Consider the following 72,089-nt stretch of genomic DNA (forward strand, 5'->3'; position numbering starts at 1 on the left):
ACGAGGGTTTAAAATGTTTTTCCTCATCCAGATTCTGTTGCGCTTAATGTATAGGTATGCGCGGAGTTGAATGAAGTTATGTGAATTTACATCAATTTCTCCACATGTTTAAAATGTGCTAAGAAGTAGTCCATAATTAATTCCCCTAACCCTCAAGAAAATAAATATATTTATACACACACAAACCATATGCCCTCTTATATGTTTATATGTCTGTGTGTGTGTATACTTAACTTTAAAAAGTTAAATATACCCTCCCAGCAATCAGAAAATCTATCACCTATGCGAAACCACATTCCATCCAAGTAATACTAATTTGGCATATTTGAAAATGATGGGAGAACCCTCAGAACAAAGAAACAACTTAAAGACAACAGTAGCTCTGGGAAACACTTTTTCTTTAATTTTTAAGATGCAGTGAAACATGCTCTCAAGCTTTTCTCCACTGCAGTAAAAGCTAGAAATTTAATTTTATTCAAGGGGGAATCCTCATTAATTATATGGATTTGGGTAAAGAGACATTAAGAAAAAAAATACTTATAATGAGATCTGGCAATGTTACAACTTCTGCCTGCAAAGAAAAGAGAACAAAAATTGTAGCATGCGTGATCCACCTTCAGGCATAAAACAAAGAGAGGTTAATATCAGAATAAAATGCACTTGCAATCAGTCTACTTATTCTTTAAATAAATGGTCTCACTCAGATGTTTTGAATGATCCATGCCATGAATTTCTCATAGTCCAGGATAACAGAGTTATATTGGGTTTGGAGATGATTCCACTGGCTTATATATGCTTACTATTTTTGCTGAACAATTCAGAGCACAATTTGTTAAAGTAAGTACTTCTATGTCATTCTTTAAGTTAATTTTTTTCCTATGTCATTTTTTTTCATAGAAATCCATACTTTGTGAAATTTTGGTTGTCTGGTGCTGTGAAGTTGCAGTTAAGGGCTTGGAATACATGGTTGGTAATTTGGGTTAAATTAAGCATGTCTCTAGAACATTCTCACAGTTCTTTGTTGGGCAAACATGGTCATACTTGATAAATTCTACAGTTTATTGTAAGTGAGCTACTCACATGTTTTGCTTTGTCAAGCCAAGCCGTACATCTGGTGTGTTGTAGTAGGGTCTTTCTTTTTTGTGACTCAGTAGTCTTTGGGACACCCTGAGTGAGGCTTTGCTGCTAGTCACCCTGTTGTGCCACTTCACTTCAAGTTGGGGGCTTCTCACAGAACGTCTTCAGCAGAAATATATGATGAAAACTTCAGTAGAAACATATCCACAGTATGTCGTAAACCTGTACAGCAATGCGGCCAGATTCATCTTGCCTCACTTAAGAAATGAATTTCCTTTAGTCTCAGTGTGGAGAAAGACATGTCTTAAAAGCAACTCAACCCACTGAAGATCTGGAAACAAGAACAACCTCCTCTTCGGAAAATGAACGCTTAATTTAATTCCCCATAAAATGATATTACAGTATGTTAAGTAAAAGCTATGTCTTTTGTAAGCTCTTTAAAGTCTTAACTGGATTAACTTCAGGGAGAACATGTGTAGCTGGGAAATATTTCAGTTATGTCTGCTCCTGTGTCTCCATATATAGGGGAAATCCTAAGCTCTTTTTATATATACCAAGGTATTTATTTCTATTGAGATGCTTATTTGCAAATGTTTGTATCTTCATGTGATAACTCTCTGTTGCTACTTTTCAACCAAATAATAAAACATTTTCTGCACAAATACAGTCAAGTCAATAAAGCTATATATCTGTGTAGGAATGGTAGTATTAGAATAACTGTATTTCGAATCATCAACAGTTATAAAACAGCTGCTTACAAAATTTGGAAAGATAAAAAGAGCCTCTACAAAGCTTGTTATGAAGAAGAGTTTATATCTTATTCAGTGGGTATTTAACTGAAAAGATTTGAAATATTCAGATTTAGAAGAAATATTTTGAGAATTGAAGCATCTCTGAATAATATTAGAACTAAGAAAGTCATCTGAGGCAGGAATTCAACCCTTGCTTGTGGAGCTGAAGGAATATCTTGATATACAAAATGGATGAAAAAAGTAATACTTTACAGATGTTCTGAGAATTCCCATTACAAGACCAATGGTAATTATCAGATTGCAAATTCACATGCTGAATAGCCAGCCAAAATATCCTACAAAGCCAATGAAATATTGATAGTATCTGATATTTAATTTATCCATCTTTGAAAAAAGTGTCGCTACTTCCTTCAGTAAAATGATAGAGAGAAACACAGAAAATCAAAGATATGAAAGGGAAGCAATATTCTGCTGCTTTTTTCTTTCAACTGCAACAAGTCCATATGATTTCAAACCTTCAAGCCCTGACATTGTAGTGAAGGCCAACAGCAGTCAAACAATAGTTCTTGAGGAAGACAGCCACAGAACAGTTCCAGACTCTTTCCACCTGAACACTTCAGCAACACTTTCACCTTCTAGCGTTACCTGTCAAACAGTGCCTTCAGTTACAAAGATCATTAGAATTAAATTTAACATGAATGTACTTAAAATAATTTGAAAAGTAGTCAAAGCTGTTTGCACTATATGTTTCATCACACATCAATGTTTTTAAAACATCAGTCTATGTCATCTTCGCCTTAAGAGGACACTGTGTCATCAGGTTTTGTATTTGTGTTACTTTTTGATATTTGGTTTCACTATGAAAATGAAAGCTGCATGAAATTCTGAAATATCTACTAACATGACAACAATATAAGAATGGAAAGAAATGTATAAGTCTTTCTTTTTGCTGCTTCTTATTCTTTTCAGGACTTAGTTATCACTGTGCATAGTTTATCTTTTCCAGTTTTTATAATTTGTTAGTCAGATTAAATTAAGTAGGTATAAACTCAGAACATCTGTCAAGCATAATCTGTCTTTGAATAAATATTTCACATTCCTGTATTCTGAATCTATTTTATCAGGTACAAAACTCAGGATACTATTAGATAAATCAATTATATTGCTTCTGTAACAAAATACAGTAGTTACACCAGTCTGAAATTTATATAAATTAATAAACAATACAAAATGACTCAATTTATGATCTATTCATCATCTTATTTTTACAATAGCCTTACATATAATTTCTTTTATATATTCACCTCCACAAATGAAGTGTGAGGTTTTAATATTAAAAATTCCAAACATGTTTCCTCCCTGGTTGAATTTACTGTTTCTATCTCATAACATGTTTTCAGTTTCCTTTGCAGTTACAAATGCAGGAGTTTACTATTTGACCCTTCATTGACCAATCAGGGTTTTTTTTTCAAAATTGCTGCAGATCAATAGGTTTTGAAGAACAGATATATTAAAATAAACCCCCAAAATTCTATGAGACACTCACACATACACACACACACACACACACACACATTCTTATAACATCTGTGTCCAACACTGTGTATGAATACATTGCTCTGGTATGTGGTTGAACTGATCAAATTTACAATAAAGTTAAGCATTAAAAAAATCTCTTCCTTTTGTAGTTTTAGACTTTTTTTTTCCCCTTAAGCAGGCAGCTTTTCCCAAACATTCTTTCTCAGAATTTTTAACTGAATGCCTAAGAATACGAGGATGCTCTTGTCTGTGTTATCAGGCTACTTCAGTTTAACACTGGTTTGTTTGTTTAAGAAACAATTTTTCTCCTGCATTTACATTAGTAGAATGAACTGCTCTATGAATTCCTTGGACATTAGCCAGACTCAGGGTGTTTTGTCCCAGATCCTTGTGTCTGAGTGAGTTGGTTGTTAAGGTTTGATCAGAGAAGATGATGCCTGCACCCTGCCCTAGGGGTGTGCAATGTTTCACTAGAAAGGAATCCAACCAATCACAAAAGGCATTACTTGTGCTTTGGATCAAATAACTATTTTGAACATTTTCTGCTCTATTTCCCCCACAAATTAATCATCCTCTTTACAAGTGGAAATTGATACTACACCAAGCAAAACCTTTCCATAAACTTGTTATAACATTTGATAGATTTTTTACAAGTGCATGAAGATTAATGATAAAGGTGCATCCCAAGCTGAACTGTCCTTTAAAACAAGTTTATTGTACTTTACGATTTAAAGAAACATAAAATTATTTTTTTATCTTCAACCTGTAAAATAATATAGGTCTGTTTCTTTTAACTCTCCAGGGATTTTTTTTTCCTCACAAAAAATTCTTCACAGAATTACAAATAGATAGGCCACTATGGATCCTCTTTAATTACAGGGAAAAAGTATTCACATGTCTCTTGTTAGTTTTGACCAAACTGTTAATAAGAATAAAATAATTTATTTTTTGCATAATAATATGGAACTTTAATGAAACAAGGCTGAGGTCACAGTAATGAAGCTTTCAAACACCTTTCTTTAAGCCTTCGCATTGGAATGCAGAATAATCCTCACTGTTAATTTCCTATATCGTAAAAGATTTGGGGATTTATCTATCCTTAGTACTTATATAATGAACAAAAGCAAACTGAACAGCAAAGCTATTAAGGAATTTTGCATGCTGCAAACTCCAGACAGACGAGGGCATCAAAGTCAGTTCTGCAGGCAATAAGCAACAAGCAGCCTACAAAACAATCAAATTTCAGGCCAATTCTCATGCTTACTGGCTTTTTTATAGAACTAATTATATTTAAACAATACCCTGTTTAAGTGTTTGTAATTCGGCAATTGTTGCTTAAAACCACATGCTCTTCCTATGTACTATAGAAAGAGCCTAAACAGTTCTTTCAGTATTTCGTATTTCTCTGCAGAGGCCAGATGCCTATAAATTAAAGTTAAGTTCCTCGTTACATTCAGTCTTTCTGTGTTTTAACTTCTCTTCCGTCAAACAGGAATTACAACAGGTGATGAGGTGAAGAGAAATAAATAAATTTTGTCAAGCACTGATATTAACACAGTGGGACAAGGGAAATATCTAACTTTGTTGAATTCTGATTTTGATTGGCCTTCAATGTTAGAATACAAAAAATAAGTTAACGAAAAAAAAGTGAAATTCATGTCAATTTTTCTACATGAAAGGACATCTTAATGGATAGACTTTATTTTCTGTGTAACCACATGGAAATGTTTTTCAGTGTGACAAAATACCTCTTTTAGCTGCTTTCTGCAAAATCAGCCTCTCATGGTGAGTTTCAGCTTTTGGCACTACTGTAATGCAGAATTAAACAAAGAGTACATGCAGGGTCAGGGTTAGAAAAGGGGGAAAAAAAAAAAAAAGAGTATAAAAGAGGTGGTACCAGAACCACTTGAAAGGTCTGTGGAGTACAGCATTGCTGCTTTTGCTCAGAAAAAAAACCCTAACATCTAATAGAATTAATTGTAGAGAGGAGTAGCAGTTTCCTATTCACAAGCAATAAGAGTTCAGAAGAACATTTTATGAGATTTAAATACAGAATACTCTGCCTGTCACTGTGGGTGACTTAACTGGCAAGTACTCTCTTTCTGTAATATTCGTTACAGACCAAAAGTGGTGATGTCTACTGTTTTAAATTTTTATTGCTCTCCCAAGTCTCATAAGGTAATAGCACACAACTTGAGACAGACGTACTAGAAAAAAAACAGAATACAACCTTTGTAACGCTGTTCTTTTTCTCTCAACTCCCCTTGCAGAGGTTCTTAAGTAGACTTAATTTCTATTCTCTCCAGAGTAGTGTGTTCAGTGTAAATGGAAGGATACAATGAAAATTCATCTTCTGCCCCAAACCCTCATCCTTCAACACCTGATAGTTCTCGCAGTAGTTTGCCTGGGTTTTATGTCATCTTCTGTGAAAATATCTGAAGAGTTTCCAAGTGAGTAATGCTGCAGGTAGGAGTGCTGGGGAGAATGCATGCAGCTATCCTACAACTGTTATAGTTATGCCTGTACTCCTCGTCACAGACTGGCTCCCAGGACCCTGGAGTGTAAATTCATCCCTAGTCTGATTTTATCTTGGAGTATAGTACTTCTTGTGCATGCACAGGAAGACTACCATAATTCATAGTAGGCCTACAGTTTATGTGCCAACAAACACAGTTCTGCATCTATTATTCTAGTCTGTAGCATTTTGTGGACAGAATACTTCCTATTCTGGTCTTCCTGTCCAGTTCTGTATGTACACTTGTTAGACTATGTATAGGTGTCATCTCAGAATCTATTATAGTTATTCAGATCAGATTTTATGCACTGGGTTGGTGGGTCTTGCTCAGGACATTTGGAAATAACGCACACAGTCAGCAGCTACTGTCATATAGCTAACTTTCTTATATACTAATACACTCTCACATTACTAGGTAAAAGCAAGGGGGACTGCAGTGTGTGATCCTCCTTATATGTCAAAGATTTCCTAAATTAATCCAAGTGTCAAAAAGTGAATGATAAACAACTTGTCTAACTACAGTAGTTTTAGATTGATATTAAGAATGTTTTGAAGTGGAGTGAATGAATGGAAGGGTGACCTCAGAATTTCATGCTCAAATCTTCATAGGCATATATCTCTTTCTACTACTATTAACTTTATGAACAGCGTATACTTTCTGTTGATTACATAAGGAGTTTGCCATATACTTACATGTATCAAAGATCTGTGTTTAAACATTGGTCCTAGTTTGTAGTACTGTAATGTCCCCCTTAGCAACTGCAATTTTTCATGCATGGTCAGTTCAGTTTCTTGTGTAAATTAACAGGGAAAAGTGCATCTGTATTTTGTTCTAAACCTTGTGGTGCTCTCTTTTCTAAATTATCCCTGTACAAAAAGTGAAGATAAATAAACACGACTACAACATTGAATTTTAAAAAAACCCAAAACAACAATCAGAGAGTTTAAGAAGTAGAGTGAGGTCTGTAAGTGGGAATTGGACTCTGCATGTCAAAACATTGCTACTTCTAAATTTTAAGCATCTATTAAGCTAACACAGTTCACAGACTTGAATTAGATAGAAAATTTGGTATAGAAAGATACACTGGATTGAAAGAATGAGTATGCTGACCAAGGAGATGTGTAAGTTTGACAAGTGGAAAACAAAGTGTATTTCAACAATCAAATGTTAGTGAACTTCACTTTTTTTCCCATTCAAATAGCCTTCTACCAAAGAGGGAAATAGTCCTAGTATCAGCTCCTTTGGCTATGTTAATTTAAGTAGGATCTCTCTTTCCACGGACCACTAGAACACATAGTCAAGTCTACCATCCCATTGACAAAGTAGCACTATCAACGCATATTTTAAAACTTTACATCCTCATTCCTGTTCTATTCAACAGTTTCCTGATTAAACTGGTTCTTTAAGAGGAGCACACTTTCCAAAAGCAGAGGTAGGACATTCCCACTGTATGGTAGGACATCCCAGCTGTGTAGTTGGATTTTAAAGCCAGCAAGTTGCTGTCAAAAAAGAGAATAACCTCTGCCTTCACTTGCTGCTATGTAGTATTAGCCTTATGTGGTCAGCATTCACCAGCAGTACCCAGAGGGTAATGCCTTACATATATTTTTAAAAAATCAGAAATATTAGCAGTACCCTTAGTTCATGAACTGTGATATTATGTGGTTACTGTGGGAACTGTGGGTTAAGCATAATGTTTGTGCTTAACAGTCAGTATTGTTATGATTAAGGGAGTTCTGTTTCCATCCAGAGGTAAGACTACTGACTAGACCCATTAGGTAGGAGGTAGCAAGATATGGAGTTTGTTCTCTACATTCCAAAGTATTTTTGTTTGGTTTTTACACGTCTGGCAGAAGATTATAAACAGTCTAAGGTGCAGGAACCAGAACCCCAGTAAGCCTTTTTCTCTGCCAACTTCTCTGATCATTAGACTATTGTGGTGTGAACCAAATCAAGCCATGTCTCTGCAGACACATCAGAGAATCCATGGAGCAGCCAAGGATAGGAGGCACTCAGCTCTTCAGCCTGGTGAAAGGGTAAAGTGCTGCTTGCGCTTTGCGTTGAATTCCTCCATTATATAAACTTCCTTATATTAAGAAGACTGCATTAAGCAGCTTTTCTCAGGTTGAGGCATTACTTTTCACAGCTGCAGGGACACACAGCTAATGAATCCTAGTTCACAACAGAATTTAGATAGGATGATGTTTACTTTCCTTCTAAGCTGCCAGTGCTTCTGGGCATGTGACATAGCAAAACTGCAGACACCAAAGTATATATCCTGGAGAAAGCAGGTGTCCTCATGGTTGTCCAAGCAGTCTGGTGTTTATTTTTTATCACTCTCACTCTTCGTCACCTATGTGGTATTTCAATTCTCAGTCCCTTACTTCTGTCTCTCAATTTGTAATATGTAAAATATAAATCAATAATCTATTCTGATCCCTCAGGAATTTAGTGAATATATATAGACATAGATATATAGATATATATGGTTTTTTGCTAGTAGTTATCATCATGTGTTAAGTCAGCAGCTTGGTAGATGTGAATTATGTTTAGCTTTGAATTTTGTGACAATGCAGTTCTGAAATTCTTGGCAATTTATCAATATATTTGGCTGGCAATAGGAGAAGATTCAACAGAAATCTGCTTTTTATTATTTTTTAATTCCTGCTTGTTGGTTTGTACTTGCAGATATGCAGCAGATATGTAGTATATATCTAAGATTCTTTATCTGATGCAGTGCAGGTAAAAATACTTTTTAACTTCAAATACTGAAATTCGATTTTGATCAATAAGTTAGGGGAAAACAAATAAAAAACTTTGAAATTTAGCTGACCTTGACTGTTTCTATACATTTTTCTCACAGAACTCCATTGTTTTTACTGGGCCAATATTATGTACCTACAACTGAACATAATTGACAGTTCTGGGTCACATACAAACAGAATTTTCAGCTTAATTCTTACTGCAAAACTGGTAATGATACATAAAACTGAAAAAGCCAACTTTGATTCCTAAACCCCATGGTGAGTTTGCAAGGCTGGTGCTTAGTGATAAAAGATTTTGTTCTTAAGTTGAAAAAATATTAGAAATACAACACATAGAACCCTAAGATGACATGTTTAGCCACTTTTCAGGAATATGACAATTGAAACCTGGTTTCTCTGAAAATTTAATCTTAATTCTTAACATGTACAGCCTCCATTTTTTTTGTTTGTTTTTGTTTAAATAAAGCAATCTGCCATAGCTATAGCTGTTTTCATAGTCCTTGTAAGTAGCTCTCTCCGCACTTGCAGTGGTGATAATTTGATTCTCTAAAGCTATTCTGTTTTCTGATTAAGCTTCGTTTTACAGAGCAGTCTCTAATTATTTTGCCTTTACCTCACTTTCCTTCAAGCTATCCAAGCTATTTTTCCTGTCTGTCATTCTTAAGTAGTGCATTGATCTTGGCTGAAATTATTTCAAGCTGTTCTCCATTGAGGTCTTATAATTAGTCACTTCTAGAAAGTAACTCTTTAGTCAGATCCTTTTGAAGAATTATTTCTAGCCTCTGGGAGAGCTAATATTGCTCAATGGATCTACAGTGCAAGGAAGACAGGATTATAATCTGACAGGCTGGAATGATGTCACTCCCATTTTCACCAAGCAGAAGCAGAGTATTTTTCTGCTGGCAGAAGACCTAATGCCCCTAGAAAGGTCAGTTTCTTGTGGAGTGTTTTCTTAGGATGAGGTAGCACATTTTCCTCTACAAAATAGATAGAGCTCCCTTAAATGTTGCTATTCCTTAAGGAATACTTTTACACAAGAGTCATTGATGCTGATATTCTGCCTGTATAACCTTTGCCAGTTTTTCTGTGCCTTCTTGGACAGTTTGCTGCATCTGGTGGAGGGTCCTTTGCCTTTGTCAGCACTGGGGCAGCACAGGCACTTTCCTTGTTGGCCTGCAGCATCAGACTCCCTCTTGTTTATTCTCTCTGATGCTGTCAGTCTTGCATTCTTTGCAGGGCAGTCCAGTTTCAGCAAGGGGAATAATGAATGTGTGTTTCTTCTCCTTCTTCTTTTCTCCAATCTAGCCTACTCTATAGCGTGTTAATGAGGGCAAGCTCTGGGAAGTGGGAACAGAAAGAGGCAATACCCCGAGGGTCAGGAAAACCTTACACAAAGTCTCCAGCTCCCTAAGTGCTCTAATCACTAGGGCCATTCAGACTGCAACTGTCTATCACTGGGCTTGAAGTTGATGCTGAAGCCCAAATCAAGTGGGATTTCAGCCAGTGTGTCTCCTAGTGGCCCAGCCACCCCTTGCGTGCTAAAGGAACTCTTCTAAAACCCCTTTTAGTTGCCTCATTTTTGAAGCCTGCTGGTGTTCATTCTTAAAGCCAGAGGTTTAGATTTTCAATGTTCCAATAATTTGAGTGACAATGCCTACAGGCTTTCTCTAAGACTAACCTCAACATTTTAAGTGATGATGCCTAAAAATTTTCTCTAAGCCTAACCTCTAGTACATCAGCTACAGTAGCTTAACTGGATTCTTGCCTTAGGTCACAAGAGAAAACAAATCTTAATCCGTTTCCTGTTCCTCTACCACACAACACTCCACATGGTTTAGTGCAATTTAAAAGAGGTCTATATCAGAGGTAGCTGGTGTTGGAGCACAGAATTTCTGTTCAGAAGTAGATTTATGTGGAGAACTTATAGATATTTGATCTTAGCTAAAAAAGTTAAAGTCATGTACTCATGCATTTAACATGTGTGATTGGTTATTGGGAGCCACTATGTCACAGGTGTGGAAAATCACTGAGTTTTTGGATGCTGCACTTCTAGTTACTTACTGGAAGGGACTGAGAGGGGACTGATGGTGGATCTCCTAGAAAAGGTAATGCTAACAATTGGTACCTGTATACTCTGGTACTGCTCTACAATGAATGCAAGCAAAAGAGTGAGGGTGAAAAACAAGCAATAAAAAATGTGCTGATGTGCTGATGCTAGTTTCAGAGAGGCAATTTGTATGTGAAAATGATTTTTCACAGCAGCAAAGTAGCTGAGTATGTCTACTGTGCCAGGGTTAAAGAGGGTGTTTCCGTGTTGGACTGAACTGTGTGTTTTGCCAGAGGGAGAGGATTTTGTGCATAAGAATTGCTATTAGAGCAGTCAGGAGCTTAAAACAAGGGGGGAAAAAAAAAAAGCTAGTAAATATAGAGGCTTGTATTTCTCAGCAATTTCATGTTGCCACCTACTTGCTCTCTGCATCGATTCCATCTTGTCACCTGTCGCTGCCTCTGACAAGTCCTGCTGGGTGCTGAGCCACACTCTAATGCTATTATTAAGTCCTCAGCAGGTATAGACTTTTTTTTTTTTAAGCTAATATTAATTTTTAGTATTGTTGTACTCTTTGTCATTCTACTTGCCTTCCGATGGCCACTTCAGGTATGTTCTCTGAAGTGAAGGGATTCTCAGCTTGCAAATAGTGGTATGGGTTTACAGGGCAGTGACTGATATCAGTAAGAATGTGAAGCCGACTGACAAATTGTTAAAGAACCCAAAGAGGGAGAGCCAAAACCCAGGGAAGAACTCCTGTGGGAGGAGAAGGAGGGGGGTTACAGAGGCACAATATTGTGATCTTTTGCCTTACTTTTTTATTAAAATATCTCTGATTTTTACTCCAAGACGACTTGACAAGGCAAAGATCCCCTTTTACTGTGGGTTTTCCTAGAAGCCTTTCTCACCAAAAGAGTGCCTGCTTGAATACGGAATTACTGACTGCATCCCTCTCTTTGAAAATATGGTCATGCAACAGTGGTAAGGATGTGAATGCCTCTGTGACACCTCATGTTTTATTTTTAACATAACTTGTTACTGATTTCTTTCATGCACAAGTAACATAAAGTTGTCAGAAAACACAGTTTCTCTTTTTCTCTAAATGTGCCTTTCTTAGATCTGGAACTATTTTCTTATTTATTTGTGTATTTGCTTTCTTTAAGTATTTTCTTTTGCAGGCTCAAATGACTATAACTGAATAAAATGTTATGTCTGCATGTTGCAATCAAAACTGGTATCAGTATTTCTCTGTGAAGAGAACTGTGCTCTGTATGAAGTCTGGATAGCTAATGCTCAATCACCAGCTTAAAAAAATGTTGCAGAGTGATGCAAAACAGAAAAATAATTACTCTACACAGACTCATAAATGTCCTAACTATTTTTAATGGGGATTTTCAGACAGTAGCCTTTTAATGTCAGGCAAGGTTTTGGACACCGTCTGTTTATAGCAAACCGAAAAAGAATTGTGTGTGAAATTTCTGATTGTCTCTGCTCCAGCTTAAGAACAGGAATCCTTATCCAGACTAATGTTGTATGTTTGGAAGCTACAACATAACCATTAAACTAGAGTAAAGCTTAATGCAGCTTATGAATTAGGCAAGTAAACTGATAAAAATGTGATTTAAATTTGCATGATGAGTAAGGGGGACTCATGATATGGTATCAAAAATACTAACTGAATTTATGGAAGAGCTAATTCCTAGATTAAAATAAATATCTCTTCTAAAATAATGTAGAGTAATGAAGTGGAACAGTAGTGTTTTAGGGTGGCAATGCTGTTTATCTCCTCCTATCTTACTCTGAACATTAAACTGAACTTTGTGCCACACAAATGCCTTCTATGCTCTGTATTATGCTTCCTCTTTATCTCTTTCTTATGCTATGTGATGCAGTAGTAAGAAAGATTGAATTCTCAGCTGGTGTAAATTAGCAGAGCTGCTTGAGCCCATAGATCTTTTCAGTGACGGGACCAAACAGAGAAGGAGAATCCTTTTGTCAAAGATCAATTACTTCTTAATTGTAAGTAGTACCACAAGTCTATTAAAGACACTTCCTATGGGAGATGAATTATCAATTTAACAGGGATTGGTGCCAAGGTGCCTTATCAGTTCATGCTTATTCAGCTAACTTTGTTCCACTTGACTGTGCCTCAGGTACTCTAAATAATCCTTGCTGATAAGTTTTAATATCTCACAGTATTTCTGAATTGCTATGTATTCTTGCACTTTCATTATTGTCATTGTCCCTTAGATAAATCATACATACCTGACTTATTTTAATTTTTCCTGCAATTTTTCACCAATTTTTCCACTTCTATAGTTTCCCAGATCTACCCCAATCTTTTTAGAATTAAGATCCAGATGTTAAAATTTTCTGATTATAAGGTAACAAAATTTAATACTTCAAATGTGATTACACTAGAAATTTGTAATGAAGGCTGTATCTTTCCTGCATTAGAATAAACTTCTCATGTGGATACAACCCAAAAATTCTTTGTACTTTCCTGTCATAAAAATACTGCTAATATTTTACGTCTCTTTTGTTGTAAAAGACATTCTGAGGAGGATCTATCACTGAAAGAACATGGCTGCAGGTATGAAATAGCACTGTAATCATAGCCAGAAATGCTTCAATTAGCTCCATAGACTGTGCTGTTACTCTACTAAACAAAGGAGGAGTTGAATGGGAAACCATGTAAGAGGCAACACACCTAGTAGAATTTTTTTAATTGATATTTTCAGTAATATTTCAAAGGGGTACAGTTGTTTTACAGTTTGTATTGGAAATAGTATGGCTCCTGAGAACCATACTATTTGTATAAGGTACTCTTTGTACTTTATCGTTAGATATGCTATAGTAGAATTGCTTTTTGGTCGATATAACATATATATACAATGTCTGCAACATCTTTTCTATTTCGCAACATACTTTGACTACTTCTACCCTATCGACTTCATTGCTTTTTCCTATAAATTGGCATAGCAAAACCATATACTAGAGGTCATCAGAGCTGTGACCTTTGCCCCACACTTCCGTTTTCTGCCTTCTCTGCTTACTCTCACACCACAGGTAGTAAATAGTTTAAACAGGGAGAAGCTTCAAAGGTTAGCGTTCTGCAAGTGCCCAAGGCAGGGCTGGAAAGTCCCTGACACTTTTGGATTATGACTTTGTCATAAATTCTCAAGTACCACTCTCTACTTTAGCAGAATATATTTGAGTTATGTCAAAAAATCTGAGATAACTGATTCATGATTAAGGTTGACTTCACAAAGTCAGAGGCTTCTCTAGTTATTGATTCTGTTCTATTTGCACACTATTAAAACCAAGGTTTAGCTGCTGGCTGACGGCCCTGGTACTGAACAGTAAATCAGAAAATGAATGCTAGTTTAATAAAAACATTAGCACCTCAATGGTGTATGAAAGATTCTGACCTATGATGTGACCTCCTAATACCAAAAAAGAGGTGTAACATGGAATAAGGAGCAGTCTACATTTGTAAGTGAAGCTGCAGGAAGACAATGCAGTATAAATGTATTGCCCTTCTTCTAACCCTTCTGATAAGTTTCCTGAAGATATCATAAATGTAGATACAACCTGGAGCAACCTAAATATTACCCCAAATAGTACTAAGCTGGCTTTTCAAGCACAGCAGAAATGTAATAGTAGCTGTAAGTTACATTATCGTGTTCTTTGTACCTGTGAAGTAAAAGCGTCCTGAGAATCTGCCTAATAATCTATGAAACAAAATTTTGAAGAAATATATCACAGCCTATGGTTCAAATAATTTCTACTCTTCTTTTCTGAGACATATTTTTTTTCCCTAGCTGAAAATCCACAGATTACTAAATTTTGCTGTTTTTTTTTCTCCAGTACAACAAACCAAAATTATACACTGCTTCCTTACCATAAAATCACTCTTCAGAAACATTTCAGCTTCTCTTCAACAGTATTTCCAAATCTAAATCCAGTCCAAAGATGTTTGAATCAGACCATATACTTAATAGCTCCATCTTATTATCTGACTCTAGCTTACTCTCTGGGCGAAGTGCCCATGGCAGACCCAGCATAGCCAATAATGATTCAGCCTCTTTAATTTTTGTCACCTGGATTAGCTCCCTTGTCAACATCTGCTCTGAGTTAATTCTTAAAATAAATCTGAATGTGAGTCTACTCTTGTCACAATTTTCTAGTTTTGTTTGTTTCACTGTCTTGAAAGTTACTGTATCAAATAGGTGGCAAGGAAGCCTTATCTGACTTGTCTGAGTATCCTAGGTAACAATGGTCCTTTCTTAGTTTTCTAGTTTTAGTTGTTTTCCTAGTTACTCAACACAAGAGCATTGTGTTGCATCTAAAGCTCTCTTACATAACAAAAAAGAGACAGTGACTGTAATCATATTTTTTTACTAGTGTATTCATTTATCCATTTAAAATCATACAGTTTTTTTCATGTCTAAGTCTAGAGGATAGACAGCATTCCTTCTGTCATTAGTTATTCAATATTTTATATCTTCGTTAGGATTACTTTCCGAGATATACTTTTTCCATCTGGTATTATCTGCATTCTTCCCTCTGAGATGTATGACTTGACTTTAGGCCACATTAAAGTTAATCTTTTCTGATTGTGCATATTTTGCTGTGAAAAGCAGACTTTTTAATCTCACTAACCTATTTCTTTAACATAACTTTCACAACAGTCATCTGCAAATTTCACCAGTGATTGTTTTCATTGTGAATCAATGATAAAAAGGTTAAACTTTGGAGGCAGACTAAGAACTACAGATTGCATGACATCACTTACTGAAAGAAGATAGTATGTTAACAATTTATATCTATATAAAGGCTGGTGCATAATGTATCCTGCACAATATGTGCTGCGATAGACTTATTCATCTAGTATCAGATCACTAATCGAAATAATTCTCTTATACTTAAACTTCTACTTTTAAATATTTGAATAAATATATCATTCAATTGCTTCTACCAAACAAAGTTAAGTCTTGGTAAAAAGAAATAATGAAGATAGAGAAAACCAAGTCTTGTGTCAGCTCTGCCATTATTTTGGGATCAGTGTCGGAACTGTAATGGCCTAACTAACCTCATTTATGAGTTTTTAACGACCTAACTCACCCTATTCATGGTTTTTAGATATTGGCACCATACTGGTTTTCTCCTAGGCAACTGTAATTTCATCAGTTCCAGACACTTAGTGAAAATTGACCTTTATCTTCCAAAGCTTCCAGCAGCTAGCTCTTTCAAAATTGTCTAAAGCACATTATCTAGATCTGATAACATTAAGATTCTAACATTAATAGATGCCTTTTGTTGGCCTCTTAATTATGATGAAGTGGCAAAATTTTTATCACGTCATATGAAGGTCATCTGGCTTTTTCCCCCTAAGCAGCTAATAAGATATTCATATTTTATATATGTGGATGTATAATGTGGATATATAATATGGATATATATGCGGATATATAAATATAGCATGTATTTACAGTTAAATGTACATCCTGACATTTTTACCGATCTCTTTGTCACTCCTCAGTTCTTCTTTTTTGTGCTTCCTCCATACATGTTCACTTCCCTTATTAATTTTCTGAAATTATTTCTAGCAGTGAATCAAAATGATCAATTTCTTTTTTCAATTTGCTATATGCATTTGTAAGTGTACATGTATGTGCGTGCATGTGTATGTGTACCTTTTTATACAGGTAAATGTACATGTATACAGATTTTTATATATGTACACTTAATGTGCACTTAATGTTATCACAAATGCAATAGTAGCCTACCTAATCAGTTCCTCAAAATGTTCGAAGTGGTAGCTAAGATGTGCTTAAACAGAGACACTCCCTCAGCATCTTTTTAATTATGAGTATCTTATGATGTTTATCTTATCTTCTTTGATCAGTGCTTCTTTTCTTGAGATGCTCCTGCTGCTTTCTGGTTCTGAATGCACTTTCTTAATTTAAAACATCATTTTGTATCTGTATCTATTCTTTCAAATCTCTGTAAGTGTTAGTAGCATGAGAGTGGAAGTTCTCCAAAATCAAAATTTTATTACATATTATGAAGGATTAAATAGTCTGGTCTTATTGTTCTCTTGCATGATTTTATGGCTTGTGAAGTACACTTCATACTTTTTCTTAGGCTGCTAATCTGTAAACAATCAAGATCATTTTTCAGTTGTCAGTGACTCAGAAAAAGGTAACGTATTTTTTACATATATTATCACTTTCCTGTGTTCACTTAATCTTCCTAATAGTTTATACTCTTTTTTTTCATTAATATTTGAGCCACATTAATCTTTCTGCACAATTTGAGTAATACTGCTAGGACATTTAATCTCATAAACCTAAGGATGGTGGTGTATAAGCAACTAAATTTTTTCTTTTCTTCCTCAGTTGCTCTTGTGCCTTGATTTCTTTAGTTCTAATTGTATGGTCATTTGTTCCCTCCTTCTTCCATTCTCCTCTTTTGTTGAGGAGAATGTATGAATGAATACTCTGTATGAATGAATATTCAGCAGACAGACACATCAGAGCTGCTACAGGATAAATCATGATCGATCTAAAAGAAGTCTTTGGTGAACTTAGCAATTACATTCTAGTAAGCATGTGAGAGTACATACCACATGAACAGTAAAAAGCTCCTTTATGAGGAAAGGGCTACTTTCCCTGCATGTATGCTTGCTAGAAAGTATGGTGATGCTAGAACAAGGATTACCAACCTCTTCTATCTCCTCCCCAGGAAATCACACTCTGCAGGTCATATCAGAAGTTTGCCACATGGCCTGAGGCTGCCTGTGTGAACAAGGAGGGATGAGGAAGCTCTGACCAATGTTGGACCGAGTTGCCTGAAGAGAAGAGGGGCTTGAATGCACCAAAATGGTCTGTCTGGGCTTGGCTGGGGTGTGTGGGTGCAGCTGCTTGCTGGAGATTCAGCCAGCAACCCCAGGGACTCATCCGGGCAGCCTGCCAGCTGTAAAAGGACAGGGGCCAGGCGCTGCTGGGGATTTGTTTTGCTGTGCACACTGAATTGAAGCTGCAAGGCACCACGTGAATCAGGACTGCAATCTCTGCAATGCTTTCTCCAGGCCAGCCAAGCATTCAGGAGGAGTATAAGGTTGACTGGGTATCTGTGTGGCTGAGTGAGTGTTTCCCACTGACTTTGGCACAGTTGTGCTCTCTACTTCAGACAACCACTCAATAAAACTAAAAGTGGAGGGTTGCTTGTATCCCACTAGTCACTTCCTTGGATACCAAAATTTGACTGAACTTTTTGTCATGACTGTTTTCTGATTAAATGAATGACATCTTAAGAATTTCTGATTTTCTACTCTGATTATAAAGTAAGTCTGGAATAATTACATGATAATTAAATTACATGTACATAGTATATTGCAACTATCCTGTTTATATCCTTAAACACCATAAAAGGGTCCAGGAGCTTGAGTGGGAAGTTATCCCTCTGTATCATCTTGCTACCTAAGGCAGTGAAAGGAATCCAAGCTTAACTTGATTCTTCTCTTTCCTACTTAAAGACTAATTTGAAGAACTACATGTCTTACTTCTTTTATCAGAATTACATACCTAAAGCTATTTGTTCTATAAAGCACTGAACACATGTCTAAAGTGTTTTGCACCATGACTACTGCTACCACAGTGGTATAGGGGCTTAAAACATGATTCATAACGCAAAGTTCAAAGGTCCCATCCAGCCAACATTCCTATGATTCCTATCATAATTGCTACCAGAAATAGTCTTACCTAGATGCTATATAACATTAACCACCAGGGTACAAATGGAATTAAGGCCAGACGAACCTCAGCTAGCATGTAACTCTCCCCTATTTAGGTTATTAAGCTGCAGCATTATTTTAGATTATGGGGCTATAAGTGTTTAAGTCCCTGCAGGTATTATGGTGCACCTCCATATTACAGTTTTTGTTCAGATCAGAGCATAATGTGGAGGGGTCTCAGAACAGAAGAACAGAATTTCATTTGGATGAAAGTGAGCTGGAAGGTTTTCCCAAGAGTGTGTTTAATGAACACCAGTTGCAAATGGGCTACAGAGTGAAGTTTAAAAAAAAAAAAAAAAAAAGAAAAGGAAAAAAAGTATGAGACTTGAAATTTTTACATTGTGTCCAGTAACGTTTTCAGCATCAACAACTCCTTGCTACAGATCCACTAGTTTTAGTCCCCAGAGTTGTCTATATTGACATAGACATAGCCATGAAGTACCCTGTTTCTCATGTGCAACATAGCTTCTCTGAACATGCATGACCCCTACCCCCACCTACTGTGCATGAGGTAGATTGTTGTTGGTGACTTCTAAACCAGTATATATGTCCAGGGCCCTTTTAAGTAAGGCCTGAGGTGCCCTTTAATATAAGATCTGAGGTGATGATGTCCCCTCAGACTTCCTTCTTGCTTTTGAGAGATTATATTCTCTGGATGGGAATAAAACTGAAGGATACTGCTAATAGATCCACCTTTCATTTGCTTACCTGAGAATATGGGAAAAACATTAGGGCATATACATACTCCTGACGCTTTAATCAAAGCCTGCATGCATTGATTCCATGCATTTCTTCTCTATCTTCCTCCTGATTACAATATCTTGAACAAGACTTACTGAGGGGTAAGTAATTGTTCTTTTCATAAATTCAACATATGACCCTATAGAAGGGTAACCGCATGCTTAACTGCAGATTGCCTGTTTAGTCTTCGTCGTGGTCTGTCTGGCAAGGTTAATTACAGGAAATCAAATAAAAGCTTTTTGGCTTTTCCTACTGAAATGAACACAAAATGTACACATGGTCCTCATATTACAGCCATTGGACACACTTGACCCTTTGCCTAGTCATTTACAATATCATCACATGAACAGGCAAGGGCAGCAAAGGCAGAATCTGTACCTGAATCTACCAGAAGAACTAACACTTCTCTGATCTACTAAATTAAAACCACAGGTCTGCTTACTGAGGTTTGCCTCACACGTCCAAATTTCTCCTGTATGGCCCATAGTAGATTCCTAGGAGAAAAGGAAGGCTACTCATTATGTTAAGTCCCATGTTAATGTTAATCAATTCAGATTAATCCTGGCAAATCTTTTGGCAACATTTGTTACAATTATCACTTTAACCACTGATATTGGTTGCTAAAGAAATTATTATATTAGTAATTTTAAAATTTGATGCTCTGTTGCTATCTTTCTCATAAGACCTCTATGAAGAACTGCTTTGCAGGATGAACATATTTATTTTTGTGATTCAAATGTAATGATGTTAGGGGAAAAGATATAAAAGAAATATGACTTAAATCTCATGAATAGGAGTATGTCACAGATTCTTCTAAACCATCTACAGTTTTCCAGGCAGGAATAAAATTGCATCTAATGTGACTCTGAAGACAGATAAGAGTTCTGGATTTCTAAAAACACCTCTGTGCTGTGAGCACTTTAAGAAAAAGTAAAACTATGTATATTTTGAAGAGAAACGGCAAAAATATTCTAACTCAATGGTCTTAATTTTCTGTCATTCTTTTTTTTATGAATGACATTTTAAGGTGCAAATCACCTCCATCCCTATCTTCAAAAGGGTACATGGTATATCATAGTTGTGTTCTCAGCAAATCTGAATTTATGAAACACCTGTAAGGCCTGATCCCCAGCATTTTAGATTGCTTCTTATGCAAGAGCCTTTTTTAAAACTGACTTTAAAACATTTCTTTGTTTTAATGAATTTTCAGTTAAACAGAACTATTTTCTTCTCTATTTTTTTGAGATGAACAGAGAAGAAACTTAAAATATTTTTGTGTTACATACATGATAATAGAAGTGCTAGGTGTGACAGGCTCCTAATTTAAGATCTTCTCTTTAGTTCAGTCAAATGGAAACTCTGCAGTCAGTACGAGGGATCTCTGAGTCTCCTCAGTAAGAAGCACAGTGCTTAGTTGGCCTATGATAGCCATGGCTATTGGACCCATGCTGGTAAGTTTAAATGACAGCTGGGCTTAAAACAGATGTTCAATTTTTGTGTATCCAACTTGCACGGTATTTCAATCATCATTTTTGTGTATTATAGTTGTGTAAGCACTGACTGAACCAGGAAGTCACTAGGTGCAAAAGGGGGAATTTGTGTGACAAAATGGAGTCTGTCTCTGAGACAATTCCCCAACCTCCCTGTATAATCAGTAGCACAAAGAGTTTTCATTTCTCTCTACTGAATGTAAAAGGAGCTGAAAGGATCCACCCAGATATAGACAGGTCATTGTACCCAAAGAAAATCAGAGAACAATCTTTTCATAATTTTTTTTTTCTTCCTCTTTTCTGCAGCAGAGCACAACTGTAATCCTTGTACTTCATGGATGGGACTTATATTTAAAAGTCACAGAATCTTAATCTGATGTGACCACCTGCACATCATAGGCTACCAAGTTTCATTCATAACTCTTGAACTCAGGGACTTGTTTGACTCTTGCGAGCCTTCCAGAAAGGAAAAATAACCTTGAAAGGAAGGTTTCAAAGGATAGAGAATCTTATTCTTGGATCATCCCAAGAATCAGCAACTAAAAAAAGAAGCCAAGCTGATTCAGACTACAAATGATACACCCTTTAAATGACAGAGAGTAATTATTGGAACAAAAGAACAGAAAGGACATTGTACTTTAATACTTCTTTTGCTTTTTTTGCAATATTATAATAGTTTTTGAGTACTATGACTCTGAGCAAAATATGAATCATACAAGACAAGGGTTCCTAAACTGTTATGCATAACATTAATGGCATGTAAGCCACAGACCTGCACAGAGCTGCTTCTGCTGCTATCTTCACTTACAACACAGGACTTGGATCAGTTCAGGCTGCTGCTTTCCACCATCTTTGAGGCCATCATTAATCCCCAACTTCTAACAGACACTTGAGAGAGCAGAATGCCTGGAAATGAGTAAGGCATACTCACCTATTTATCATGATACAGAGACAATGTAAAGGGACAAGGGTTTTCATATTCAGTTCAGTTCTGTATTTAGAGATTGGGGATCTTACGGATAAGATTTGCTTTAATAAAAAATATTGCTTTAGTGCAAAAGATATATCCAGTGTCAAAGATCTAGAGAAGCCAAATTCTAGTCAAAGTAGCTTGAGCATATAAGAAAGTAAACTTATTTTCACCTGCTGAAAGTTACAGTTTTAACTCTGTAAATTTTGCTTTTAAGACTCTAATGGTAAACTTTGTTAAATGTTGTTTTCTATTTTAAATGTTGCCGATAACCTAAATTGACCAAAAATATGCGTGCAAGTGTGGAACACCATGGGAAACATCAAAACTTTTTTCTCTGGAATCATTGCTATGAAGCAGCTTGTCACCTGCACATAACTCTCTAGTGGTTGGTTGGACAGGAACTAGAAATAAACAGACCAGCTTTGGGTGCATTGTGCTGCCTTCAACCAGGACTATATCAATTAGAAGTGTCTCAGTCAAACAGCCTGGGTGATTTTAATTCTGTCCTTCCATCAGAGGCAGTTTGACAAGGAGAAAGGCTGCTGAACTTTGGACTCTGGTGTTAACAGTTGCCATATCAGATCTCTTTAGAGAGACTGTCTTCACACCTGGAGATAGGAGAAAGAGCTTTCTCTCCCTTCACCTGTCACTACTGGATCTATCTCTTGGCTGTAGAGAAGTCCCTGCCTCTAGGACTAGAAAGTTTATGAAGAATTTTCTAGGAATAGTCAGCCTTAAAGACTGATTTAAAGCTTAAATATGGGGGACACGGGGTCTAATGAGTTGGAAAGTGTGGACCTTGTGATTGCAGAACCCTCTCAGAAAGACTCAGGTCTAGGCCTGCTTGCTTGAACACACATCTTTCAGTCTCTGAAAAAGGAACAGAAAAGCTAAAGACAGGACTTCAGAGCTACTAACTGTGTACTTTGTAAAGTTAAACTAGTGCACTCAGAAAAAAAAAAAAAAAGGCGAGGGGCCTCATTCTGACTAGTAATGAGGACACTGGTCTGTGCATTCTTTTTTCCAGTTCTGCAACACATGTAATTTAATGAGTGTTAAATCCAAAGTGTAAAATAATGCCTTTAGTAAGGACCCGTGACCCCACCTCTTTCAGTTAAGAGATTCTTCTGGTTTTAGTGACCTAAATAACAATAATAATAGTTCATTTCAAGACCTCAGTATTTTCTGTTATGTGAGACATTCACTTCTCTTTAGAAGTCATGAAGTTATGGCAGATTAACACTTGCCCGGTAATGCAGCCAGAACTCTCCACAAAGGAAAATCCTATTCCCCAAACTTCTCAAGCCGAAAGAGTTATGCTCTTTATGAGCAAACTTTAATAGCCTCTTTTAACCATCATCTTAAACATTGGATTGTCCAAGTAATTAGGAATTTTGACGTGATTTTGATAAGAGGGGAGATAAGTTGTAAAAATAGACCATTTCCTTCTCCTTCATCTTTATTTTCCACTGCAGTGATTTCATGACATTTTTTTTCCACATGCTCATTCACTTCTTTTTTGGATGTGTCTTACATGTTTACACAAGTGCACAAACTCTCCTGATACAATGTAAAAGCAATTAGAGCAGTAAAGATAAGCTATAACTGACTTAATGGCTTCACGTCCACCAATCAAAATAAAGCACTGGAACGAAATTAGTTATACACAGAAACAAGTACTGTCCCACACAAATCAATATCAGGGATTCTATTTTACAATCTTCACTTATGCTGACTGTTATTTTATGGTCAGCCTAATTTTAGATTGCATGTGTGAGTACCGTTCAGCCTTAGTTAAGATTGTCAGATAAGGTCCTACATATTGATTAGCATTGTGACAACATGTGCAGTGCTACCTGGATACCAAATAGAATTGATACTTAATTAAATAAGCAATCACTCAACAGCTGATCCGATACAAAAAACCCCCTCCTAAAACTAAGGAAATTCAACAAAATCTAAAAAAAAACCCCAAACAAAAACAACAAAAAACCAACCGCATCCAACCCTAAAAACAGAAACTAAAATACAAAATAGAGCCACTGGAAATGAACTTCAGATGTGAAAGGAAAGCTTAAAAATGTAGTTGTAGTTAATTGACTATATACACGTAAATATCTGGAACAGAATTTGAAAAAGTTGGAAGTTTCCCGAAAAGGATCACATTAAAATGGCACTCAGCACAATGTGCATTAGGACTACACCTATATATAAAATTAGCTCATTGAAACTTCTACTGATTTTAAAGGGAAGGCTCATATGTGTGTATCATTATGTGTATTTCACTGCTCCCTGAACCCAGAGCTATTTCTCTATACAGTTATTTTAAATAAAAAACATTGTAAGCTGTCACTTTTTTCAGTATCTTTTCAGTTTTTATGTTCTCTGTTTATGCAAAGTCTGGATATTACTTTGTTTACTAACAGAGAAGGAAATTACTTTTTTTCTAGTTTGTTCTCTTAAATGAAGTTTGCATAATGTCCAGCTGTCTAGTAAAAAGAAAAAAAAAATTTGCAAAATGCAAATCTGCATAATCCCAAAAGATTACAGTATATGCAAAGGCAAATATAAGTTTATAGAAGGTACAACATGTTGCTGAAATTTTTGCATGGCATTTGTATGTAAGCTGGACAAATAACAATTAATATTCAATAGTTTTACACACTTATAATTAATGCTAGGAAATGTAATATCTTACTTCAAGACTAGCAAGCCAATAGCTGTGGCTTGTCATTCAGTTAAGTAAAAAATGGTCCCCTCTGAATAGGAAAATTAAAGTCATAAAAACACCACAACTACTTTCTGTGCTTCTAAGTCTGTTGCCTCTTTCTGGTGAGTCTTTTCAAATGCATCATAAGTTTACCTTTTCAGAGGTACTAGGTGTCTAACAGGTCAGTGAAATTAGAAACTACTGCTGATGTGTCTGGCAGGAATTCTGTATTGTGATGGAACTAATTGAGACTGAAGACCTGCAACTGAATTGAACCAAGCTGGACTTTCAGCAAGTGTGTGCTTGATATCCATATATATTATAGCTACATCAAAAGGCCACCGAAAGCTAGAGTATCTCCAAACATGACAAGAATGCATGACATACATAAAAACAACTGCTGTGTATGTATAAAATAAACAAAAGTATTTTGTAACCAATTAACAAATTTGTAATGCTATGCATGACTGTATTTTTTTCACAGGGAAATGTAGCAAAGTCCAGCTTTAGCTCATGGAGAAGTAATCAACATTTTTTGTTCTCTGGTCAGCCCTTTGATACTGTCAGATTTGGAGACTAGGAAGGACAAGGGTTGCTGGCTGATAGAAAACACGTTCCTTAGAAACAGCTGTACAGAACACATCCTGTATAAAAAGCCCTAGAGAAAATATCACAATCTAAACAGGATTTTGGAGTTTGTACAAAATATGCATGCCAACTTTGCCTTTTGGGGGAGGAAAGGAAGGAGTGGGTAATAGCACTGTAAGGAGTGCTCCATTTCTTCCATAAAAGAGTGCTGTGTGTTTTAAATCTATAAGATACAACTGGAGATGAAAAAGGATTTATATGTCTTCACTTCCTCCTTTTCTTTCCTTTTGTGGCCATAGTTTTCTTGTTTTGGAGGAAGTCTGTTGTTTTAGAAATTACCCTGGGAAGACAAGGCTAATTTTTTCGATTGCTATAGAGCTGGTAGGCAGATAACAATGCTAAAACAGCAATTAAAAAAAAATAAAATTAGAGTTTGGGTTTATCTGGCAGGCTTGAAATTCTGTGTGGACTACGGAGTAAACTGATAGGACTCCAGATGAAATAGGCAGAGCAGAATGCTCTTTGTGAATTGGTTTATGAAAAAATGCTTGCCATATGATTTTGTTCAGAGGAAAAGAAATAAAATATTGCATACATCTCTCAAATTAAAGTGTCATGTTTGAATAAGCTAGACTCCTCCATTGTCTGGGAACAATGCCATAAAGTACCAACAGCTGACCTCTGTGGTGAAGGAACATATGGTCTAGTCTGACAAAATGACTGTTCAGCTGGTAAAGTAAAATGAAGAAATCCTGCATGGTCAGGAAGCATATCCTTGCTTATATCTTCCAAATATCTTACTTCCTCATTTTTTCTAATATTAGTTTATAAGAATTCAAAAAATTAATCATTTCTCTTTACACTTCTATGGCAGGTTAGATCAGAAGCTCTGGAAAGTAGACTACCTTATGGACTTCCAATCTGGGCAAACCTGACACAGAAAACTGAAAAGATAGATGGTCCTAATGTCAAAAATATTACTCTATTGTTTTGGTTTGATTACAAAAATTACCTAACTGAAGTCATGCTTAAATAGCTAATGTTGACAAACACTACTTTCTTTCCCAGCAAGACAGAACCTATGGAGGTATGAGCATACAGCTAAGAAAGATTAAGCTACCGTGTCTTGACATCTTATTGTTCATGCTTAGTCTGGTGCTTGATGCGGGTATTTTAGGTTAATATACTTCTTTTATAATTGAAGCTGACTCAAAATTTCTTCACTGTCAATTATAGCTTTATAGTAGATGTCTTAATACATGGCAGCACAACTGCTCTCTATCATGTACCCTTACTTTAAAACCAACTGTGCAAGAGTGAGATAGAAAAGGATCTTCATTTCCAGGCACCAGCCCTCTGCTTGGGAAATTCCTTCAACAGGATGTTATTGGTGTGGGAAACAAACAATTGTTCTAGTATAAATGATATAAACCCACTAACTCTGATGTAAACTGAGGAAAGCATAAGGAGAATCTAGTCATGCAGGAACAAACAAAAACCAAAACATTTTAGCCTCCCTTGACTATTGCTCTGTTTTTAAGTTGAAATCTTCCAGTTTGACACATAAAGCCTGCTGAGTCTGAGACTAATTTGGATATTTATTTTGCCCTTTTATAATTGAATAATGTTTAGTTCTAGGAGACCTTTTCATTCTAATTTAAACATTACATTCTCCATGAATAAATATTTATTCATTGCATATGGTCTTTTCATTGCGTGCAGACTGTTTAGTTTTCAGACTGAAAAAGGTCAGTTCATCAAAGAATACAGGTACTGTAATGAAACAAAAGCAACCATTTGTATAATTGTAATGGCAGCAAGCAGTCCAGGCTAACAGTATGACTAATGACTAATTTAATTTCTTTCAAAATCTGCAGTAAGGAAAATGTGAAAACATCAAACATTTGTCATAAGAATGTGTTAAAACTGCATACCTTTTAGCACCTAGAATACAGACTGAAGCCTTATTTCTTCACAAAACTGGGCAAAACCCCTTAGACTACGTGTATACTTGTATACTAAATAGTGCTTTGGAACATTTTGGGGCACTGGAATGGGATTTTATGTTACGTTAAAGTGTTTGAACTGTTCCTTACATGCTTTTAGGCTATGTTGATGATGATTACCCCAGTCCTTTTTCCAGTCTGATACTGCCACAAGTTGTCATTTTGCAAACACATTGATATCACCTGCACATCTTGGATTACAGAGCACAGTAACTCTAAGAGACACAATCAAATTAACAGAAGAATCGTTCTCCCTAATGAAATGTATGCTTTTGTTAAAGGCAGACATACATGTGGTTTCACATTTAATGTTTTTATTACTTGCACTGATTTAGATGACTATTTATTAATAAGGTGAACTGCAACTTGCACCAAAACAAACTTTTTTTTTTCTAACATGGTTCACTCCAGCTACTGAGAGACACAGACACTGGAGAGAAAAGGACTCTAAAAAAGCAAGCGATAATTATAAATTATGCCATTTTTCAATTACAGTCTAAGACTATCCCCATATCATTTTTATGTTATATAACCCCAGGCAGATGCCTGTCAAAAAAAGAACAAAAAGGTTGGTACAATGTAACTGAAGACTGTAATGCAGTACTTCTCTACAAGGTTTGAATAAGCTTGCAAAATTTTGAAACAAATATTCAAATGGATAAATTTGCAGATGTCATTTTTTATATTTTTACAGTAGTACAAATTCAGGAAAAAAAAGGTTAAAACATTTCAATTTTTTTCCCTTTCCTTTAATTTTTTATATTTCCTTTCCTTTTAAATTTGTATTTTAATAAAAGCAAATGAAGGAAATATATGGAGGTAAGATCCTTATTCTTTTATCCAAAAATTGACAGAAAATAAAAAATAATTTTACTTAATGTTTTAAAACACGATAAAATTATTAAAGAAAGACGCAGTGCAGATACAACCTGAGATTCATGTGTTAGAAACACTTTACATTAAGTGACTGTACATACAGTGCCCACCTCGCACAACATGTTTTACAAATTACCTGAAAGTCAGAATGCTAATGCACAGTTCCATCAACTGTACCCATAACCATACCAAACCAAAGATTTAACTTAAACGTCAGATCCTGCTCAATGATGAGATGTCTATTTGTTGCAACTTGGGGCAACTAAGGAAATTTAAGCAAAATAAATGAATTCTAACCAGTGCATTATAGATGTTTGTATTATAACTTCTGTGGAACTAGAAGGAAGCTGTCAGTCAATGTAAATGAATGGTAGAGTATATAAAGACTGTTCTATCAAATTTCCCTGCTTTCTCTCCAAAACCTGAATATTGTACAGCAATAGACATGGAGAACTAATATGTTATATCATTGGGGTTTTTTGAAAGGCAACTATCCTTATGAGAAAACATAGGTATTCAAATTAGATGTTTTTCCTTTTGCAGATATATTATGTTTCTAAAAAAAGTGCCGTCATTTGACAATTATGCTCTTGTAGCTGCAATTGTCTAGGAAGAAAATTATTGGGGTAGCTTCTGTGGGGGAAAAAAAACCACTTTCGTATCTCACTTCCTCAGTTAGTGGACTTCTAAGTGGCATTGTTTTATGGTCCATTGCAAATTTTTCACTTTCACCTTCTGCTAACCCTCATTATTCCGCAAGAATCAGTTACGTCTCTCTCTCTTTCTCTCTTTCCCCCAGTGTGTAGTTTCATAAGACAATGTCTTTTCTTTCAAAGCCAGTTTGGAGTAGCTGTGCCATTTGCCCCCTTTGATCATAGCTCACCTGCACAACAGCTTGAGCAGCAGCTGTAAACTGGCTCACTGAAATTACCTGCACTGGGAATAAGACACCATTTTGACCCCTACAATTTCAGTCAGCTACATTTGTGGAGGGGCAACACCAGGGTCAAGATGGGGAACTCATAAACTGTCTTTCCTGAAAAAACAGCGTAATGAAATTACGTTTTTTACCCATTGGCTTTATCTTTTACTTCTCTCCTTGTTAACCTGTCAGTCGACTCCAAATGCTAACTACCTTTTTTCTGTCAAACCGATCAGTTAACATAATGAACTGAATTTCATGGCAATTGTTCCCAGCATTTATATAGTATCAAGTTTGGTTCTTCCTTTTCAGACCTGAAGAACATTTGAAAAAACATGCCCGCTTCCTTTTTTCCCAAGTGTATCTGTGGGACTAACAAAAGATACCGGCTCCCTTCCAGTTTTGTCAGCATGTAATGGCAGCCTGTAATAACGTAAAATAATGATCCTATGAAATGCATATAGAAATGCAGAGGTAGGAGGAAGAAGAAGGTTTTACATCCAACCTTAAGTTGAATAAAATTTCTTATTTTCAGGATTTAAATTGCTGGTGTCCAAAATGTCATTGTCGCTACAGCACAAATTTCTAACTGCTAATTTGTAAGAGAATGTTTTATTTTATAATTTAACACCTCCATTATAGTGACATCTACAAACTTTAATCATATTTTGATCTCACTGATATAAAGCAAAATCATTTGGTTGACTTCTGACTCTTGCAGTTGCAGGGCTATGACCTTCTGGGGATCATGGAAAACTGGTGGGATGGTTCCTATGACTGGAGTGTTGCACTGGGAGGATACAGGTTCTTTACGAAGGATAGGATGGGAATACAAGGAGGGGGAGTTGCCTTCTTTATGTGAGAGAGCAGCTGGAGTACATGAAGCTCTGCCTGGGGGTGGAAGAGGAGCTGAGGGAGAGTTTATGGGTTAGGACTAAAGAGAGGACAGACAAAGTTGACATTATAGTGGGTGTCTACTGTAAACCACCTGATCAGGAAGAACGAGCAGATAAGGCTCTCTACAGACAGACAGGAACAGCCTGATGTTCACAGGCCCTCATCTTCATGGAGGACTTAAACCACTCAGATATCTGCCAGAGGAACAACACAGCAGGGCATAAAGCCATCTAGGATGTTTCTGGAGTGTGTTGGTGTTAACTTCCTCCTCCAAGTGATAGGGGAGCCAAGGAGAAGAGGTGGTCTACTGGACCTCATACTCACCAACAAGGAGTGGCTTGTTGGGGAAGTGAAGGTCAAAGGCAGCCTTGGCTGCAGTGCCCATGAGATGGTGGAGTTCAGGATCTTGAAGGTGAGGAGGAGGGTGAAAAGCATCTGGGACTCCAGGAAAGCAGACTTTGGCCTTTTCAAAGATCTGCTTGGAAAAGTCTCACAGAATGAGACCCTGGAGGGAAGGGCTGGCCAAGAAAGCTGGTTAATATTCAAGGATCACATCCTCCAAGCTCAAGAGGGGTGCGTCCCAACAAATATGATGTCAGACAAAAAATGCCAGGAGGCCTGCATGGATGAACAAAGAGCTCCTGGCCAAACTCAAACACAAAAAGGGTGGAAGCAAAGATGGATAACCTGGGAGGAATACAGAAACATTGTCTGAGAATCTAGGGATGAAGTTAGGAAAGCCAAAGCCTAAATGGTCAGGGATGTCAAAGACAATAAGCAGGGCTTCAATAAGTACATAGGCAACAAACGGAAGACTAGGGAAAATGTGGGCCCATTGCTCAACGAGATAGGGGACCCGGTTACACAGGACACAGAAAAAGCCGCCTTTGCCTCAGTCTTTACTAGCAAAAGGGATCTTCAGGAATCCCAGGTCCCAGAGACCAAGGGAAAAGGCTGGAGCAAAGAAGATATACCCTTGGTGGAAGAGGATCAGGTCAGGAATACTTTAGCAACTCGGACATACATAAGTTCATGGGCCCCGACGGGATGCACCCACAAGTGTTGAGGGAGGTGGAAGATGTCATTGCAAGGCCACTCTCAACAATCTTTGATCAATCATGGCAACTGGGAGAACTGCCCAAAGACTGGAGGAAAGCAAATGTCACTCCTATCTTCAAGAAGGGCAAGTAAGAGAACCCAGGGAACTACAGGCCGGTCAGCCTCACCTTCATCTCTGGGAAGGTGATAGAGCAGCTAATCCTGGAAACTATTTCCAGGCCCATGAATGACAAGAAAATCATCAGGTGTAGTCGGCGTGGTTTCACCAAGGGGAAGCCATGACTGACCAACTTGATACAGATTCTATGATGAAATGACTGGCCTGGTTCATGAGGGGATAGCACTGGGTATGGTCTACCTGGACTTCAGTAAGGCCTTTAACACTGTCTCCCATAAGATCTTCATTGGGATCAGTCCATTGGGATGGACTTCTCTTGAACTTGGAGGAGGCAATCCTCAGAAAGGCTGTTGATGCATGGGATGGATGAGCAGACAGTGAGATGGGTTGAAAACTGGCTTGGAGAGTGGTGATCAGTGGCTCAAAGTCTAGTTGGAGGCCAGTAACTAGCGGTGTACCCCAAGGGTCAATACTGGGTCCAGTCCTGTTTACCTTCTTCATTAACGATCTGGATGATGGGGCAGAGTGTACCCTCAGCATGTTTGCAGATGACACCAAACTGGGAGGGGTGGCTGATACACCAGAAGGTCGTGCTGCCATCTAGAGGGACCTTGACAGACTGGATAAACGGATTGGCAGGAACCTCATGAGGTTCAACAAGGAGACATGTAATGTCCTGCACCTGGGAAGAAACAGCCTCATACACTAACATACGCTAGGGGCTGTCCAGCTGGAAAGCAGCTTGGCAGAAAAGAACCTGGGAGTCCTGATGGACACCAGCAATGTGCCCTTGTTGCAAAGAAGGCTAACAGTATCCTGGACTGCATTAGGCAAAGTATTGCCAGCAGGTCAAGGGAGGTGATCCTTCCCCTCTACTCAGCACAGGTGAGGCCACATGTGGAGTCCTGTGTGCAGTTCTGGGCTCCTCAGTACAAGAGAGACATGGACATACTGGAGAGAGTCTAATGAAGGGCCACCAAGGTGATTAAGGGACTGGACTACCTGTCATACAAGGAGAGGCTGAAAGAGCTGGGACTGTTTAGCCTGGAGAAGAGAAGGCTCAGGGGGGATCTCATCAATGTACATAAATAACTGAAGGGAGGGTGCAAAGAGGACAGAGCCAGGCTCTTGTCAGTGGTGCCCAGTAACAGCACCAGAGGCAATGGGCACAAACTGAAAGACAGGAGGTTCTGTCTGAGCACCAGGAAACAATTTTTACTGTGAGGGTGACTGAGCACTGGACAGGTTGCCCAGAGAGGTTGTGGAGTCTCCATCCTTAAAGATATTCAAAATCCAGCTGGATGCAGTCCTGGTCAACCGGCTCTAGGTTGCCCTGCTTGAGCAGGGAGGTGGGACCAGCTGACCTCCCGAGGTCCCTTCCAACCTCAGACATTCTGTGATTCTGAGATTTTGTGATTTAAGCTATCATATAGCTAAATTTGCAGGTCACCTCTCTGGTTTCTCTAATATATCCTGTGTAATAAGATGATTAGCAGCATCTTCCAGCATGACTACGACTGAAATCAAGTAGTTGTGTTGTTGCTAGGGGATCTGCCACCTACCAGTGCCTTGTCTTTAAAGAAGTCAAGATAAGAGGTGTATTACCCAGTTTCCTCTCAGTGTTGTGGCCTGTTCCTCAATATAATTACATAAAATAGCAGTGTATTACACTGGGCATGAAAAGAAACTTAGGCAGCCTGCTGAAGCATTGTCAAAAACAAAGTCTCTCTCTCTCCTCCTCTAGCTTTCCATCTTGCTCTCCCTCTCTCTGTAAGAGCTGTTAAAAACTGTACTTTAAGGAATTAATCACCTACTTTCATTATGAAATCATTTGACAAAGTTTTCCATTTTCATTCAGGTTGAAAATGGTCCTGATAAAAGATCTGGCATCTTCATTCACATACACAAAGGATTGTTTGGATTAAAGCAGAGATGAGCCCCAAGAGAGGATAAATGGTATACAGAGATTCCATTACATTATTCAGTGGACTAATACCTAATGTATTCTAGCAATATTTGGATTTATTCAAGTGCATGAAAAACAGAAAACAGAACTTAGATTCTTAAATTGGGTCTGTTAGTTTTGTTTCTGGGATTACATTATATTATAAAATGTCAGGCTTAGCTATTCCCTCGCATATCGCTTCTAGAACAATGCAGTTTAATTTCTTTTTCAGAACAGGGTACTAGATTTTGGGTTTGACCTATAGATCATTCTGAAAAGGGGTAGCCAACAGGAAAAAACACTGCAATGTAATTCTTCTGTTTTTACTTGGAAGCATATTGTGAATCATGTAGCTCTTTATTTTTTCTTCCCTCCTTTTTTTTTCTTTTTATCCTGTGATTAACATACAAACAAAATCTCTACAATTATTTAAAGGCAAAAGCAGGTATATGAAAGTAATTATTGTTCTCCATGGTGATACTCACTGACACAACATTAGCAAAGAAATTGAAGACCTGACATTCTGTATACGCTTAATTTGGGCTTCAGAAGGGAATAGAAAAAGGCAGTAATAAAGAACTTACTGTAGGAACTGAACTTTACTTCAAGATCATATATTTACCTGTTTTTTCTCCCACTTCTGAAAGCCTGTAGGCTGAAGAAGATTAATGTATTGAGATAGAATTTTTTTAAATAGGTGTTTTTCATGGTGTTTTAAGCTTCAAACACTACTTGCATCTTGAACAACTTGGGCAATGCTGTCTGAGTATTGTTTGAAAAACAACAAAACCCTTTCATCAGGCTGACAGTCTGGAAAAAAATGACAATTCCTCTACACAGATTTTTTGAAATACTGTGTTTTGATGGGTGGGATTAAATGTTTTAGATTGAGGACACTTCTTGCTTAGAGGGACAATGTCAACCTTAACATCTTTTTGCTTAAATAAAGGCTTTGCTTTGGTGCTAAAAACACCTTAGATACTCAGACTTGATTTCTCTTCACAATGTTAATTTTTCTCTCACCAATTTTGCAATATGTTGCTTGTTTTAATGTTTCTCTTGTTTTGAATGTACAAGCAGAGGTGCTGACATCTTTTCTTCTTCCTGTTTAACTGCCCCAACAGAATAACAACATATTAATAACCATTGCCCAGAGAACATTATCTTTGAATTCCTAGAGGGATCAAACTTGATATTCTTATAATGTCTTCCAGAATCATGAATGTTAATTTGATAAATTATCTCTTGATTTTTTAAATAAACCAGGTTTGAAATTCAGCACATGAATCCTCATTAGTACAAATTTTACATGACGACCTGTTCTAGGGTCTTCCCATCAGCTGGAAAAAGTGGCACTCTGGAAAACAGTGGCATTTTTATTTTTAAAAGGCCATCATTAGTTTTTAAAGCACGTTACCAGCTTAGTCTCCAGTTGTACTGAACACTCTTTTATGAGTTTTCAGATACCCTAAGAAAAGGAAGGATGGTGCTGTTAATATGACGGGAGTTAGGAGAGCTAGATGCAAACACTTGGTTTTGCCACAGATGTATTCTGTGATATTAAGCAAGGTGCTTTATCTCCATTCCACTCAGTTTCATGCCAGCAATATATGACAACAGGATGTTTCTCCTTTATTAGATTGTTGTGAGGATATTGAAAAGCTAATCATTGCCCAGTGGTGAAATCACGCAGCTAGGAACAAAAGACTGGAAAGCCTGTTCCCTCAGTTAAATTTGTTTTCATTGAACAGTTGTTACAGAATTAATTAAAGAGAAGGATCATGGCCCTCTAGCTCGCTGCAGGAGGATACAGCTGAATCAGACTCTGCCCTGCCCATTGGGTCAAGCAACTCCTGTTGGTAATTTTCAACATTTCCTGTGCAGTACCCTAACCGGTAGATTTCTGTGCAAAAGTACCATCTTCAATACCTTTATGTTCTAATTTAACCCAGCCAGTCCAAGTTGACTGCTTGAGCTAAAGACACCCACCATTTTGAGCTTCCTCTGTAATTTCAGAAATTAATAATGTACTGGCTACCTCTTAGGGCTTTTAAATACATAAACTACCTACATGGTTTGCTTAATTGTCAGAAAAATCATTTTATGTAAACTTCAGAATATTTCTTTTAATTCTGTACCTACTCACGTGCACAAAGAAATGTCCATGAAGTCATTTCACTGTCTCATTTGATATATCTACAAGAGGAATAAAATCAAACATTTGTGTACGTAAGAACTTCATTTTCATAAAGTCTTCAAATGTGTTTCTTAAACGAAAAGGAAAATAAGAAAACAAAATGAGTAGAAGAGATTTAAGAAATTATCAAACTAAGTGCAGTGTTCAGGTCAACAGACACACCTCCTACTTTCACCAGTGTAAGCACATTGATTTATTTCCATGCACTGAGATATACTCGAGACAGGGGTATATACTGAGCATTTTGCAAGAAATTCCAGTGCTGCAATTGTGTGTTTTATGTATGATTACCAAGGAAAGAGTCTTATTACCTTTATACCATGAATTTAAAATATTTTTGCTTACTATTTAAGTATCTTTGCAATAACATTTCTCATTTTGAAGATATATTGCATGAAAAATTATCATTGTTACATTAATGTTAATTTCTCTTAGCTTTATTTTTTCTGTTATAATTAATACCTCACTCCACAGGAATTTCTAATTGAACATGTGGAAGTAAATATAGATTAGGTCTCACTAACACTAAACATAGTCTCTTCTTTTAACTTTAGCACATGGTGGGTGAAATTCTGGTCCCATTCAAATCAATGGAAGAGTTTTCGTTAAGATTAATATCATAAGGATTTCACCCAACATTTTTCTCTTAGTTGCTGCATAAGAGACAGGTCTATTACTTCTTCTCTGCTAGTGGAAATATGAGCAGGGGCTATAGCTCAGTGCTTGAGCTCATCTTTCAGGCACACAAGGCTCTGGGTGCAGTCCTCTGTATTTCTGTGGGCTCATCTGATGCTTTCTTCACACTTGTGACAGCCAAGCAGGGGACAGTAACTTCTTCACCTGGCACTGCTGTAAGCAGAAGATATTAAGGCCTCAGTTCAAAATACTTATGTTGCATATTTCTAACGATGCATGTCTAGAACTATCCTTGTCTGCAAATACCTTGCAAAATAAACACCTGAAGCATGTACTTTTTCCCTATGTTAATAATCGTGCCTAGACCAGAGCAGCCTGAAGCACTCTCCAGCTTAACCTGATGATTCACTATGGCTCAATGACTTTCAACCAGAGTGAGACTTAAGCACGCGGCAGTTCATCTTGAGCTCTAATTTCTATTGGAAAAAAAGATGCTCCATCTGGGCTGGCAGGAAGCCATGGACTGCTTCTGCATGTCTGAATGATTAGGGGAAGAAAGACCCCAGAATGCAACAGGTGCGTTTCAGCAGGAATTACAGAGATTTAGCAAATGGGATGAATGCGTATAACAGTATGTGTTTCCTTATGTCTTTGGAATATCAGGACATGCATTTGTCAGAAATTCAACTCATATAAAAAATTATTTTAAAATAAAATATATTTATATTTTAAACATGCAAACTGTATTTAGCTTTCTTTGTTTTTGTTTTTGTTTTTTCAAGGATTCCTATTTCTGCATTTTAAAAAAAGGAACATTTTAGGGAGAATTTTGGAAGCTGAAACCTTTGGATTTAAATATCAGTTCAGGAATTCTGAACAGTGCAGTACATAATTTTACTTACATTTATTAAACCATCAAATCCTTAGAAAAAACTTGGCGTGAAAAAGAACTGAGTCAATTTATCCTGTAGTTGAGGGCAATCGCACTACATCTTGTCAAGACTGGAAAAATAATATAATTTGGAAGTTAAAGTAAGAATGTTTCATATACTGTGCTATTATACTTTCAAATTGGAAAAAAGATTATTTATAGTGCAGAAACTCTATAATAAGAAGAATCCTCAGGGATTATACTATAAAATAATTTTTTCATTATTTTTTGAGTCAGGTTTTATAGAAAATGGACCAAGGGAATATCTGTTATCACTACTTCAACAGAAGGGCACAGCAGCTTGGTAAATCCAGGGACTGGAAAGTCTCTATGTCTATGTCTTCCTGTCTGTTTGTACTTTGCAAAGTATATTTGTGATCCTTATTAGCAAATATAAACTTATTTGGAGTATAAATAAATAACCATCATTAATATCTTATTCCCTTTCAACACTTCCTGCAGAGATTTTACTGAGTTATTTCAGTAAAGCAGTGTATACATTAACATAACACTTGCCAGAATGATTCTACGTAGTAATATTATATTTGTTCATATAGTTCCATTTACAATAGAAATATTATTTAAAGATAGCTTAAAAATTTGAGAAAATCACAAGGGCTTTCCTTTTAATCTTATTCTTACTCCTACTTTAGTTTCTGGACATTACATTGTTAGAACTATTAGAGGACTGTAACGTGCACAACCCTTTCTTTCAGTCTGGCATATTTTCTCAGCAGCCCTTAATCATGAATAAATATCAGTGATCAACACTCTATTTATGGCCCTTATTTCCAAATGTTTTTAAACATAACTAATCTCATTATCTCTCTCAAAAGGCAGTTGCTTTAGAAAACTAGTTTTTTAGAATTTTTGTTTTCTGACTCTCTCAACTTTACAGCACAATGAAATGTACCTATTTTTGAAGGAAGCCCAAACAAAAAAGTCTTCTTTTTTCTCCTACCAAAAAGGAAGTTATTTGATTTATTGCAAGGATTTTTCATTATAAATTGCTTTTATTAAAAATACAGGGATTTTTTTCAGCCAAAATTCTACCATTCTTCCAATCACTTACAGCTAATGCAATTGCCACAAAAAGAAAGCTTTTCTTCTGAGTAGTTCTATACAATCAAATAAAACAGATCACGTTCATAAATTTTGCATAAGTACTGCCACAGTACGGCACACCAGGAGAGATATAACATATTATTGGACTGTTAAAGCACCTCTCAAAACCAGGAAAAATCTCCTCAAATGTAATGTCCCTTGGCAACTAGCATGATATCAAAACTTGTTTCAATATTTTGAAATGCCTGCAAACTCATACTGGATTATTGGAACCTAATTTGAGATTAATGTTTCTGATGGGTGATGAGCCCATTTCCTGAGAAATGCTGCTGAAAGGACTCTCCTTTACATAGAGCAACATGAAATGACACAAGCTATAAAAATACTTGGAACTCGCTCTACCTTTAAAAGGAGCTTTTGCTCCTGAAATGAAGAAATGCAGAGAAAGGAGTGACAGGGAGAGATTAATTTTTCTTTTTGCTCTTTACTAAATTGCTAAAATAACAACAGGAGAATAATGCTTTTGTCAAATTCATTAACAGATTAGAAATTATATTTAAGTACATATTTTAAGGGCAAGGGGAGGCTTTGAATAACAAGTAGGGATGGTTGCTTGTTTCTGTAGTTGTTTTCACAAAAATTAGTTAAAAAAAGTTGAAACATTAAACGTTTTACATTTTTGCAGGTTAGATCCTGCTTTTACCTTTTCTGTACAACCAGAAAGGAGAGCTTTGTAACTGAAAGTTGAAGCTGAAAAATAATCACATCATTCCAAGACAGGGATATTAAAGGAAATGCACATACCAAGACTCACGATAAAATAGTAAACGTTAGCAATACTGACATAAACATAATGTTTGGACTCTGGACAGGATTTCTAGCATCTCAGACTGCCAGGGAGCCTCCTTCCGTCTTTATTACTGTTGAGGACTGAGAGGGGATTTGCAGTTTGGTTCTCATCAGCACCACCACCGATTCATGTAGAGGTCATTGCTGAATGGCAACCAAACGGCAGGCAACACTGAACAGCTGCCTCAACAGCTTTTCCAGTATAGGGAGTGAGAGAAAGTGAGAATTGAAATCTAGGTCTCCTGGATGCTGTGCTACTGAATATCCCTTCTCCCTCCTCTCCCCGCCTCCCCTTTTTCTTTTTCTTTTTACTTTTTTTACGAGAAGTTCACTGAAAGTTTGAAAGGCTTCAAGTGTGAGGTAAATATTGCTAGGTCACTTAGCTGCTTGTCAAACACTACACAGAACATAACAAATCTGCAGAGGCCCCACTGTATGAATGGTTTTCTAGATGGGGCCAACATGGTTTTGTCACATGTAACATCTGAACGAGGAACTGCCTTCTACAAATATTTGATGCAAATGAGAGCGTGAACTCACATGAGGAGTCCTGCTGATTTCAGTGAGATGTCTTGCATGCATAATGATTTGCAGCAATGAGACTGTTCTGCGGCCAGTAAGGCTCAGCTGGAAGCTTGTCAAAGTCGGTTCTAAATTTATGTAACATAGGAATCAGTCTGTGCATATTTTCTCCATTTTTGCATTTGGCTTGAGGTAGGGTTTGTAGCTGATTGTTTTGAATAGTGGCAATAACGCTCTTATTTTATCAATTTATTTAACCAAAGAAAGTCACACAGTTTTGAAAATTTATTTCTGTTGTCTTTTTGTTTATTTTTTCAAAATACGCCTAAATATTTAACCTATTTATGCTTTAAGGATTCTATGCCAAAGTTAATTGAAAATTACAGCTTAAATGTTTTCATACCATAAGTTGAGAGTTTCAGCAGTTCATGTGTACTTGGCAGACCATCTCTGAACTGGAAAGGCACTGAGGCAGACTTACATATGGCAATGCCAGTGCATGTCATATACACGTTTTAGCACTTTTACAGCCCTGCTTCAGGCACCCACAGGATAACATGTTGAATCCATTTTTTTGTGAAAGCCGCTCTTGGAAAGGAAGGGATTTTAATTGAATGTGCGTGTTGAGGAGGATAAGAGTACCGGACGTCTGAAATTAAGTTTGTCTGTAACCTTCAAGGCACTATGCAGACTAACAAGATGTAGAAGAATTGCCACTGCATCTGTTCCCATTTGCTCACATTTAAGATGAACACTTAAAAAAATATTCATATAATGGAGCCCTATTTGTTGAAAATAATATAATTTGTGCATACACATTCATGCTGTGCATTTAGTGCTTGAGGAGAGCAACTAAGTGAAATACTTTTCTTCCCCTTAATATTTAATTAAAAGCTCAAGAAGATCACATTTTGACAGATACTCTTTTAGCCATGGGAAAAATATATCTGCAGTAACACTTTTCTTGTTTAATCTCTTTTTTTTGGGTCAGCTTACATCCATACACAGACACACGCATATACTGCATTCCATGATAGGGACACAATGCTGTTAGTAAGTTTTTATGCTTGAGGCCAGGGAAATTGTATGACACTTGCTTTTGACTCCAGATCAAGAACAGTAGCTGTAGCATGAAAAAAAAAAAAAATAGAGAAAAAGCTTTGAAGGTTTGAAATATTGAAATTCATAACTCTGACTTGTTGAAGTGGTTTCTTGTTCACAGTAACATTTACTGCCTTGCTAATGATCTTCCAGTTGGGATGGATCCAGCCAGTGTATCTATTATTCTTTTATACTCATACAGAAGTTTGAAACTTCACAGTAAACTGTTTCGCTAAGACCTCCCCGGGGGAAAAAAAGACAACCCAAAACACAAAACAAAAGCAAAAAAATAAACTCAGAAAGTACAGTATCATGAGATGCAGAACTTTCTATTTAAACAAGTGATTTCTAAGTCAAAGAATATTATAAAATTGCTAGCCGAGTTCTCTGTTTATGGCACAGTCAAAATTCCCACTGAAATAAAACTCCTTTGGGATCTAACAATCACCATGTTTCCATTTTTACATGTACCTATCTTCAAAACACTGTAAAAGAAGGGGAAATGCTACGTATTCCTACCTTACAGCTGTGTAACATAGGCAAAACAGTGCCTTGTGTGCTCTTAATGCACAGACATCATAATTCACAGAGCCTCAACCAGACAACAGTATCTGTTTTCAGATAAATTGAAGCCTATATAGTGAATCTCAAAAGTTCCTCAATCCACCCTTCTGTTTGTTTCTGATGAATTATTACTCTAGAGGCCAAATTTCCTGTCAATGATTTATGGACTTTTTGAATATAAACATTCCAGAAGAGAAAAGGGGCTCTGACACACGAAAAAGTAGACACATCTGAAAATGACATTACTGTTACTGATTCCTAATATTAAATATAAATATTAGAGTAAATCTGATGTCTCCTAATACTAATACTAGCACAAATGTTCCCTCTATTAATGTGGTCTCATCTCACCTGAGGCAATGAATATAAGTGGAATATAGTTATGCTCTTCAACATTTTTGTCCTGATATCAATAAATGTGATGGATAACTGAGGAATTGAAGTATTACCTTGGTAAATCTATCCAGTAGCATTAACATTTAGGTAGTACATAATGATGATTTTTAATTAGATCCAGATGCCATGAAGCTTGGACTATACGTTTCCAGGTGGATCAAGGTTAAAAAAAAAAAAATTAGCTGGGAGAACAAAGCAAAAAAAAAAAAAATTCCTATGCCTTGAAACATAATTTTGAGCATTATATTGTGGACTAACCAGGGTGAAAATAATTAACTGCATACGACAGCAGCATCCAAACTTCTTTCTTAGTGGCCTAGATAGCATCCTGTGCATTTTGCATGCACCTCTAAGCCTACACCTGCCACGTGACCAGACATCCCTGTGCATATGCATCATGCATGAGCCCCACACATTTAAGAAAACTGATGTGTCCCCAAAGAATTGTATCTACTCCATAAGCATTGCTCAGTGTATATCTCCTTTTACTAGACCTTTACCCACTGGTCTCATGTTGGAAGACTTTTTGGAAAAGAGGGTTTCATACCAGATTTATTCTGGTTGAACATTCTTAGTTGTAAAAGCTGAGTTTTTCTGCATGCCTACTAAGTAAGCATGCCTACTAAGTAGTTTCTACATGCAACTCTAAGTAGCTGATGACAAGTGCTCTTTAGCATATTTTCTATCCCATTCTCAAATTTGGATTGCAGAGATACTATGTCAGAATTAAACTGCTTTCATCTTCATTCCTGTCTGTCTACAAACTGAGACCACTAGAAAACTTAATAGGTAGTTCAAGGGAAAAGACTGTTACTGGTACTTGAACTTTAAAAAAGGCGAGTCGTATACTTTGTAACAAAGTTTTATTGTAAAGAACTTAGGTCAGTTTGAACAGGTAACAAAAAGATCTGTTCTTCAGCACAAATTGACAGAATCAAGTCATTTTGCTGTCCCAGTGGAGTCTCAATTCTGATGTCTAGGTGACAGTGCAGTAGTACTTACACTGCGATATGTTTCATGTCAGGACAAGAACATCTAGCAGTTTTTTGTCAAAAACAAACACCGAAAACTCGGATTTGGTCAGCTGGGTTTCTGTCTGAATAATTCACCCTGCCCTGTTCCTTTCAGGGAAATGTCGTAGACCCGGCTGCTGTGCAAGTTTAATCACATGTATGAATGGGATACAGCCTACCACATCTTTTCCCCATAACTCATTTATTTCCCCTGCCCCGAGGTACACCTGAACTTCCTCTACGTAGAGTACAAAAAAAGAATATATTTTAGTGAAAGTTTACATTCGTAATACTCAGAGAAAGGCAAGGATTTTTTTTTTAATGGTAAAAAAAAAAATATTGCCTTCAGTTTTTGTGATTTATGCCTCTTATTTGTTTATTATCACAGTCATTTTATTCTCTATGTAGTTAAACATTCATCCAAACAGTCTGTGGGAAAAAAAAAAGTTAGGTTTCAAGTGACTTTGGGAAAGATTTTCAAAAATATCAGGGGACAGAGAGCTCTAAATGCCACCAAAGATTGATAGGAATTGTACGCATGCATTCTGATATGACTTAAAAACAAAACCAAACCAACCAACCAAAAAAACCCAACACTGGATTCTAGAGAGGAATCAAGTTTGTGACAATCCAATTTTTAACAAGCTGGGATTTCTTTTATTAAATTTGATTTTGAGATGGGATTGAGGGGAAGTATTAATGCATTATCTTAGAAATTCTTGTTATGGGAGGTTTAAACTGTGACTTCACAGGTGAAAATCAGTCTGAGCTATTTATCTTGTTTCTAGGAGACCCATAAGCTTCACTTCCTTTCCCTGTTTCTAGAGGAAGCCTCTGCACCGGTCTGTTCCTGTCCCTACTGCTCTTCCACCACAGACACTAAGGACTCCAGCTTCAGGTCCATGCGGCTTTTTAGGCAGGTAGATCCACTAAACAGCAAAGCAAGAGGGAAGACAGGCTACAGCTTCATTGTTAAATACACCACAAAGCCTATCCCTGGCATTTAGGCCCATGGATGCAGAAGATCAGCTATTTCCACTTTGCACAGCATTTATATCCGGCTTGGGGCTTCTGTCATGCTCCGAGAGAATTACTGTGCTCCCCTGATGTCAGAGGGCTGAATTATAGCCTGCTAGAGTAATGCATTTATAGAGTAAAAGCAAAATAATACATTGCTTGCTCTGGGTGATAGCAGATGGCATCCCTGAGGGACAAATCCTGTTGAAACACTGTAGAGAAGAAGCAGCCAAGGCTAGTGCAGTCCTGTCTGCATTGTCTTTCTCAGAGTGATTCCAACATACTTAAACTTCAAACAGGGTTTGTTTTAGAAGCAGCTAGATGTTGCAATCAAAAAGAGAGCCACGTAGAGAAGGTACGTTTGTGCAATAGAGATAGTCAAGGAATCAGAATCCAGGAGTGAAAAGGGGACTAAATTTTTGGAAGGGGAGATGTGCTCTTTAAAAACCTGTAGCTAACAGAACTCCAGTTTTTTAGTCATTGCCATTTCTTTATCCCAGGTAGTCTGGTTAAGCAACATTTTAGAAAGACCAATGAGCTGTCTATGTTTAAGATTTTATTCCATGCATGAGGTACATCATGACAGAAAGCCCTAAGGTAGTCTTTGAAATGCTACCTACATGGGTTGTGACGAAGACAGATGAGAATTGGGGTTTTCACACCTTGTTAACATCTAAGAGGTAACAACTAAGGCCAAAATAGACTATGGTGGGCATCTAGGTGAGTATGTTATTGCGGGTACAATGGAAAGATGCTAACATAGGAATAATTTGATCGAAGTGGTAAACCTGGAAAAATAAAATAGAATAGAACAGAACAATTCAGTTCAGTTCAGTTAGAAGGAACCTATAGAGATCATCTAGTCCAACTGCCTAAATCTAATCCAACTGCCTAGATGAAGAATACCAAAAGATGCATTCAACACCCTTTTGAATGGATGAAGATGGAACAAGATCACTTTTGTTAGTGTCAGAAAATAAAAGATCATAATAAAAAAACACAGGAAGATGGACTAAAAGAAATCATCTTACTGGTGTTATATAAACCTTAGGTACTTAAAAATTATATTGATGCACATATTATTGCTTATTATTTAGAAGTATTGCTTCAGGTGTCCCACAGGAAATACTTTATCACTTGATTCACAAGAATTTGCAAACATTTTGAAAACTAAAATTTGGATTTTTGCCAAAACAAAAACTGAAGCAAAATACTCCAACTGGCAAAAGGATTTCCTTAAATAAGGAAAGGAGTGGATAATTCCAAATATCAGTTTTATTTCTTTCTTTCTTTCTGTTGGTCCACAAGTGTCATATCACCCCATCCATAGCAAAAAAGAACCACTCAAGAGCATTAAATATTTAGCCTATTTCTATAATTCATAACAGAACAAAAAATATACCTATGAAATTGTGTTTATCCAAATCTAGGAGAAACATTGTTGTCATTTTCTTGAACAGGATGGACATATTAACTATCTTTAAGGATCAGCCTGGCCTAGCTTTAAATGCAGGTCTGCATTCAGGTACAAGTGGCACAAAGTGGAGATATCAAAACAACTGACTTACTTATATAAGAAATTATAAAGATCTTTTTCCCCTTGGAGATATATCTAGTTGTTTATGCACTTTTTTTTCTTTTTAAGTAGAAAATAATGTGGATCATTAATATCCTCTGTCTGTGAATTAGGGAGATTTTTTGCTAATAGAAATAGTACAACGTATGAACACAAAGGCTTTGAGCTGTTATGAAGGTACAAAATGATAAAAACACGTGATATAGAGATCCTCAAATAGCATCTGAAAAGCAGTATCATAAAATTATATGGTTTGTCTCCTTCTGAATTTTCACCCATGTTTTCTTAATGGTTATTTAAATGGCACAGGCTTGTCACTCAGCACCATATTCTAAGGCAATCAACATCTTAAAAATAATCTTTCTGTAAGCTTATGTTAGTTAATAGCCATCTAATATGTTCCTAATTGCAAGGCAAGCCATGTGTTTAAGAATACCTTTTCCCCTGGAATGACCTTTAGGACGCTCTGGGTGTGTATACATGCACACACATATATTATTCATGTTCTGGAGCACAGCTCAATGTAGAAGACCAGGGATGACATGAACAGGAGTCCTCACTACCTTCAGCGTTTCTGTGACAGAAAGAACTAGAATTGTAAGTAAAAGGCATACGAAGTCTTTAAACTATAGCCTAATTCAACCTTTGACAAAGAAGGAAGGATTCCTTTTTTCTTTAAGGTTCAAAATAGGTACATGATAGCCTGTTTACCTTTGCATCTCCACAAATCATAGCTGACCCATACTATTTGACTTCCTTTGGCATTAGCTTTGTAAAAACATCTCTTTTTATTTCAGTGACGCAACAGATAAGATTTTGAAGAGGTCTGCCTGTACTCAAGTTTTGATATTTATACCTCAGTAAATGTATTGTCAACTGATTATGCAAGCAGAAAACCAGTAGGCTTAATGTATATTTCCCAGTTCCCAACTTCTGCTTCAATTAAAGTACTACCTGAAGGAAATTATAGTAGTGACTTACTAGTCTCTGTTAAAGAAAATGGAAATGCCCCTCCTGGTACAGAATAAGTCCCTAAATTGCCAAAGTTAAGCCTACACCTCAGAAAGTTAAGCCTAAATATTTCCAAAAGTGACCAGAGATTAGTAGTGTTGCTTCCTTCTCCTTTCTGCCTTTTTTTTTTTCCCTCCTAGGTTTCTTCACACTAACCCTCTGGTCATTGATGTTTGTAAGGCTGCTATAAAAGATACTGAAATGCTCTAGGATACAGCAAGTTCAGAGCCTTAAAAAAATATATGTTTTCTACCAGATGCTCATTACGTATCTAGTGACATATTTATAAAGGTGTAACACCTTTCTCACATACAGAGACAGGAGTGATCCAACAATGTCGGAGGGAGTCTGTACTTTTATTGTAAGTCAGCAAACAGATCCGTACCGAGATCATATATATGGGAAACCACAAACAGTTCTGAAAGCCTGTTTCTTATATCATTTAAAGAAAATAATGTTGGAGGGCAGACTCACAAATTAAAACCACACCATGTGTTTAAAAAGACAGGGAAAACAAAGCAACTGTATGTACATTCCCCTTATTGCGTCACATCTCTTTTGCTTTGTTGTGAATAATTTCACATGACAGTGAAAAGGACAATGAGCATAAAAAGCTTTCAAGTTATTATTCAGAAAACAAAGCAAACACCACTGGCACAAATACACATTGTGATGATTACTCACTGCATTTTGCAAACACCAGCTGAGTCTAAGTTACAGCTGTAACTGTTTTTCAAGTTTTTATTTTTATAAAGTTCTAAAGATAAAAAAGCCTTTGGAAACTTGTAATTGCCTTAACAAATAAGTTTTGTATACTTTCATATATAAAGGAGAGGAAAAGAAAAAGTTATTTTTGTCTGCATATAGTTATGGCCAAAGTAACTTGTTTCAGGTGCTTGACTTGCAATTGTTTTTCCTTTTTTATTTTTTCTTCTTTAAAAAAATCCCTTAAGGTTTCTTAAACTAGGAATACAAATTCAAACTTTTTTTTTCATTTTCCTATAGTGTATGTGCTGTCAAGCAGCAGAAGTATCTTGTAAGTTACCAGAGTCCAGTTTGCTATCCAGAAAATTAAGTTACTACATTGTTTCTACCCTGCTGATAATTTATTATTCTCGCCCTGAAAAAAGCAAGCATATGAGCAGCACATTGAGTAGCTAAGATGATCCATTTTGACTTATCTATTGAGAAACAGTAGTGGTCAAATAGTGTTTGATTATTGGCAGCTTGGAGCTATCAGGTTACTCTAAGGATTATTTTATGAATTATTATTTTGAAATAGCTTTAAATTGACAAACTGTTGAAGACTTCATTTGTTTTCCTTTTAACATGCACACATATGCTCAAGTGAAGTTAGATGAAAACTGAAGTTGAAATTAGCAGTAGCCTAAGGGCATTACTGTAATTAATAGGCCATTTAAAATATATCAGTATCATGTCTAATATAATAAAAATAAAGTCATAGCTGTAGCACAATTAAGAACACGAGGCTATGCAAAAGGTTGTCAGATTCTGTTAGCTGAAATCAGAGCTAAAATAAATGCATTATCTGTGTGATTATGGCCACTGCTTCTTATCAGAAAAACATCTGCAAAAAGAGGTCTTTGATAGTTCTGAGTCTATCGCTTTTTGCCTTTTTTTGTTGTTGTTGTTTGTTTTGTTTTTCCTAAAGAGGTGAATTTACTGAAACACAACAGTATAACCTCCTCTTTAAAACAACATAATGAGTAACAGGGAAGCAAGGAAAAATCAGGATGTTAGGTTACACAGAAATAAAAGTTTATCTGTTAGACTGCATCACAGAGATGGGCCTAATCTTTCATATTAGAATTATTAAGAACTTGCAAATTAAAGGGATTTTTTATCTTTCTCTGCATTAACAAGAACTGCTGACAGCCGAAGTTAAGCAAACTTTAAAATTGAATGAGTAATGAGTGAGCGCATCAAGGTTCTGACACTTAAGGTCCTTCTGAGATCGTGAATTAATTTCCAAGCACTTAGATCTTTTCAAGGACAGATAAATGGACATGGGAAGTCTGCTGCTGTGGTTAAGGACAGGATGCAAGAGCCTAAACCAGATCCATACAGGTTTTTTCCACAAGGTGAGACCTATACTGATGGCCAAAACCCAGGCCAGGGCAGCAAAAATGCCAGTCTGAAGGATGCAGGTGTTCTGTAGGCTGGAGGAGGAATTGGGATACACAAAAGCTGTTAAGCAGACCATTATCGTGTCAAAAGCCAAAAGCAACAAATAGATTTGCCTCATAATTAGGTAACTGTGCACACTGTTATTCAGTCTTGCAGTCCAATCCTCTGTATCCTGGACATCTGAGTGTAGCCAGGTGGCTGTTTCCAGGCTTTGGTTTCTTGACAGCATGTGTGGCAGCATTGACGAGCCTCTTTTAAGTTATGTCTATTTTGGTCTTCTGAGAATGAAATGCCCCAAACCACAGAATATTTTATGTTCTTATCTTGATATTTTTATGGCTTGGAGGGTTCTGGTTTCGTCTTTTTTGGTTTTGTTTTTCTTTTTCTTTTTAATATGGAAAAACATTTTTGTACCTAAATAAAGCTGCCTTTACAACAAGCATGTAAAGAACCCTGAAAGGTATAAACATAAAAGTAAAACGTTTTCTTCCACTCAATTATTGCACAAGGGACACATTTAGTTCAGAATGTTCAACAACTCCAAAGAGAAAAGACATCTGGGTTCAATTCACAGAAGCCTAGGGCAACTAAAAAACCCTTCTAAAACCACATTAAAGCAGGAGGAGGAGGTGATTGTTTCTAAGACAACAAAGAAAACTCATCCATTATGCAGAGACTTAACAAAAGATATAGCTATATAAATAATTGAAGTAATTAAGGAATATTCAAGGCAGGGAAAAGGAATGAAGGGGAAGATGCTGGTAGGTTGCTTTTGTGAGAGTGGTGTGGATGTCTCCAAAGCTCTTTATTGTGTTTATAGAGAGACACATGTTTTATAGTAAAGATTAGCCTTATGAAAATGCCTGGAAATTACAAAATGTTTTAACTACATGACATTGGTATACCTTACCAACTATCCAGACATACCATTCAGGTATTTCTGGAATACCATCACTCTGTAGTTAGGCTAGTATTCTCTTTCCACTACTGACTTCTGTGAAAACACCTTCATATTCCCAACTATTCAATGACATGTTGTGGGATAATGTTTCTTTGACTGTAGTGGTCAACATTTTTGTGGTATCAGCAGAAGAAATTAATTTCATTGTGTCTTAATTCATGTAACTGCAGCCTTCTTTCTTGCTTGATATAAACCCCCAATTTTTTTTTTTTTTTTAAAGTATATAGAACCATTTGGTTAAGTAGTATCCTGTGGCATATTATCAGTAGGTTAATTTCAATTCATAGCCATCATTTTCCTTTTATCTTTAAAAGTTTTTAATGTTACACAATAATTTTTTATGACAAAGAATTTAAGAGCATAAAACAGACCTCTTGCATAGCATTAAGTACTATTTTTCCATACGTTATTTATTTAGTCATCTGGTCTCCAATCAAATACTGCCTTTCAATTTTTTTTTTTGTTATAATTTCTCCTTCCAGACTACCTTAATTCAGAAAAAAAAATCCTTTTTCTAAAAAATTACAATCTGCTATTTCTTTGTTTAGACTTACATACAACTGTCAAATACACTGACAAAATCAAATGTACTTAAAATAATTTCTGTGATTTACTAACAGAGCTTTCCTTCTGATGTTTACTGAAATACAGAACATTTACAAAAAAAGCTGGGAAGAATCCACGCCCTTATCTCCTGCATAACGTGTACCCATGTGCTCAAGGAATACAGGACAGTAGGATGAATTTCAGAGAAACATTACACATGGGACTTGAACATCTTAATAGAAAGCAGGAAGGAAGGAAGAATCGAAAATTGCAGCGTTAAGTTCTCCAAAGGCATCAGTTAGAGCTTGCATCTAGTGTCCTTCTTTTGCACTGGGGTGAAATATTTGAAGATTAGGAAGTTGTAATTTGCAGTTATTCTCTGTCTTTGATCTACCATGTCCAAGTCGAGTGAAGAATGTGCCAATATAACATTTCTAAACCATACTGCTGAGGATGTCAGGCACTAAAATTGAATTATCTAGTACAAAACAGATGTTCTATCTCCTTAAGTATTTACTATTTACTTTCATAACAGTAAAAAAAGCTGACAAAAAATCTTAAACCTAAAATAAGAGGAAAAGAAACACAAAAGCATTCAGAAAAAAAAATGTTGTAACTGTAAGCAAAACTGAGTAAAAGAGAATGAGAAGTATTAAAAAGCCCAACTAACAAAAATACTAAAAAAGTATTGATTAATATTTAACAAAGTAGAATACCTGTTAGCTCTTTATTGTTCTATTTATGAAAAATGTAAGCCTACAAAGCACAGAGGAATATTTCTCTCACTGGGAATTCAATATGCAGAAGGTATGTGAGATTATGGTCAAATTCAAAACATCTAAAAGATAGAAAGACATAGTTCTAAACCCAGATTCCCTAAAACCCTCTAAATTAGGGTTCTGGGTTGATTATATAATTTATAAGAAATTTAGGCTCTCCGAAATTAGTTTTTTAAGAATACTTAGAATGAAGGGAGCTTCAGTTCAGAATGTTTTTGATGGTGACTTAAGATACCGAGGATTGATGACTGCTGAATATCTACCTGAAAAACATAGCACAAGAGCTTGGTTTTGCTCATTCACCTAAGGAATGTACAAATATCACAGGAGATTGTTAAGGACAACTGACTCTGGTGGAATGAAAGACATACAGTCTTCGAATCAGTTGATTCTTCCCTCCTGGCTCCCTAGAAGCAATGCTACTTCTTTTCTCTGTCCTTGGGTCCAGCCAGTAGCACAGCTGAGCGTGTATTCCCAATAGACACATGGACACAAACACAGTACAAACACTCACATGCAACTAGTTTACATGCAAACTGGACCTCCTCTCTCCATTTTCCCATGCTTATTTGTCCCTGACCCACTTTGATCCCTCCCTTTCTCTGCCTTTATGCCCTCCCAAATAAACAAATGCCTCTATTTTTTCCCAATTAATCTTGGGGAAACAATTACTCTTTCCCAGGATATCTCAACTTTACATCATCGATGGTGTTACCAAGGTTTTGTGGCCTGGTGAGATTCCTTTCCCCAAAAGGCCCCAATGCTCCCCTTGAAGATCAGCCATCTCTTGCATGCCTCATCCTGAACCATCTGTGATCCAGCAATGTCTCACAATACTATTTGTAACTTCTGTCAGCTTCTTGCTCTGTTATTTGCTATCTTCAGTCTTTTCTCATGTCTCACCCAGGGATTTCTCATCATCTCTTCTGTTATGTACACCTCAGGGCAGGGCTTAGGCATCTGCCTGCAACTTTAGCAGCAATAATGTTAAAATACTGTGGAAAGACACTATCTACTTACCTTTGTACAACAGGTCAATGTCCTGCATCGGTCCTCTCAACCCACCAAATTAAAGACTCAAGTTGAACTCCCGAGGAAAATATCAGGGGACAGAAACTGAATTCTCCTGTCTTTCAGGAGAGCACCTTAACTGAGAGGCTATTCTGGCTGCAAGGCAGAAGAAAAGTTATTTGTTGTTCCTCTCTGGGAGTTTTTATGCTCTCAAGCAAATTGTTTCAGGTCCACCAGTTCAGACAGAGAACAAGGAAGGATATTACTCTTTAACTTCTGGGGTTGAGAAATCTGTCTTTGATTTAGCATTAATTTAACATTTTTGGGGGTAAAATACAGAATTAGAAAGCAAAAAACAGACGATCTCATCCCCCCACCACCCCCCAGCCTGGTGTGGGTATACCTGAAAACTAAAGATTGTGTTTCCCACATAGTTTAGTAGTCACTGGAATTGTGTTCCTCTTATACAGCTTTTATTACTCTAAAACCTTGAACTCTTTACTGCACAGTAAAGAACTTTTCACTGCACAATGAAGCAACCTCAGAAGAGTAGGCAGCCCCCTTCTTTACACTGATTCTCAAGCCTAACTCTGATTTAGTTACCAAAGCATTTTTTGGAAATTAGAGCTTAGAAGATTTGAATCCCCTCGGTCATGAGAAGCAGTAATTTGCCTGACAAATATTTCATCCATTAGACAGTAACAAAAAGGGAGACTAAGCCCAGCTGTGTATGAAAGAAACCAACCACACTGTATTTTGGTGGAGCCCAATTTTCTAGGCAAATACCAGGAATGCTTTGACAATTGTTAGAACAATGAGTTTCTTGGATGGGACGAAAAGGTTACAGAGCCCACTTAGGTTTATGCCAAGATGTCGATAACAATACACTTAGCACCATCAAGACTCAGAGTATCACTTCTGAGTAACTCTAAGAATCCTTGAAAAGTGTTACTTTAATAAAACTTGTGGGAATGGGCACGAGCTGAATCAGGGATTTAGGTCACAATGTTAGACATAGTTATTTCCATTCCACCTAAGCGTTACTTCAGATCTCTAAGACCTTATCTGGAGCTTGTCATAAGGCTTATTGTAAATGCTTGACCTTTTCTAATCTGCAAGTTTTCCTCCTTGAAATGAACCACTGAATTTATTGAGATATAAATTTGAGATAAAAATCCCAGATCTAAACTATTCTACAAAATAAATTTTGCAGATTTGTTTCAACTTTTTTTAATTTGTGGCAAAAGTAATAACAAAGTTTAATAAAGGCATTGCATAAAATAAACTGTTCTCTGCCTGGAGGAATAGAAACAATAATAAAGGACTTAAAAAGCCAGTGGTAAGTAACTTTTGAAAAGTCCCTTCCAATTTTAGATTTAAAATACCAGAACAACAGCAATACAACACAATTTTTCCCTACTTTTTGGAGGGAACTAGAAATAATATGCTCAGGAATTCTGAAATTAATAAAAAAGGAAATTAAATAAAAATGTGACACTAATAATGAAGCCAGCTACTTCAATCTCATAGAAATATATATTCAAGATTGTATAAAATGTTATATTAAATTTCTTTCTTCTCACCCCCCAAAATAAAAGGAAAGAAAAGCTGAAATATAAATCTTATCAACTGGCATTGAAAACGGTTAATTTCAGTAAATATTATCCTGTCATTTTTACGGTCCATTATTCATTATTTTAATTTTTTTTTAATTCCTTTCCCCAAATGGAGGTTAGATTATGTTCATCCAAATTTAGCTAAGAGTTATCTTCTGTGGCTGCTATTTGACACTGCAACATGTAAATATCAACTTAAGTTTCTTGTCATTGCTTCCACCTTAACACCAATCACTTTTTCAGTTGATTTTAACTACCTTTAGCTGTGTTGTGAATTAAAATGATAAAAAAAAAAAGAAAAAAAGATTTTTTGTTTCCAACTAAAACAGTTTTCTGAACCAATGCATGAACTACTAAGGGAGACAAATGAGTGGAGGATGCGCAGAGGGACAGAGACAGGTGCTGCGAACTTGCATTGACACCAAATACTTCATAAAGTCAATACACATGGTAAGCTTTTCGTTTAGACTTCCTTTGTAGTGGATACGTAGAACTAAATTTAGTCTGAAAGTTTGATACTAAGCTTTCAGAAACCAGGACGACTTTTCACAGCCGTTTGGTAGAGCTATGTGATCATATTTCAGGTATTTTAACTGGATCTCTAGAGCACAGGGATTGCTGTTCTAAAAATACCTAACTCCTTAGAAACAGAGGCTAGAAACAGAAAAGGAACATGCAGAGCTAAGAATGAAGAACTGTTCTGAAGCACAGTGATCATTTTCCTGTGTACTACTTTCCTAGGACCAGGTCTTTTTTAGCCATTGTTTTGTCCAGTGTAAGCAGGAAAATACTGTAGTTTCATCTTCAAGAGTCTGAGGAAAATCAGTGTTTTTAAGCTTGCCCATCAAAAAAACAATTATTTTGTCAAGGGTCAGCCTTCTCCTGCTGTATTGCACTGTCCCAAATGATTTTCCACCAATATGAACAGTATAGTAATATATACTAATGTCATTTAGAACAATAATTCTAGTATCTAAAACATTTCATCTACAATATGTGGCACAACTTTTTATCTTAATTATACAAGGATGACTCAGGACATCTTGGTTTTCAAATTTTTTCTTCTGTCGTAAAATTGAGCTTTATTTTTGCTTTCATGTTTTAGAATGCTTTCTACTGCATAGCAGATTTTATTTTGACTGATAGGAAGAACTTGATAACCTTTTTATTATGGACTTCAGATGTTTAAGACATTGTTACACTGGAGTGAATCCACGGGACAGGCACTAGGATGGTCCAGGGCTGGAGCACTCGTCCTTTGAGGAGAGACTGAGGCACCAAGGCTTTTTCAGCCTGCAGAAGAGGTCGCTGTGGGGGACCTAACAGCAGCCCTCATAGCTATGGGGAGGTCAGCAAGGACACGGAGTCAGGCTCTTCACAGCAGTGAGTGGCTGGAGGACAAGAGGACATACACATGAATTAAACGAGGGAAGTTTAGACAGAAGAATCTTTTTTCCTGTGAGGACAGTCAAATAATGGGACAGATTGCCCAGGCAGGACATACTGTTTTGGTCCTCACATGTTTTCAAGACCCAACTGGACACAGCCTTGGGCATCCTTGTCTTACCTCAGACCTGGCCCTGCTTTCAGCAGGAGGTTGGACTAAAGCCTTCCCAAGGTCCTTCCCATCTGAATTATCTTATTTCTCTATATGCATATGATTAACTTAATAGCTATGAAAAACATACTTTTACTGTTTCATCCAGCTTGTGCACAGAAAAACTTGAAAATAACATGAGAACTTCCACAGGCAGGGAAATTGCTCCTCGTGGGCAAAGTATGTCTTTCGTTTACATTGTTAGTAATTGTTCTTGATTCAGATATTAGTACTTCTTCTTTCAAAGTGACAATTAGTATTTATAATTACATTTATTATATATACATAATATCATAGAATCATAGAATCATAGAATTATAGAACGGTTTGGGTTGGAAGGGACCTTAGAGATCATCTAGTTCCAACCCCCCTGCCATACGCAGAGACACCTTCCACTAGACCAAGTTGCTCAAAGCCCCATCCAACCTGGTCTTGAACACTTCCAGGCAGGGGGCATCCACAGCTTCTCTGGGCAACCTGTTCCAAGGTCTCACCACTCTCGCAGTAAAGAATTCCTTCCTAATAGCTAATCTAAATCTACCCTCTTTCAGTTTAAAACCATTACCCCTTGTCCTATTGCTACACTCCCTGATAAACAGTCCCTCCACAACTTTCCTGTAGGTTCCCTTTAAATACTGGAAGGCCCTTATAAGGTCTCCCTGGAGCCTTCTCTTCTCCAGGCTGAACAACCTCAACTCTCTCAGCCTGTCCTCATAGGAGAGGTGCTCCAGCCCCCTGATCATCTTCATGGACCTCCTCTGGACCCACTCGAGCAGGTCCATGTCTTTCTTATGCTGGGGTCCCCAGAGCTGAACACAGTACTGCAGGTGAGGTCTCACAAGAGCAGAGTAGAGGGGCAGAATCACCTCCCTCAACATGCTGGTCACACTTCTTTTGATGCAGCCCAGGATACAGTTGGCTTTCTGGGATGCAAGCGCACATTGCCGGGTCATGCTGAGCTTCTTGTTAACCAACACCCCCAAGTCCTTCTCCTCAGGGCTGTTCTCAATCCACTCATTGCCCAGCCTGTATTTGTGCTTGGGATTGCCCTGACCCATGTGTAGGACCTTGCCCTTGGCCTTGTTGAACTTCATGAGGTTCACACAGGCTCACCTCTCAAGCCTGTCAAGGTCCCTCTGGGTGGCATCCCTTCCCTCCAGCATGGTGACCGCACCACACAGCTTGGTGTCATCGGCAAACTTGCTGAGGGTGCACTCAATCCCAATATCCATGTCGCCAACAAAGATGTTAAACAGTGCCGGTCCCAATACTGACCCCTGAGGAATGCCACTCGTTACTGGTCTCCACTTGGATATCGAGCCATTGACTGCAACTCTTTGAGTATGACCATCCAGCCAATTCCTTATCCACTGAGTGGTCCATCTATCAAATCCATGTCTCTCCAATTTAGAGACAAGGATGTCATGCGGGACAGTGTCAAATGCTTTGCACAAGCTCAGGTAGATGACATCCGTTGCTCTTCCCTTATCCACCAAATCTGTAACCCCGCTGTAGAAGGCCACCAGATTTGTCAGGCACGATTTGCCGTTAGTGAAGCCATGTTGGCTGTCACCAATCACCTCCTTATTTTCCATATGCCTCAGCATAGTTTCCAGGAGGATCTGCTCCATGATCTTGCCAGGCACAGAGGTGAGAGTGACTGGTCTGTAGTTCCCCAGGTCTTTCTTTTTTCCCTTTTTAAAAATACTGGTTATGTTTCCCCTTTTCCAGTCAGTAAGAACTTCACTGGACTGCCACAACTTCTCACACATGATGGATAGTGGCTTAGCAACTTCATCCACCATTTCCCTCAGTACCCTCGGATGTATCTCATCAGGTCCCATGGACTTGTGCACCTTCATGTTCCTTAGATGGTCTCGAACCTGATCTTCTCCTACAGCGGGCAGTTCTTCATTCTCCCAGTCCTGCCTTTGCCTTCTGCGACTTGGGTGGTGTGGCTGGAGCACGTGCCGGTGAAGACTGAGGCAAAAAAGTCATTGAGTACCTCAGCCTTCTCCATATGCTGGGTAACCAGGTCTCCTGTTTCCTTCCAGAGAGGGCCCACATTTTCCCTAGTTTTCCTTTTATCACTGACATACCTATAGAAGTTTTTCTTGTTGCTCTTGATGTCAAAATATATTAAAAATAATATATTTTTATATATTTAAAATATACACAAAAATAAATATGTAAATATAAAATGCATTAGTAAATAACTTTAATTTTAATTAAAATCTCTGTATAGTCTTTTTTTTTTCCCCTCCTCACTTTTTGTTCTAATACATGTTCAGTTCTGACCCACTTCTGGGTTTATACTCTTTTGAACTGTGCTGTTCAAAAATCCAATAAAATAAGCAGCATTATATTTTAAATAGTAATGGTTCCTCTGAAGCCTGAAGCTCTGCAGAAAATGTACCATTGGGAAATGGATGTCCTTAGTACCCAGTGCTGCATGAAGTCAAAGCAAAGAGGTCACCCTTGGTCCAAAGAATTTCTTTCTAAATACATCACAGAAGACAATAGTCACATACAGATAGAAAAAGGGGAATTATAGGGAAATTACACTGTTCAGTTTCACCAGCAGTGACCTTTTGGGTAGGCACCTTTGAGTCTACCTATTTGTAGTTTTTTGGGGAAATCTGAGTTTTACGTTTCTAAGGGAACAGTATGGGTTGGTTTGGATTCTCTGATTTATTTTATTTTTTTTTCCAGAGAACGCATGTTTAAATGGAATTTCCTGTAATTCAGTTTGTGCCATAGCTTCTTGTCTTATTACTGGATACCTCTGAGAACAGCCTATCTCTGTCTTCTTTACCCCCCCCAACAGGTATATATAGGTATTGCTAAGGTCCCCCTGAGCCTTCTCTCCTGCAGGCTGAACAGATCCCTGCAGTGGGTAGGGTTTCTCATGCACAGCTCCTACATTCCACGTAAATGGCAGTTCACAGCTCACTCAGACTTACCTATGTGTCATGCACAAGACACAGACATGACATAAGAAATCTGCAGTAGCATCTGTGAAATTATACAGTTTCTAAGCTGAACTTGGCAGGGTTATAACTTGAGTTACAGGTAGAATACTGCTCATGAATTTATCAAGGATGAAGGTTATTTCAAACTATATTGGGTTTGCGAGACAAGGTTTTGATAGTGGGGGGAGCTGCAGCAGTGGCTTCTGTGAGAAGACATCAGGAGCTGCCCCCATGTTGGACAGAGCCAGTTTCAGCAGGCTCCAAGATGGACGCACCACTGGCCAAAGCTGAACCAACCAGTGATGTTGATGGCACCTCTGTAATAACATAATTAAGAAAGGGTAAAAAATGCTGTGTACTAGCTGTGAGAGAGAGGACTGAGAAAAATGTGAGAAACAGCCCTGCAGACACCAAGGAGGAGGTGCTCCAGGTGCTGGAGCAGAGATTCCCCTGCAGCCTGTGGAGAAGACAATGGTGAAGCAGGTTGTCCCAATGCTGTCTATGGAGGACCACAGTGGAGCAGACACCCACCCTGCTGCCCAAGAAGGACCCCACACCAAAGCAAGTGGATATGCCTTGAAGGGAACTGCAGCCCATGGAGAGCCTGCACTGGAGCAGGCTCCCGGCAGGAACGGAGGCCTATGGGGGACTGCTAGAGCAGTCTGTTCCTGAAGCACTGCAGTCCATTGAGAGCACCTATGCTGGAGCAGTTCTTGAAGCAAAGTCCTTGTAGGAAGGACCCACATTGGAGCAGTTCATGAAGGACTGTATCCCATGGGAGGGACCCCATGTTGGAACAGGGGATGAGCGTGAGGAGGAAGAAGCAGCAGAAACAGAGAGTTATGAACTGACCACAACCCCCATCCCCCATCCTGTTGCGCTGCTCGGGGGAGGGGGACGAGGTAGAAGAGTTGGGAATGAAGTTGAGCCTGGGAAGAAGAGGGAGGTGGGATGAAAGTGTTCTTAGTTTTGATTTCTCACTATCCTAATCTGTTATTAACTGGTAATAAATTAAATTAGTTTCCCCAAGTCGAGTCTGTTTTGCCCATGATGGTAACTAGTGAGTGATCTCTCTGCCCGTACCTCGACCGAGGAGCTTTTCCATTGTATTTTCTCCCCCTGTCCTGTTGAGAAGGGGGAGTTATAGAGCAGCTTGGTGGGCACCTTGTGGCCAGCCAAGGTCAACCCACCACACTAATCTACTAGGATTTTAACTTACAAGAAAGGCTGAGATTTCATTTTGGACAGAAGTAAATTGATCTAGAGAAAAGACATGCACTTCTGAGAGAGTAATGAGTATAGTTCTGTTCATGTAATATTAAATTGAGGAAGAAGAAAACAAGAGTAGGAAGGAAATAATCCTGAGAAACCCCAGCCGAAAGCTGAAAGAAATGACTACGTTTTTCTAAAGGGAAGGAGAAATTTGATGTGGCTGACAGTTGAAGTGCATTGTATCTTCAAAAGCAATTAATCCAAATAAAGAACATGTTGCAGACAAACATCTGTGTGCTGGATTTCTGAGGCCTGTTTGAGAATTTTATAGCCTGCCAAAATTAACTTTAGAGGCTAATAGCATCAAGGCCCAGGACAAATGAGAAACCTTCTCCATTAGTTTTTATTTGACATTTACAGGTTAGTAGAGAGAGAGCCTGTGACTGGAGGAAAATAGGTATTTGCTCAAGATCTTCTTCATAGGAAGTAATGCTTTAAATTGAACAAATAGGTACTTGAAGATGTGGTCCCAAGCTGAATTAAACATTAGCTTTCTCTTAAAATGTATATTAAAAAAACCCCTTTTTGTTTGACTTCAAATTTCCTCCTTCAAAGGGAACAGAACTAGACATTCCCTATGTATATATTTAATCTACCTAAAATGATGAGACTCAAAAAATGTACTTTGTGTATGAGACTTCCGACACAGGGCTTAAGCATAATTCTTTACTATCAATGTCTTGTAAAAATAATAATAGCAGTAATTTTTATGATTGCCTACACTGAAGTTTCAGTCCTAGCAATTTCTCCAGATTTGAATTTGTAGCATCCTATGTCAGTAATGTTTGCAAAGTTAAAAAAAATAGAGAAAATAATTAGAGAGAAAATTCTACAAATATTTGGTCTAAGTTTCAATTAATTTATCTTTGTTCTCCTTTCATGAATATTTCAGTTACTTTGTTTAGAGGAACAACTATTCTCAATGAGCACATTTCTCAGTATTTGTACTAGAAATGTTTGTGTACTTACTCAAAAAGACCTCACTCCATATGGCTCGTAGTAGCAGCAATAGCTAAGCTATAATTACAGTCAAAATATAACTCCAATTAAAACTTTTTTAAATTATTTAATATCCCTTTATTTTAGAATTTTGCACTAATTTTTAATTATGAGATTATTGTTGTTCATTTTATCTATCAAGTTATTTAGCTGAGTTTACAATATGTTAGGTTTTTTTTAAACTGCACAACTTTCCCTTGACCTTTTTTTCAAAAGAACAGGGAATTCGGCTAGGTGGCTTTTCATTTATATATTCATTCAATATTCACATCTCAGCAGGCAGTAGAAATGGTGCCAGCGAAATCAGATGGGTTAATGATAAGCTTAAATATGTAAATGGATGGAAGTTTAAGAGTATCTGTATTGTATTTAACACCATTTGGCTATGAAATAAGACTTACAGCTTAAACTGATTACCTAGATGTTAGTATATACTCTTTGATTATTTCTCTTACATCTGTTCTCTAGACTGACCCTTTGTTTCTATGTCTTAATTTGGTACTATTAGTCAGCTTCAGTCAAAATTAATAGAAAAGAATAGTTTAATTCCAAAATACAGTGTGTATGTGATATAAGACTGGTTTCCATTATTATAAGGGCGGGGGGGGGGGGGAAGGAATGATCTTTTTGTAAAGATAAATTTTTCAGAAGTCTACATTTAAAAATAGCAACAAAAACACTCACTGCCGCCTTTTTATTTTAGATTGCAGGATCAGATCTGTTACCATCACACCCTGTCAGTCTATTTATCCTCAGCAGGGACAGGAAAAGCACTGATGGGAGCAGACATTAAATTAGAGAGGGAACACATATGGTGAAGATGTTGTTGAACACCAGCATATAGGGAATAAACAAATCCTTAATGAACCAAATCTGCCATCTCCAATTACTGCTCTCTCTTTCTTGACCCTGTGTCTTCATAGGCTCCCATGGGATCAGGTTCTTACATGAAAAGAAATGACAACAGATAACTCCAATTGCCTGATTGTGAAATATATTTGTGGGTTTGTTTACTAAATAGAGGAGCTAAAAATAGCTTGAAACTTTAAAACTTAAAAGGTTTCACTGACATAAAACTGGGCTGTGTTCTACCATGGACTATCAAAAACTGCTCAGGTACCACATACATGGATGGATGCAACAACACTGGAGCAGTATGGTTACCTACAGCTGTTGTAAGACAGGGACATAAAGGTTCTGTTGTAACCTTCCTCTCCTTGTAGTTAACTAGGGGGAGAAGATCCTTGTGATTATAGTATAGGAGTAGGGTTAAAAAATGTGAATGCCCTAAAAGATACTGCTACAAACTTCTTATGACATGTCCATGTCTTGTACATGCCACATAGGTGAGTCCAAGCAAGCTGTGAACTGCTGTTTAAATAGACTTTAGCAGCCTTCATTCAGGAGAGTTTCTCTAACCTGCTTAGTGTATGAGAAGCCCTATCTACTTAAAATTACAGGCAAAAATCCTTTCTAAGGGCCTGAAGCTGTATAACTGCTTGTGTAAACATGGCTTCTTTGCTGTTTTGACTACAAAAAGCACAAAGAAGCCGACAAAAATGAATTTCTGCTCTTAAACCTCCTGACAAATCTATTCATGCAAGACTCCTAATAAAGAAAATTTGTCCAGTAAGAGAGGAATTTAAGTTCCTATCTTTTTCCTCAGTATCATCCTTCTGATGCTATCCTCTCAAGAAGCTGCCCTGATGACCATAGCACCACCAAGATGGAGTTGGTGAAACCAGTCTCCCATCCCATCGCTGAAGCCACATCACTGTCAAGTTGTTAATGAAAAAGTAACAGTCCAAAAAAAAGAGGAACAAAGGGAGTTTTTTACAGCTCATATTCAGTATTAAAGGGAACATTCAGGACACAAGTAATTTGAAGGGCAGAGAGGTAGTTTGTTTTGCAGTACCATTTCTCTAGAATATATAAGTAATTCATAAAAAAGGACTGGTCTGGAGTAAAAAGAGAAATACCTATTTATGTAAACCTGGGAGATGTTTCAGTCCCAGTTTCTCAAGTGTGTGGCTGAAGCCCGGAATATGCACAGAGTTTCAGGTAGATACACAGCCCTCTTAGGCCTTTTAGATTTAAAGATGTTTAAGTCTCCCTTGCAGTTAACATGATTGTTGTCTTCATCCTCATTTCTAGGTACCTCACTCAATTAACTCTGCATGACGATATCCAGTTGAAGCTGAAGTTTTCAGGAAATGTTTGGACCATCTGTTTTTATGCATAGATACAGAGACTGCTTGAATAAAGGGGGTAAAGGAGACTGGAAATGTACAGAGCACTTTAGAATAACAAGAAGAAAAGAACTGTATTTTCTACCAAAAAAAAAATTTAAAACTATTGTAAACACTGACGTAACTGTGTATGTGTTCCAAGTAAAACTGGAAAATTTGGGGAAAAGCATCATGTATCAGAAAAATATGGATTAATGTGTAAGTACATAATTAAAACAACTATTACCCTCATTGTATAGAATTCGACTTGCATTATGGCAGATTTGAATATAAATATATAAGAGGAGAAAGCTGTTTTATTTTGCATCAGGCACATCTATGTTAAACATCCTTTCTTTACTAAATCTTCTCAGTTGATTGGAGAATTGTTGACAATGACAAAGATGCTGAAGCATTTATATATTGTCACAGACAAACAGATACTGTGCTCTGATATTGCTGGTAATACTGTATTACACCTTTATTCAGAAGAGATAGAATGTAGGGTGTCGTAAGAGCCGTTGCCAATGTTTACTTTTTAAAAAGTGATTTTAAGGTAGTGACCATGGTCTTGTATATTTGTGCATGCATAAATATTTGTGTAAATTGTTTAACCTATGTCCATCTTATCGAAGCTTTGTTATGTCTCTGAACCAGTTGAATCTTGTGCAGGAACGATTTCTGTCCATATATTTGCATATGGCTGAACTCACCTTTGACATTCAATAATTATAATGAGATGTCAGAAACTGTTTAGACAGGAAGGATATGACTGGTTTTCTTCCTTTGTATCTTTTCATTACAGGCTGTTGGCGAGGAAAGGAAATCTGACTGCTTGCTTGGTTGTCCAACTGATTTGCTCTAGGGTACACTGAGAAACAGCTCAAAGCTTCTTAGTAGTGCAGGCAAAATTTAGTTTTGAGGTGACAGCAAAATGAATTTAAGGAGAAACTATGGTCTATTTGTATTTTGGAAGGTTGATGACAGCAAGGAGAGATTTGCCAAAGTCTAGAGCTGTTTTTTAACAGCTCATAAATGAGAAAGGGAGTCTGAAAAAGTTAGAAGAGTTTCCAGGGAATTAAGGTGAAACTAGAGAGCTAGGAGTGATTAACATGGCTTCCAGAGAGCTGTAGCTTTACAGCAAAAATCTCTCTTACTCCCCTTCTTCAGTCTTCTTCACATCTTTTTACTCTCCCACGTTCTTTCTTCCTTCCTGGGGATATGAGGCACAGCTAATATCTTCTCCTGTTGCACCTCCTTTTTTGGCAGATGATCCCCATCCGTATCACAGACAACCCTTTCCCTCATAATTCCTATCTCATTTCCCCCTGAGCTCGTTTCCCCCCATTTCCCTATGAGCTGCCTTCACTCACTACATCTGCTTCCTCTGCAGCAGCCCCAGCACACTCTCCTCTGTAGCCATGCAGTGAGGAAAGGGAAGAACATGGTATGACACTACAGTAGAGGCTGGGCTGGGAGAAAGCTATGGGGAGCAGAGCTTTCTCTGTCTCTCTCTAAGGCTTGGAGAGATGGAGGAGACATAATAAGTCACACCACATGCCCTCAATTTTCCCTTAAAGTGAAAAAGAAAACTCTGAGAAAGGGTTTTACAGGACATGTTGGTCACATAGTTAGTCTGTATCTCATAGGGAACAGGAAAAACAAGCAGTTTGCTGTCCTGTGTGACTATAGCTCTCCTACTTTTAGAACTGACCTTTTTGCAAATGCTTTTATGAGATGGTGTTGTGATACCAGGAAATGACTAAATCTTGTTTGACTATAGTAAAATTTGCTATGCTTGTTCTATTTTATTTCTACAATGCTTTGGATTACTTGTGAAGAAAGGTTGAATTTTGAAAGTAGTCAGTGTCATTTAAATAAGATTGCATAGGAGTAAGTGAAATGAGAATTAGACAATGAAGATATTGCGTTGCTTAATCAGTAGTCCAGCAGTTTTGCCACTTGAGTACTATCAAGGTAAAAAGCATCTGCCTCGGTGTCATTACTAACCTATAGGTCACTCCTTTCTCTCTATATATATGTTTTTTTGTGCTGTGTCTGCACTGAGAAAGCATAATTTCACTGGCATTATACTACTTTTTAATGGAGTTCTGACTAATAACAATTATCTGTCTATAGAAATGTAAAAGCAATGCTTATAATTAGGGTTTCCTAATATTTTTCATCATTTAAGATACTTACCACCAAATACCATAGACAATAGAAGCTTAAGGGAGGATTTTATCAGAAGGAAATCCATGAAAGAGTATTCATTACAAAGTCACCACCTCTGTGAACTGCAAATTGTTGAAAAGCAAGCGAGTATTCAAGCAAAGTACTGCTGTATTTTTTACTCATTATTAAATTCTTTCCTTGATATTTGTCTTGGCCACCGTAAGAAGCAGGATAATAGTTTAGATAGACCTCCTCCTAACCCAGTAGGGTTGTTATTTTTATGTTATGTCTTTATTTTAGGGGTGGTTTTCGTGTGTGTGCGTGCTTGCTTTTGCAGGAGTGAGGGATAGAGCCAGCATCTGTTGTGTTTACAGCAAGCCTCTAAAGCTTTGTATCCCCTGGGGTAAAGAAGTGCTTTGTCACCTGTGAGTATAATGAGGCTTAGCTGTGCAAGATACTATTTAATTTTTTTTTTCTTCTCCTTATTGTTTATATCAATGTTTTGTTTTTATTTCCATAAAATAATTCAATAGTAGTCTGAAACAATGAAAAGCTAGGGGATTCCAAATTTACAATAACTTGTGTAACCTTAATTAGGCTGCATTGTACCCTTAATTATCTTTGTCTTTAGTTATATGATAACATATAATTTCTTTCCCACATCCCTTTTTGTCACATAATACAATAACTGGTTTTCCAGTCAGATGCAGATGTGCCATTTCTAGTGCCTCAGTACCTAAATAGTTATGTACATAAAGATAATTTGGGTGATTTGCAGTATTGTAGGCAGTAGGCTACCTGTCGGAAGCTTCCCTCAGTTAACAGTGGAGAGACGGGATCCTCCAGGATGCCTTGCTAGATCAGAGTCTGGCACATTTGCTGAAGGTAACCTAGGAAGACTTATTTGACTCATTCCATTTAGACATGTGACCAAGACACCTAAGTTAATTGCCATGACTTCTTTGGTTCCCTCTGTAGCCAGTGACTATACAGGAGTAAAGTCTTCTCACTAAAGACTCTAGAATTAGGTAAGATGTGTCTGAATTTGTATTTGCACTTGAGCACATACTGCTAAATTAGCTAATGTAAATCCTTCTTCCCAACCCTTACTTGACTCTATACTAATAACACAGCATATCGTCCCCTATTGTTTTTCCCTCCATGGGATCTGTACTGAAATTACAGGTCAAAATAATTTGTGAGGTTTTACCAATTTATTGGTAAAAATAAAATGTCTGGTATGATGTCTCAGAAATATGTGAAGATTTAGATATATGAATAAGAAACTGAGACTAACAGAAACAACCACTTCCCACCTGGAAATTAGTATCATTGCTAGATCAGCAGGTAAAGACAGGAAAACCTAACTACTAATAAAAGTAATCTTTCCTCAGAAATTGTGTGGGTTCCTTAATGCATACATGATACGTACATTTATAAATACAGAGTTTTTGATTGGAGCCAACCAGTGACAGGTACATGATTTAGTGCCTGAAGAATGAGAATATAAAAGTCAGTCAGTCAGAATTCAGATTCTAACATTTCCTTAAGTTCAGTGGCGATGAAGGAGCTGTTAGACCTTTTCATGCTCCTCATCAGGAAGGACAGACTTTGTTATAGGTATGACACATTCCTATCCCCCTGCACATGTATTAGCATTTGCAAACACACTCCCAGCACGATGCTACGATAAACATACAGAGTGATGATTCATGCTCCTCCCTTCGTGTCCCTGAGATATTCTCCTGTCAGCCGCTCTGTTTAGCCACAGTAATCTCCTGCATGACAAGCTGGGTTAGATGGAGTGGTGGCATTGTTCCACTAGCTTTAGCATATCTCAGCTAACGTCCTTTCCAAAAGTGCTTGATTAGTTCTTGGTAGGAAACTCAAGAGTTTCCAAATCCAGTTTATCTAGATGTACATTTTTGTATTCCTCTTTAGGTATTAGGTTTTACTTCAGGAAAATATAACAGTAAGGAATTATGTTACATGACAATATGTAAAAAATAAATGAATAAAAAAAATCAGATATTTCAGAAGAGGGAGTGCAGTAGTATGAATGCATATGAGACCATTGGATTTTAGTTCACAGAATCACAGAATGGTTGAGGTTGGAAGGCACCTCTGGAGGTCATCTGGTCCAAACCCCCTGCTCAAGCAGAGCCATCTAGGGCCGGTTGCCCAGGACCATGTCCAGACAACTTTTGAGTATCTCCAAGGATGGAGACTCCACAGCATCCTTGGGCAATCTCTTGCAGTGCTCAGTCACTCTCATAGTAAAAAAAAGGTTTCCTGATGTTCAGAGGGAGCAGCCCAGAACAAGACACAGGACTCTGGGTGTGGCCTCATCAGTACTGGGCAGAGGGGAAGGACCACCTCCCTCGATCTGCTGGTCAGATTCCTCCTAATACAGCACAGATACCATTAGCCTTCTTTGCCACAAGGGCACATTGTTGGCTCATGGTCAACTTGCCAGTGAGCCCCCAGCACATACTGATGCAATTGCTGTTGAATTTTAGTTGCTAAAAATGAATACATATCTTCCAAAACATTCTCCAGTTGTTTACAGAAATTTCTTCAGTGCTATTATACATTAACTTTTAAAATCCTTTTGAAACACATGCAATTACAAGATGGAATTAATTTAGTATAGCCACTATCATGATAAATATCATACAGAAATTAAACATCCTCGCTATACCCACAATTAAACTTTTATACAAAGTTCCAGTGTTTTATATTTCCATATATGAAGTACTATGCAGACAAATGAATTTTAATACCTAATACTTGTAGATCCTACTATGGAATCTTTCATGCATCATTCTAAGATAGCAATGTTACAGGCATTTGAAGCACTTAGAGAGTCTATGGAAGGTGTGTCCCTTGCTGGAGGCAGATCGTTTATATACTTTTAAAAGAACTGGCTTATATCTTAAATCTTGAAATAATTTGGGGCGGCTGTGATCCTTCCTCTGACAATTTTTTTTTCCTTTTCTTTCATTATTATTATTCTGTTCAGAATGTATGTACTGAATTTTTTAACTAGTCCTGACTAGCAAACAGCTTTTGCTGATCCTGGCTTCTGCACTTTGCTCAACACAAGTATTTTTCTTTTGTGACTCTAGAGACTGGAATTCCGATCTAATTATCTAGACTCTTTACAGTGGAGAAACAAAGAGATTTCTATGGTGTGATTCAGCCATTTAAATTAAAAGCCAAAAATATTCCAGAGCTATCCAAAACAGGAGCCTGAAGTGACTACTGCACTTCTGGGTGTTTAGATTGTAGATACTAAAAAGTTAGGCAGTGTGAATTGCACTCTGAATATGAGATCAAGAATTTATCTCAATTCTTTCCACGGGAGAATATGAGACTCAGTCTTCAATAGCACAATCATACTATTAAACTTAAATTTTACCTTTGCGGGACTTCACAAACATATACCTGGACCTTCCATCTTACAATGTGTCTACGTTGGTGAAAACTTGTCAAGAACTGAAGCTTGGTCAGCCTACAGTTGGCAGAAAGTTAGAGAAAAGATTCTATGAAATGCAGTACTAAGAAATTGCCAAAATTATTCTAAATAACATACTGGAGAAAAGAAAAAAAAAGATTATTTGGTTCATTAAAAGAGTCCACTGATATGAAATAACAGTTTGCCTACTCAAGCAGGATCAGGCTTTCTTCATCTTCTCTCGCACTTAGATACTGTATTTTCAGATATTCTGATTAGATTCCTGACACGGCACTTGAAAGCCTCCCTCTGTCCCTCAGTTCTAGGCTTGTTGCTGCTCCCACCAGCTGTGCAGCAAAGAACATAGATTAAAATGTAGAAAGTGCTCATAATAGCAGAGAACAGGCTGTTCTTCCCTCCAGGAGCAGCTTGGCTGTACAGACGAATATGTTTTTCTAGAAGAGAAAGAATGGTATTCTATGCCAGTCCGTCCTTTCCCTTGAACAGGAAGCAGTAACTATAGTCTTAAAAGCTTTGTGCAAGGATCATAACCATGTATCACAACCTCCATATAGGAGTCAGTTAATGAGAATACTTTAGCCTAAGTGGAAGCCAGTACGTCTGGACTAGGATGAGCCTGACTGTTTCATCATTATTTACATGACTGTCCACACAGACAATAAATAACACTGTCTACAAATAAAACATGCATAAAACTAGGTAGAATTCTGGCCTGCAACTCTCAATGCCTTTTCTGCATTGTGAGGCAAAACGAGATTTCACAGAGCGATGGAGTTTTTCACAATAGACAGGCATGGTAGGATGATATTAAATTAGCATAGACATATAGCGACCTCATCAAGAGAGAGCCATTGTACATTCCATGCATCACTGAGAGAAGCAATATGTATGTGGAACACATTTTCTCCCTGATCCACTTCCCTGGATTTAGTGTCAACTCGGTTGGGCTGAAAACCTGGAACCCCATAAGGTCTCTCTCCTTAATGACAGTAATGCCATTGTCTGCCTTGGGCCAATTATTTTTCTATGTTTAAATTGCAACATTGCAACCTATTACAAGAATGTAAGTTAGGGTTTTTTGTTGTTTGGTTGGTTTTTTTTTTTTTTTTTTGGACAAAGAAATAAAACCAGTACAAATATGGAGGGATTTCCATGTTGCAGATTTTTCCTTCAAGAAAAACACCTGGGGTTGTATTCCAAAGAAAATGTTCTGCAAAATTACATATGTTTGGTACTAGAGCCTTACACATTCTGATTGTGTAAACCATGCTTGGTCCCTGAGGAATGTTCATGTGCCAGCATAATTCTGCATATATGCCCCCGGTATTTTTCAGCTCAGGGCTTCCGAGTTTTAGTCACAAGTTTACTTTTTCTTTTTTCCTTCCTCCCCACTCCCCCTTCGTTCCCAGACTTTATGATATAAAGAAGTGGAATTTCCAAGTGTCGTGTATTTAAGTTTCTCTGAGTTTTCTTCCATGAAAATGAATGGTTTATTTTAAAATTCTTGGGAAAAAAAGCAAACTTTCCAACATCACAAATGTTTTAATATTTGATTAGGAGAAGCTATCTCTAGATATGCAAATATTTTTAAAAATAACTTTCTTAATAAATAAATTATATATACCTATATATGTAAAAAAAAAACCAAAACAAAACAAACCAGCCACACTTCATTTTATCCCTGTGCCTGCCATAGTGTCTCAGTATAGCTCTTGACACAGAACTTATTTTGATGTTTTTTGCACTAGCCTGCTGCTGTAGGTTACTCTGAGTCCTATTCCAGTGTGAATCACTGGGGACTCATTTAAAGCTGGACAGAACATTTACATGTTCAAATGAAATCTATTGGAGATATACCTATGCTTGAGGCAAGCATCTCAAGCCCCAACATGATAATGTTGGCTTCCTTTTCTTGCTTCAAAATGCTCATAGAAGCAATTTTTTAAAGTTTAAAAAAATGATAAGGTACACACCCAGTGAAATAGCTGGAGATTTACCAGGTTAAAATTAAAGAGCACAGCTGTTTTGAAGTAGTAACAACATATGAAGCAAGTGGAAAAAAATGTACCTTCATTAATCACCAGTAATAATGACAACAGTTATAACATTATGTTTAGATGAAGAAATTAAGAAAGTTGCCTGGTGGATCCTTTGATAGGGTTACTTGCCAGTTTGTTAGGGACATGAATTTTCTGTGTACTTAGCCTCAGGTTTACTGCTCACTGGGCTAACATAAACAGGAGGCATTGCAAGGTAACCTTTTCAGTCTCTTGCAGTTTGCATCATTCTTGAGCAATTTAGTGAAGGAACAGCATTAGCATTGGCCTCAGGAGAGATGAAGCAGTTCTACTTCTCCCACATGAAGAGGATGTGGCTCTTTTTATGCCTAATATCAGTATGATGGGATGAAGTCAACAACAGCCTGATGTATGAGATACCATTTCCTACCACCTTATGCATCTTATGTTCCTGATAAGAGATCAGAAATCTTGAAAGGAATCTGGCTGGGCTGCGAAGGGCATGCTGGTTCCCCCTGAATGAGGATGCCTTAAGCTAACTCACTATTGATTAGCTTCCTAACGATAGCTGCAGGACTCCCAGAAGCAGAAAAGAATGCCTTCAAATGCCCATACAGCAGGCTAACAGGGATTCCTATCTTATTTGAGAAAAATCTGGCAAAGAAAGTTAATGGAAATAATCCTTGGACAGATTTTATAGGAAAGTAAGCAGATAAGTTACGTGCCAGCACAGTGTAAATAGAGGAGCATAATGGTGACATGAATTAATGATATGTAATGAAGTGCTAAGCACTGCCATTATTGGTTCTTCCCAGCATGTCTTAAACAGCTGCAGCTGCTGCTGAAAAAACTTGCAATAGGCTTTTTTTGAAGAGTTTAGTAGGAATTGCACAGGATTTTACAATAAGCTGACAGTTTATAAATTCTATTTCAATTCCCCCATTATATAATATACAGACTTCATTTTACTATTTGACAGTACATGTTCACTGAACTAAATCGCACAGGATAAATCACCCTATGTGTTCTCATGTCATAGCTCTGTATCAAGGGATAAATCACCGTGCTTTGAGGCTGTGTTGAATGAATAGGCAGTACCTGTCTGCAAACTATCTGCACACCAAAATAAGCCCAGAGTTCCCAGAGATTCTAAATTGATATATCCCCCATTTATGTGCAAATGATGGGAGATGAATTCCCACTGATAATATTAGTGAGATGCATTATTGGGGAAAAAAAAAAAAAGGAAGGAAAAGATAAGGTATCAGACTGTTACACGGTATGGTAGGAAGAAAGGGTTTATTCCCTGAGATCAGCTACTGGATCTGATTTTACATGGAAACAGAAACCAACCCTATATTCCTACCCACTGTGCTGTGTAGGAGTGGGCAGTTATTGTTTTCCAATTAGCTGATGCTTAAGCAGAATTAATACACTTTTCACATGCATAGAAGCAATTTTCCAAAAAAAAAAAAAAAAAAAAAAGGGTAAAAAATAGTCATTGTTGTTAAGCTCTAAGGGTAATGTAGGTCACTTTAAATTACTGTATATCAATTATGTATTTGAAATGGAGATAGTATCATTCTCTAGAAACATTTCCAAACATCTAAGCATTTTAATTAGCTAATGGTTAATGTGATTAGTCCAAAATAGCGTGGCAGAATGAAGATTTGGAATAATAGATCCAGGAATTAATAAATCAGAGAATTATGCATGTACAAAGACAAAAGACTTGCACTTTGTACTAGGAAAAATAGTTCGGAGTATATACTTATCCATTTCTGTAATATGCTTTCCAATTTACACAGTTATAATGACACAGTGACTACAGGCCAACAAATCTGAATAAAGATGCTGATCTACCAAAACTATATTTTATTTCTTTATATTCGAAGTTTTATGCCTCAATGCAATCACATAAATTATTCATTCTTAATGAATTTTAACTCTGTAGTCAAAGACTCTGAAGATAACCAGGTAAAAAGTTCTCAAAAGGTTTCTAAAATGTGTATTGTAGTTTATATTAAACTTGCAAGACGTGTACGTGCCATAAAAAGTACTTCCTTGGTTCCACTTCAGAGTAAAAATCTAAACTTTATAAGTATGAATCAAAAAAAAAATCTTTTTTTTTCAATTTAACAATACAATAGTATGTTTCAGTTCTTGCTAAAAATCGTTTAGAAAGCAATTTCAATGAAAATAAAAGTAATTACTAAGTGAAAATTAATTGGTTTTTTGCACACACACAAATAATAATGTCTCCTGTAAATAAGTTATTATTTTGATGAAAATTTTTATTCACATGTAAGGAAATACCCCTGTATAGTAAGGGTGTGCTTGCAGGTTTTGGTAATCAGATCTCTTCAGACTCACACTTAACTGATACCAAATGCTGGTATACTGAAATTTCTGTGCTGATGATACTGAGGTAGCCCATCATCTTTATGCAGAAGAGTTTCAACCAGAGTGTAAATCTACCAGTACATTACCTCTGCTTTGGGTTCATGTAACTTATTGAATTGTGGAAATAATGTGATGAATATGCCTTTTACGGACAAGGACAACTATTGTTTACTATCTGTCAAATGT

This window comes from Gymnogyps californianus, chromosome 1 (assembly GCF_018139145.2).
Source record: "Gymnogyps californianus isolate 813 chromosome 1, ASM1813914v2, whole genome shotgun sequence".
Lineage (NCBI taxonomy): Eukaryota > Metazoa > Chordata > Aves > Accipitriformes > Cathartidae > Gymnogyps > Gymnogyps californianus.